Source organism: Homalodisca vitripennis, chromosome 3 (assembly GCF_021130785.1).
Source record: "Homalodisca vitripennis isolate AUS2020 chromosome 3, UT_GWSS_2.1, whole genome shotgun sequence".
In the NCBI taxonomy this organism is placed as follows: Eukaryota; Metazoa; Arthropoda; class Insecta; order Hemiptera; family Cicadellidae; genus Homalodisca; species Homalodisca vitripennis.
Genome location: NC_060209.1, coordinates 142,615,335 through 142,687,423, shown reverse-complemented (window position 1 = coordinate 142,687,423; position 72,089 = coordinate 142,615,335). Strand labels below are relative to the sequence as shown.

Sequence of the window (72,089 nt, the reverse complement as noted above, 5' to 3'; positions counted from 1 at the left end):
AATATGATATGTTGTCCGCGCCAAATTGTGCCCTACATATAGGCCTAATGTTTGAAACGCTCAAGAGAAAAAGTAATACACTTACTATTATTAGCATAAATGCTTTACTAACTTTATTATTATTTATAAAAGAAGAAATTCAAGCACAATTAACACTTTTTTACCTCAATAATTGTTTTATTCAGTAATAAAACTATAAAAGAATGTGAAGTAACTCATCATAACCTGCAATGTTCTTATTAGACATAGTTTGTAACTTAGTAAAATATAATACACACGGAAAACACAAATGAAAAATGAAGTAATGCAATGATTTGGAATACTAATGAAGTAGTATTTCACAATAATTATAACACAATTTAATGGATAAAATAAGATAAAACAGAGAAAACAAAGCACAGCGTCAGTTCGCTCGCAACGTAAACATCCGAACTGACCTTTTTATTTCACTTTAATGACATAAAACAGCTGGTCGTCAGCAATTAAATATACAAATATTGTTACTCTATGGCTTTTGGATGAACTGTCATAGTTTGCAGCCAGTAACTTGCATAAACTGAACCAATATATATATAAAAATACGCTGCGTCTACAACGTAGACGCTAGCACTTTTAGACATAAACGCAGCGCCTACGATTTAGATGCTATAGCACTAAAAGGGTTAACCAGACTTCACCAGGTAACAATAATAAACTCATTCAAGACCATTTAGAAAGGAAGGTTTGTACCAAATTTGAGTGCAATCAGTTTGAAAGTGCAGCCTGTAAACTTTCCTTACACGCATATAAATTAAAACCCTATAAAATTCTCATTGACTAAATAATAAAACACTCATAAAATTAAATTATTTTTTAATATTATAGAAAATTATAATATTTAAGAAACACTTAATTTATTTTGTATTTGTGTCCATTAGATCATCAGTAGAGGCAGTACTCAAAGCTCGAATATTTGCTGGAAAATCATTACTTTTTATACATAGATATGAAGAACGTAAGTATCACATCCCACTTTAATAAATTGTTAGAAATATAGTTATTAATAAATTATAATTCTTATTTAATACTTTGGTAGAACTTGTCTGTAAAGATGTTAACGGTAAATAATAATGAAACTTTAAACATTTTCATAATACTAAGTGTCGTATGGTGCTTATTTTTCTGAAGTGAAAAGTACCTAAAATTCTGCTGACACAAACTTTATCGTTTGAAAAAGTTTAATATTGTACATATATGGTGTTATAATAAAATTAAGCAATCTGGGAGTTGGTACAGTAATGTTCTTTTATTGTCATTCATTCTGCTATTTTTGATGATATGTACATAACTGAGTAGATTGTGAGTGTTGTTTACAAAGTTTAGGATTCAGTCGTCAGGTTTTGATAATTGGTCTTACAAATCAGGAATATCTTTCATCAAAATTATACATTATTATTTATGTAAAAATACTTCCAATAAATATTGAAAATAGTCATCATATAACCTCTCACAATCATAGTTACAGATATGTTTTTTAACCATAATAATATTAGCTAAATAAAATTTGCAGAAGCAAGCTTAAAATATTGCCTAAATATTCTTCTGCAAGCGAATATAAGTGAAACAATTTAAATGTATTATAAGCAAAACATTTCTGGGTGAAAATTTTTTATGTGAAAGGTAAAAGGTAAAATTACTTTGGAAAAAATAAACAGATAACCCCAGTAATATAATTTATTCAGAAATCAGTTTAAGTCATATGATCCTTCCTTACATTGTGTTAGTTATAAGATCACTAGCATTCAGCTGTATTTATCTTTGTTTGTTTGGTTATTTAAGTGTGGCAGTTTGTTTTATTTTGTTGTTTATTTATTCACATAGTAGTTTTAATCTTCACACCTCTTTAGTGAATTATGATGGTTTTAGGAGGCAAGCCTGCTAACCAGAATGAAAAATCCAGGAAACATTCTGGTAAGTATTTTAATTACTGATTTTTATAACAAGTGGTGTGCATGTGTATTTTTCAATAAAGATATTTAGCCTAAATCGCCAGTATGTTTACTTTACAAACAAATTAGATTATTTTGCTATTAAAAGCATTTATATAATAATTAATTAATCCGTTATAGACATAATAACAGGTGTAAATAAAACTAATCGTTATGAAAATATTAGTGAAAATAATTTGTGTGTTGAAACATATAACTATAGATATACCTATTTATTTAGTTTAATATCTATAAACTAAATACACCAACAGATTTATATCCTTGTATTTTTGTTTTTAACCTATTGAGTACCAAGAGCTGATTGATTCTGCTCTCAATTAGTTCTGGGAAGTGGTGAGGGACGAGGTTGTTCTGCTGATATTTCTGTAAAATCCGAGGGCTCAATAAATTGGCTATTAGGTTATTATCTGTTACCAAATGTTGCATTTGGTATTGTATTTAGCCACATTTTATACATAAACCTAATAAATCAAATAAAAATATATTATCTATCTTGATCTGATTTGTTACAGCTGGTAAAAGCTATTTGTCAAATATCGGAGTTGCCTTATATACAGGTGCAGGTTTTCAACATTTTTCATTTATATATACAAAATTCAAAACTCAGCTATATAGGTACTTACATTTTTAAATTTGGTATTTGGTACCTATTTACACTGCCAACAATAAAACAAATGATCAGTAATGAATAAAAGGTACTTTGGTATTATACAAATCACACCCTAACAGTAAACGCTTTGTGAGATTTTGGTTGATCTTCTTACTAGAATAGTGTAGTATCTTTAGTTGATAAATATCAGGAATTGTCTTATAGCAAACTCACTCCTCCCCCAATGCTCGGTGAAGGTTGAGTTGTCAGTTACTGTACAGTCCTGCAACAGTGTCTTATAATAGTGTGCTTCCATGTCTTTGCTTTTCCTGTGCTGTAGAAATGTTTGTTTCCCGAGCTCGGGAATGTACCGATCAGAAATGCCCCTGACCATCAGTGTGGGCCATCCTGCACTTCGGGAGGAAAAAGTAAAACATCTTTCGAAGTAGTGCCAGAATTCAGCTCAGATTACGTATTACAAGCTCAGAAATTGAAGTTGATATACAGTAATTGTAGATAATTACCATTTATTTATGTATAGAATATTTTCTTTTTCTTCAATAGGGATGTGGTTGGTATAATACAAAAGTTCTGAATAAAATTATTGGTTTTTTTACTTTTTTTGTTTTTGTACTGTAAGGAATGTGCATAGGCTGTAAAGTGTGTTATAATGGGTATCTATGTATACATAAGTAAACAACAAATTGTGTGTACCTTAACAAGTAAAGTAAGGTGGAACATTTTCCTTACATGTAGGTAATCCAGTACTAATATACTAATGACCATGGTACCTGTGATTAACATGTTGTTTACTAAAAGTCATGCAATATATTTTGTATTTCCTAAAGAATTTTAAAAAATTTACTTACCGTATGTTGTTATAACAGATATCGATTCGCGGAAACAGTATTTTTCAGGAATGTGAACTTAGGTATTGTATTTTCCCCTCAATCGTCTCAAATAAGGCAACTTCAAACTTTTTTTAATTGACAAACAAAATTTTTCTTGTGCCAATCATTTCTGAACTCCAGTGGGGTCGGTTTGTTTCTTAACCATAGACCTCAGTTTCAGAGACTTCAGTGTGTCATACACAATGTTATCCAAGTCAGTGTCACTTCAGAGTGGGTCATTGACGTCACTGTAATTTTCGAATAATGCTAAATTTGGTCTATTGCCGAATCCACTTGTTTTAGCGTAAATTCATTGTTATTAGTTCACAGTTAATGTTTACTAAAAAAAAAAAAAAAAAAAAAAAAAAAAAAAACGGTTTGCATAATAAAAATCTGAAAACCTACACTAACTGGGTACTGGTGGTTGGGTAGTACTATGAATAAGTGCAGCTCACTGAGCCAGTGAAATAATCACAGCCATGATCACTTTTAATAAGTATTAGATTACTCACATGTTAAAAGCAAGTGTTCCAATCACTTGTTATAAGTAATGCGTAATTTATTTTTCATTTGTAAGTAAACAACTAATTATGCATTACTGCATAATAAATATGCATTTATTGTTATACACCATAATAAACATCATACAGCAAATAAGGAGTTGATTGACTCCTGCAGCAGTCAAGGCGTAGAGGTGAAATGATACTAGGGTGTGCTTTATAACTGGGTAAAAACAAGTCAGTTTTGCCTATGATATCATATATAAGGTACTATATAAGGTCTATATCCGATGTCTCACTGTATAAAAGAACTTAAGTGTTAATAAAACCAAATTAAAACACAGTATATAATAAATTATAAAATACAATAAAAACATTTTGATTTTATATATATATATATATATATATATATATATATATATATTTAAACATCGACAAAGCCATCCATCTCTTTGCATGGTCTGATGATGAAAGGATCATTTATATGGAACGTATGTCACTAGACATAAAACCAAATTGTAAACAGTTTAGACCTTATGTAAAATTACAGGGTATAGTACTTCAGTAATGCACATATTCTAAAAAAAATTTATTTACTCATCCGGTTGTTACAAATAGTTAAAATTCTTCACAATAATCTCCTCCAGCATCATTAACCCTTTCCACTCGGATTTTTTTCACTAGTCTGTCCCCTCAGCTCGTATTTATTTTAGCATATTTTCAGTAAAAACCCATTTTTAGCAAACTGGAAGTCAATAAAGTATATACATTATTATATTGTATAATAATTTTATTTTATTTCTAATTTATGTTATAGAGATATAAAATTTGATACTTATACTAATAAGTTTTATATTTTAGCATGGTATGGTATCGTTCAAAACACTCTGCAGGATGAAGACCAGGATTTTTTGAACAGGTTTTACAATAGTAAAGTGTTTCCTTTCTTCCTCCTGGCACCTTTCTATTGCTACAAACAGCACAGTCTTTAGTTTTTTTTTTGTTGGATGAGCTGCAAGAAAGTGAGGTTGTTTGTTTAGCCTTTCTTCTTTTTCTACTGATGAAGGACGACCCCGCTTCAAACTCATAGGGTTACGGACATGGCCTACAAGTTCAGTGATAAGGATTTCTCTGAAATTCCTGTGTTGAATTGTTTTTTCTCCATGTTTTTGTTTATTCGTGTTGAACAAGAGAAAGCTATTTACTATTGCCACTTCCAACATCCAGAAAAATAGCTTTCTCCACTACTTCAGAGATTTATGGGGAAATTTGTAGGAAGCAATATAGTGGTCCACGCCACCCATATATTTGTTATACTGACAGATAACTGTTGGCTTTTGTATGTTTATTTGATTATCCTTGCCTTAATTAAGTAATTCAGCAATAACTTCTGAATCAGAAAGAAAAGATGTACTTGGTAACGACATATCGAGTCACTAATGCGAACGCGTCTGAAAATTGGTTAGGAAACGTGACTACAATGACAAAGTAAAATAAATCAGCAGCCGACCAATTGTAGTTCAGCTGTAATTTATTAGTTCCTGAGAATACCGTGCGATCGCAGCACCAATCGGAAACATCGTAGGCCGGCTAAAAATAAAGTAAAGCTGACGTCACTGCAATGTCGGATGGCGTCCGACATACGAGCGGAACGGCAAAATAGCAATGTCGGACGACGTCCGACATACGAGTGGAAAGGGTTAAACCTGCATAGATGATTCTGTCATGCCTCAAAAGTATCCTTAAGCTCCTCGACTGGAATGCCTTTCAGGAACTTTGTAACGTGAGCTTGGATGTTCTCCACCGACTCCCAGTGCTTCCCCTTCAGTTCTTTCTTCAGTCAGGGGAAAAAAATTCACATGGAGCTAATTCAGGGCACCACAGGGGTCTTTTTATGGGTTAGGTAGTGGGTAATGACGAAGGGCGTGTGACTCGGGACATTGTCATGGTGGAGCTTGAAGATGTTTTTGATTTTAGAACTGATACACACAACCCAGCATTTCAGCCTCTTGAGCACCTCCAGGTAAAATGCTGAGTTTGCAGTTTGTCCTTGCGGTACAAACTCAAAATGGGCGATTCCTCGGACGCCAAAGTAGACCATCTGCATTCTTTTGATGTGATATTTGTTCATACACGCTCAAAGACACGTTCTACCACTCCTACTGCTTGGAGGAAATTGAAACTGGGCACGCGTGGAAGGGCAGAATCCTAATCACATTATTTGACTGGTCCGACTGTGCTGCAATAAATGGTCTTGTCACAATAAAATCATGTGCATTACTTTTGATTTTACTAATGCACCCAGTATTTATTTTATTTTTAATATCTTCATAATTTATATGTAATATTTTAGCAATGTCTAAGAAACATAGAACTAGTGTTGTTTGGAAAGTAAGTTGCTTTAATAAATAAAAATTATCTTTAACTTTTACAGCTCTCTTATTACTTTTGAAAGAACAGATCTTAAACCATTTTTAACATTTTCACTATAAAAAAATGTAAGCACTTACTATTGTATATGGTTGCAAGCTTTATAGTATCTATTCTGCCACATGTTTAAATAACTAATTTTTGAGAATAGTTTTCATTGCTTCATCGATATCCAAATTTCTCTTGTCACAAATTCGTACATTAGAGTTATTGATATCTTCTAAAAATGCAGTGAAAGATCTGTGATTGTGAAACTTTAATTATATCTAACCTTCTGATTTGATTTGATTAATATCATATACTGTAGTTAGGGAAGTATTAATATATAAAGAGGTCATTGGAAAACCAGTTTACTTATCAATTGTTCTTCACAAAACAATATCTATACAGAAAAAAAATGAATGAGGAATTTCAAATGGTTGCACTTTTTTTGTTAAAAGAAATGTAATAACACTGTGTACTTCACAATTGGCAGAATAGTTGACTACAGTGGTATTTCTGAACACTAATGTAGATCGCTAAGAATGGTGTAGTATCTGAATGTTGCTACGCAGGGCCTCCCATGTCACACCACTATCCCCACTCATTCGGCAATCAGATGTCTTGGCAACTTGCTTTCTGAACAACCCTTGTACCGGGGTATAGAACAACACCATTTATAAAGGTGAAGTAGTGATTTTGTCCATAAAAACTAGCATTGTATTCTTATGAGTACAAATACACAAAAACACTGTGCTAAACAGTGTGACCTAAAATGTAATTATAATATTGTAGATAAAGATGATAATACATAGAGTATATGAACAGTATAGATATGCTTGGCTGTTGATAGACTTGTCATCCAACACATCTCAGCCAGAGCTGGCACCTGGCCAGGTGGGAGTGGTGGAGTTGCCAGTGGAACTGCCAGACCCAGACCAGTGTCCAGACCCGCAAACAGTCTTTGAGTGGCAGGTTGAACAGTTTGTCTCGCAGGTATGTGTCTGACAATACAAGATTTTATAAATAATTTATTTGGTTTTTTAAGAATATTTAACTCAATATATCAATATATTAACTCAGTGTAATCATCTTCATTAATATATTGTATAATGTGTTTATAATTTCTTAATATTACCCCTCCGAAATCGTGTTCTATTTAATTTAACTTATTTTCTTATCATCACAGTACAAAGTTTAGAATATTTTGATTTATTATCACATTCAACATTAATGTAAACATGGAAGTTGTTTCATGCATTAGTTTCAAAAATTATTCTCCCTCCTTATAGTGAAAAGAGCAGTGTTTCATACTTCGTTGGTAGCAAGTGCCAGTAACAATAGATTTGGTGTTTGAATGTTGTTTTCCATCATTATTCTTCTGCAATAAACTTGACCTGTGTTACAAGCTACGTTTTTGGATACTGTTACAAACTGTGAATCCGCATTAAATACGTGTTTTAGTGGTTAACCAAAGTTAAACATTTATTTAATTAGCTTCAAGTGCCACAGATTCAGCTATAATCATCTTTTTACCAATTAAATGAGAAGAAAATCTTTGCCCAAAAACTGCTTACCTTACAGTAAACTCGGGTATATGTTGTGATGTACTACCCTCACCGCTTTGACTGCGATGTTAAAGGCTCACCACCTGTTTTTCTGGCTAGTCAGAAAATTCTGGGCTACTGTTATGTGCCTCTCTGATCAAATATATTTTCTAGTATATCATCAAATATGTTGCAATAGTCCCATTTTCGAATGACTGTTAATTTGTTACATGGCTAGAAATTTAATACTGTCACTAATATCAATAAAAGGCCAGTTTTTGTAATTGGGGGTCTGTACTTTTTTATTTTTTGAAGAAAATAGTGACTTTTAGATAGTGACTTATAGATTTACTTAAACATGATTACAGATGTTAAATATGTACAGAATAAATGTTTCGTACTGCAAGAAAACTTTGCGAATGTTGTGGTTAGCTCTATTTCACCTTCTGCTTAGTGCAGCGACTGACATCTGACACTGTCAGCTATATGTGCTAGTGAGATCACGGGTTCTCATGGCTCAGAACAAACTATTTGTCAGATTAGGATTTCAATATTAAATATTAAGTATATAAAAATAGATCAATAAAATGATACAATATAACACCCATTGTTGCAGTATATGTCTTATTTAAATGTCAGCTAATGTAATGAAATTTGTTATTTTTAAGATTTATTATTCTAGAATATAAATTGTCATGTATAGAATATTCTTCTGCAAAAGGCTGCCTGGCTGCAAGGTTACTATACAGAAGGTTGCCTCAGTCGCGTGCGCACACACTTGGCGCATCACGTCACACTCAGACCTCCCCCACCTACACTAGCCCCTGTCAAGTGCCGCTAACATGTGTTCGCTCAGACGCTCTAACGATTAACCAGTTTAATGTATTTATTATCATTATTAGTGACCACGTTTTGTAAAAGTTTGGATGATTTAAGTGTGTGAGATGCCTGGGGAACGGTGTGCAGTAGCCGTTTGTAACAACAGCCGCATTAAAACACGTAAGTTGTCAGAAGAAAGTAATAAGGTATTTTATCACAGATTTCCTAAAGATCAGTCATTGTCAAAACAGAGGGCACATTTTTGTAAACGGGCGGATAAATATTTTAATCCTCTTACTTCTGTTATTTGTTCATTTCACAAGTGAGTGTTATGAACGTGATTTAAAAGCAGAACTTTTAAATTTATCCCCTAAGAAATTATTAAAGCCAAATGCTGTGCCTACACTGTTTTCATGCTCTGAAACTGCTACATGTGTAAGCATTCAACAAAATAAAATTATTTGTAGTGAACGAGACAAACGCATTAAAAGCAGGGATTCTAAACACATTGTAGAATGTATTTTAAATAATGAATCTACTGAAAATGAAGCCAGTTTAGAAGCTCCGGATATGAATGAAACCCTGTTAAAAGAAAACAGTGAACTTAAAGAAAAAATCGCTTTGTTGCAAAGTAAAATTGATTTAGATTGTCGTGAAATAAAAAAACTTAAAAAAGACAACCATAATCTAAAAAGAAAAAATAATAAGCTTACAGCAGGAACCAATAAGGTGCTCAAATCAATTTTAACAAAAAAATCAAATTGATTTATTGCTTAGCATGAAAAAACAAGTAGCTTGGACAAGTGATGAAATCTCGTTGGCTTTTACTCTAAGGTACCTTAGTAAGAGATGTTATTTGTTTATAAAAAGAAAGATGAAAATTCCCCTCCCAGGACTTTCAACGCTTCAACGTTGGGCTTCATGTTTTTGTAATTGATCAGGGGCTGTTTGTTTCAGTGTTCAAATATCTCGAAGTAGCTAGCTCTTCATTTAAAGAGCACGAGCGTGTGGTTATTTTGCAATTTTACGAATAAAAGTCAAAAAAGTTATGGAGTACGACTCCAAGAACAACCAAATTGTGGGTCCGCACAGTCAAATGCAAATTATTTCAGCTCGAGGACTTTTTGCAAACTGGAAGCAACCCCTTTACGTTAAGTTCGACACACAAGTTACTAAAGAGATTTTATCGACAATAATTATGAAATTAAAAGAAACAGGCTATACCGTAAAAGCTTGTGTAAGTGACATGGGAGGTGAAAATGTAGGATTGTGGAAACAGCTAGAAATAACTAACAAAAAGACATATTTTGTTCCTAACCCCTCCTCCAAAAGGTATACTTATTTGCAGACGCTCCTCATGCTTTGAAACTAATTCGCAACTGGTTTTTAGATACTGGTTTTGAACTTTCTAATGATCAATTGTCCAAAAAGAGCCAGTTTATACCATTCTAAATATGGAAGAAAATGAGGATTTAAAAGTATGTCATAAACTAACGACATTTAACTGTTCAAAAAGCTAAGCGTCAAAATGTGCAGAAAGCTTGTGAACTAATGTCTCACACAACGGCAACAGCCTTGAGACATTACTTAAGAAATGACGAAGTTGCACAGGTCACAAGCAGTTTAATTTAGCTTGTGAATAAATGGTTTGACTTGATGAACTCCTACAGTCCCCGACAATTTGGAGAGTCCTCTCAAAGAGCGTATGGACAAGACTTGGTCAAACAAAATGAAATATTAGACGAAATGTTGAAAACGATGACAACAATGAGATGCTGTGGGAAAAAGTCCTTACAGTTATTTCAAAAGGGGTGCATTATATCTATCATGTCACTAAAAGAGTTGTTAAAAGATCTCAAAACATTGTACGACATTAAATACATTCTCACTCATAGGCTTAACCAAGACTGTTTAGAGAATCTATTCTCTCAGATTAGAACGAGAGGAGGACTAAACGATCATCCTAACCCCATTAGATGCCATATACCGTCTGCGGATGATCATTCTTGGTAAAACTCAAGGCTTATTACAGCAAAATACTAACACTAACAACAACGAAGACACGTCAGAAACAATCGTTAGTAAAGTATTGCGCGTAGCAGGAGTAAACGTGATCGAAACTACATGCCCTTGCTTCGATACAGGTCAATCTTCACTGGAGATGACACAAGATAAACTTCCATGTACACCAGGACCAAGCAACCACTCCGTTGATTGTAAGAATGATGCCTTGGAGTATCTTTCAGGATGGGTGGCCAAGAAGCTAAAAACAAGTTACCCATATCTTACAACAGTTCAAGATAAAGAGAACGTAAAATTTCCTGAAATCGGCATGAATGATTCATGGATTAAACATTTATCATATGGAGGATTGACTCATCCATTACCAGAATGGCTCAACCAAGCAAAGTGGATGAACGAAAAATTTGAATCATTTCATAAAAAATACCTTTCCAAAGAACCAGGTGCGTATTAGTAATATTTCATAGAAACAAGTAGGCTTTTGTAGTGTTCATTTCTTTCAATGCGCTGAGCGAAACTGTATTTATGAATACATAGGTTTGCTTGTTTGTAACTTATTTTTTAAATTGAAAAATATTGAATAATACATTTTTTTGATGGTATGTTATTTGCAGGCGTAGTAATTTTGTTACATAAAATAAAGAGCTACAGCAAGTTATAGTGTTATTTAGCCTACATTTAAATTGAGATATTTCAAATGCTTTAGTTGTATGGCTTCAAATGGACGGCTATATTTGTTTTATTTAGGATATATACTACTTAAAAGTAAAGAAAAATAAGAATATATTAAAACTTTGTTTATGTAGGTATCATTGTTGTTTCCAGTTTTATTGTTCATTATATAGATATATTCTAAATCATCTTTGATTTGGAGTATTGACATCAAATAAATGTATTACAGTAAGTTAAAGTATGGAAACTTCTTCACAGCTCCAGCTTTAATATTATTTCAATGTATATTTATATTCTAAATATTTTCTAGTGTAAATTCCAATATTAATAAATGGTACTCCTCCTTATTTAATAGGCTCTTAAGGAATCCTGTCTACATTACTATTATTTAAGTAAGGATACAAATTCTCAATATTTCCTGGATGCATATAAAAGGTTGAAAAACATTTACCGCAAGGAGATTAGATTAGCTAAACTCAGTTATAATAATTCATTGGTGGCTAACTCTTCCAACAAACCTAAACAACTTTGGAACATTGTCAAAGATAACCTCACTGTCAATAGTAAGGCTAAAGCCAATACCAATAATAGTATTAATTTAACTGCTACAGGTTTCAACAATTATTTTATCAACAGTATTAATGATCTAGTCAGTAATATACCAAATAGTAATTTTTAATGTTAGTTTTTATCTGTCAAATGTTTATAATAATGTGGACTTCTGTTTTTTTCGTTTACTCATGTAAGTGTTGAAGATGTTTTTCTCAGCTATAAATTCTTTAAGTAGCAGTAATAGTCAGGATGTCTTTTATCTAAATTCTAAAATCTTAAAGATAAGCAGTTATTATATTTCTGAAGTTTTATGTAATGTTATTAATTCATGTTTTAGATGTAGGTTATTTTCCTGATAAACTGAAGATAAGTAAGGTGATTCCTGTTTATAAGAAGGGCAGTAAGGATGAGTATCATAGTTTTTCGACCTGTGTCCCTTGTACCTGTTTTTTTTTCGAAGGTTTTTGAGAGGTTAATAAGCCTACAAATTATTAATTACTTGGAGCGAAATTGTTTGCTTTCAGCCAAGCAGTTTGGTTTTAGAAGGAATCGCACCACTTGTGATGCGGTTCGTGCCTTTCTTCAGGCTTGTCTGGATGGCAATGGAGAAGGGCTTTGTGTGGAATCAAGGTTCTTTGACCTCTCAAAGGCCTTTGACACAGTGCAGCATAAATCACTGTTGGTTAAGCTTAAACATATGGGTTTTGATCAGATGTCTTTGTCTTTCATTGAGTCCTATCTTAGTAATAGAACTCAGTGTGTGTGTTTTTAATGGGTCGTTATCTAGTTTTAGGGATGTTGTTAATGGTGTTCCGCAAGGATCTATTTTAGGAACCACTTTTGTTTATCATATATATTAATGATCTGCCAGCTATTTTAGATGATGATAATACACAGTGTCACTTGTATGCTGATGATATTTGCCTAAATGTTACTTGTGAAGACAAAATCACTGATATTTTTAATTTTAAGATTGGTTTACTCTCGGATTGGTGCAATGTTAATAGTCTGTCTCTAAATTTAGAAAAGACACAAGATTTAGCAATGTCTTTAAATAGATGTAAAGAGATTCAGTCTGTTAAGTTTCTTTGGTGTTCTTTTGCAATCTGATTTAAAATGGTTCTCCTCACATTAATTATATTTTACCCAGGATCACTAGAGGTATCTTTATGTTAAGAAAATTAAATTACACAGTTTTCTAATGATGTTCTTCTTCTAATTTATTATAGTTATATACATTCTTTTTTAATGTATGGTGCCATCTTTTGGGCCAACTGCTCTTACTCTCATTGTCTGTTTGTCTTGCAAAAGCAGGCAGTTCGATTGATTTGTAAAGCTCCAACTAGATCCCATTGTAAGAATTTATTTATTAAGTTACAAATTATGACAATTCCATGTATCTCTACATTTATCAGTGCCTTATTTATGTAAAACAGAACATACATCTTTTCAAATCTAATAGTGATTACCACAGTTATGAAACTAGAAATAGGCAGGAACTAAGAAATGATTTAGTATCCTACAGTTACAACACAAAATAGCTTTAAAATATACTGCCCATTAAGTTATATAATCATCTGCCATTATACTTTAAAAATCTACCATCGAAAAGTTTTAAATGCTGTATTAAAAGATTGTTAACAGACAATAGTTTTTATAGTGTTGATGAATTTTATGCTATAATTAGTTAATGATTATTTTATTGTATTTTTTGACTCTGCCTGTACAATTATGTAATGATTGTTTTCTTGGCAATAAAGAAATGAAATGAAATGAAATGAAATGAAATTTCTCACCATTTTCAAGCTAGCAAATACAGATGCGTCTATTAGTATGCAATATAATTTAAATTCAACCGAAAACCCCGTTGAAATGTATTTTATAAAGTTCTGTTATAACTACAAAAGGTTTTTTTTCAGGCGTCGTAAAACGAATGACAATGTCAGTTTTCCAGAAATACCCTTGTATTCCGGAAGAGGTCACCAGAGTATTCATAAAACAAAGGACCATAATTAGAATAAAGTTTCTAAACGAAAAAATGACTCTTAAAAGAAAGAACCTAGTGAGTGAAGACAGGAAAACTTCAAAGAAATATAAAAAACTCACGACTAATAAGTGTTAACATAAGTCTATGATACTGATTGTAGAAATTTTCTAATAAAACACGAGATTTTGATAATTATTGATTTATTTATCCGTTTGCTACGTACTTTTTATTAAATGAAGTAGAAACCAATCATCTTAAAGGAATAAAACATTCTCAAAGTAAAACAAATTAATATGTGCATTAAAGTTGGTTTTGTTAATATTGAGATCAATGTATCTTCATAAATACACCAATTAGGTCATGCAGTAGTACGTAATAGTAAAAAAAGGATTTAAAGGATAATGTATCCCAAGAACAAATACAAAATATATCGGTAAATAACTGGCTCTAGCGACCCAAACAATAGGCTTGAGCAGAGAGAGAGCGCGGGCACAGGTCGGTGTGTGACGTCAGTGCCGCGGTGGCTACTGTCTACACACGCCTTACCGGACTGAGACAACCTTCTGTAAAGTAACCTTGGCCTGGCTGTAAGTTAATCAACTGTATTAGACCCCTGATATTCCATTCTGGCCTTCAGGATCACTGATGTGATAATATAATTTATGTTTACAGTGTATGTTTTTCTTTCACTGAAATTGTTTTTCAGGTTGAATTACCTGCAGATATGTACCAACTTCTTGACCAAGTTACATCAGATGTAGAAATCCTGTTCTGTAAACAGCTGCCTGGTAGCAAGGTGTTTGTCTTCGGCTCCTGTGGTTCCACTCTAGCATTCAGGAACAGTGATGTGGACCTCTTCTTACAGTGTGGTATATATACAGTCAATTCAATTTTACTATATGGTTTTTTGTGGCATTTTTGTAAACATCCTTTTAGTATACTTACGCCTAAGACTAAATGCTGCCTTATCAAAATGTGAAGTATTGGAGCTAGTAAAATTGTACAAATACATGGAACATAGATATCTGTACTTGTAAACTGATTTTAAACTTGTTGTGTTTTGTTTAAAAGAATGAAAAGTAGTAATTTTGTTTGTTACACATATCAACATATTACATATTTTTAAAGCCTCAAGGAAAGAATTCATTAATAACTAATAATGTATATAATTTAATAATAATAATATAATGTTAGTTATATATTGAGAGTATCTTGTCTACTAATATTTTAACTAAACAGAGCTAAGATAGAAATATACAGTATTATCTTGAATCTAAGGTATTTGATGAGTTCTGCATTTAAAACTGCATTCTGTCTGATTGGATTGGATTTTATATCAAATTGCAGTGCTGAGATAGTCCAAGGGAATATAAGATTTTTTCTTGTCGGCTATAGCTTGATAGTACCCTCTAGTGGCAGGATTCAAATTAGAAAGCTTCCTTTTAACGACAGGATTATAGTTACAGGTACTTTGGTATACTCAGAGCTGTAATAAACATTGCTGTTCTACTGGTTTTGTTGAATTTGTCAATACTTGTATGATATTAGGGAAGGAAGAAAAACACTTAGCTTATTTTGTATGCCAATGGCATAGTGTAGTGGGTACACAGTTATCGCAAGATAACCGGATCAAGCAACGTCGAGCATGGCAGCTGCTTCGATGGGTGACCACCGAGCGATCCTGTCTTTGCAAGCAGCCTGCCTGCCCGACCATTGGTGGTGGTTCGGAAGTCACCTGTAAGCCATTGGTTCCCAGGTTAAGTGTTAGAGAGGGCTTCTTAGCCCTAACTTCACCTGGTAAAATAAGACATCTTTACTTTACTTATTTGAAACACGACAACTTACTAAAAAATACTGTAAAATCCACATACTCATAGAAAGTCTAAATATAGTTAGTTGTTTGTGAATAAAACTTAGTTTACATGAACTAATATGGGGTATTTGTATTCAGAACATATAGCTATTACTGTATTAGATTTATTTTTAATATCAGACGTCATGAGCATGTTTCACAATCTTTTCAGCAGTTATCACTCATTGAAATTCCAGGTACTACGACTATTCCAGGAAATTATCAAAACTAAAACTCCTATTTATCTGTCCGATTACTTAAATTTTATCTCTGATATTAGTGAATAACCTACTAGAAAGGGAGCCACTTTATCAATTTCCATTCATAGATCAACAATTTTGAATAGGTCGTTTACTGTTCAGGCTTGTCTCCTTTGGAACGCTCTTCCTGATGATATTAGAAGTATTGAGGGTTGTGTGTGCTTCGCGGTGAGGGTCTGGGACATGCTACTGGGGGAACTGTGTTGGTGATGGGCGGTGGTGCCTGCGGTGTGTGTGAGGTCAGACAGTGTGTTGGTGTTATTGTTCTTCTTATTTTCTCTTTTACATTGTTAGCTTTTTTCTTTATTTTTCATTATGAATTATATTATTCAGTTCATGAGTTTACTTATGATAACTAAGCAATTTTGTTTACATTTTATTATAAAGTTAAGTATGTTAAAAGTTTATATGTGTCTTTATTCAAGTACTGTTAATTTACTGTATATAATATGAGGTTGAGAGGTAGAGAGGGCTTGACAGCTCTAACTCCGCCTCTTTAATAAAGACATTTTTTCATTTCATTTCATTCATTCAGAGCATGACTACTTAAGATATGTAAGCATCTATATATATAAAAATGAATATTTGTGTGTTTGTCCTTTATGGAATCGCAAAATATTAGACAGACCATTATAAAAAATTTGTATGTATACGTATTTTTCCACGGAGAAGGTTTATAAGCTATGCCCATTGATGTAACTCACCACCAAGTGGCGCTGCAAAAGATAAAAGGTTTCAAATCGCCTTCACACTATAAACTGCAATTACGAGACAGTTACGTATATTACATAGCCAAACACTATTTGAAGGCGCTAAGTTATTATGTATATTTGTCTTTAAGATTCATTTTTGATTGAATTTAAAGTTTTAGTGTTAGACCACTTTATAATAAAGTACATGTACGTGCATAATGGCTGTAAACATAAACATATTTTCTTGATCGTGGCAAGAAGGCAAACTCTACATCGGCGTTGTAAATATAATTCAATTAAACTGGAAGTCCACATACACGGGCAAAGCTTACGAAAAGCGTGCAAAGCCACGGGAAACAGCTAGTAGTTTATATATTATGGAGTTTCTGGACACTTACAACAATAAGTAGGTATTATTTTCATGTTTTATTTTTTAATTCTTCAGGTAGTGATGTGTAACTTGAGTTAATGAGTAAGAGGAGATTTTCATTTGAAAACTCTATATGATCGTCACAAACACTCTTTGACTTCAGTGATTTAGAAACGGTTTTGGGTGTCTTTGTAAATTATTAGAGTATTTACTGTAGCCATACCAAATAAAAGGTGCTCTGCAACTTTTTTATGCCATCTTAACAATTTGCGAACAGCCTGTAAAATGCCTGTTAGTTGTTAACCTCATTGCCCATTTTTGTCTGTTGTACTTATGAACAGCAAGGGTCTCTGTCATTTCTCTTCCTCTGTGGTCTCATTTCCCCATTGCAATCTTATCCATTCTATGTTTTTTGTTGAAAGCATAAGAAAATAGTGTTTGTCTAACTATTGTGTTATGAGAATGCCATCCTCATTTTTGGCAATGACCATTCCAACTTGCTGTAAGTCAGTATTAAATATTTTTTTTGTCTCAATTATTTTGTTTTTAACTTTAGTTTAATATTAACTTTTTTATATCAATCATCATAAATTATTATTAATTATATCAAAAGTACTGGGATTTATGTGTTTTTTTAAGTGCGTAATACCAGTTAAAAGTAACAAGCAAGAATTTTATCAATACTGTGAAAATATTTCAACTAACTATTTCAATGTTTTAGTGGGTGGTCAACAAACAGAGTTTGTAAGAAAGGACGCCCAAAATTTTTGTGGGGGGGGGGGGGGGTGGGGGGGGGGGGGGGTGGGGGGGGGGGGGGGTGGGGGGGGGGGGGGGTGGGGGGGGGGGGGGGTGGGGGGGGGGGGGGGTGATTAAAATATTATTAAAATAATATTAAGTAATATTAAAAAGTTCAAGTTATGTATATTAAAATGCTCAAAACAATATCCTATCGTTCAGAACGTCTTCGATACGTCTGACCACGGATCCGTGCGCCCGGCTAGCATGTTTATAATTTTTTTTAGCATATAAATATAACCCAAATATATATGTATTATATATCACTGAACTCAGAAAAATCTATACTTTAAGATAAAAATATAAAAAAAATATTGATTTTTTTTTACAATATAGGCGTACATCTCCCTTAACAGCATAAAATACCGTCTAGGAAAACAAAGCATTAATTTAAATTAATATAATTTAATCTGGATCATTCTAAGACGAAACTTTTTCCGAGCGGCCGAGTTGAGTGATGCGACTGTATGACGTAGGCTACTATTGAATGGACTTTGATTCATCCACAACCGCGGCAAGTACGGTGAGAGCGTGGAGACGTCTGCCTGGTGCTACTTCTCTGTCACTCACTAGTCAGGAAACTCAGCAGTCGGCTTGTTTGTGACTTGTGGAGTATTTTATTTTAAGCTATTATGTGCTGTTACTGTTCTTCTTATGCAAGTTGTAAATCCTTCATGAAATAGGTAATTGTCATTATTATTCATATTATTATTTGAAAAAAAGATAAAATAGGTAAGTGCATCTATATTCGCCATGACACCTAATTAAAACAAGCTGAATATTTAAAAATTTGCGGATTGTTTTGGAAATGTAATAGTCCATATTATTTTTGGTCGTTCATAATTTTTTTTAACTTCTGTCATGTTTATTTACATTGCCATTATCATTTAAAAAATAGACTTGTAGAGTTATTTACAGTACTATAAATTACTGGAAATGAAACCTTAAGATTGGTATGTTATTGGTTAAGTGGTAAGTTCTTCAGATTTTATTGACTTAATACAATTAAGTGATTGACACTGTGGTGCAACATGTTGGTTGAACAATTGTTACAGACAGGCACTGCCAACTTTACCTGTCAGAAAAGGTTTATTATGAGGAAAGTGATCAACGCAAGCTAGCACTGTGGTCAAGCTTTTTTAAGACCAGACCATAGCTAAAAAGGCCACCCTGCATATACTGTTACTATACCTATCAATTAAGATTGTAATAAACATAAGTCCAATTCAAGTTCTGTTTTTTTAGACAACGGACATGTCAAATTAATACCAGTATAGAAAGATGTTTTAAAAATCAACTAAATAGTAATAGTTTGTCTAGTTTAAGTTTGAATATGGAGGTTTTTAATCTTAAAGCACAGTCTGATAGTGTTTCTTGTGTGGCAGGATATAATGACCACTACTCAAATTTTAAAATAATAAAAAACCAAATAAGAAAACTATTCTAAGCAGTTAAAAAAATATCTTGATTATGGACCAAAAAATACAGCACCTCATCTCATTTAGATGATTTCAAAATTTAGAAGAAATTACACCTGATATTTTGGCACTGTATGAACATAAAATTAGGGATGCTGATGTAACGTACCTGAATATTGAGAATTACACAATAAGAATTGCTCAAAAATATATTAAAAATATCCAAGGGGTTACCCACTAAGGGAGATAGTGAAGAACTACGTTTTAGTTTTGTGAATGTCTTAAGAAGCCAAGGATTAGTTCGCAAACACACTTACATATCCACAGAGTTCTAAACCATTATAATCTAAACATAATGAAGTTGAGGATGCTTCAACTGTTCCTACTTTTTCTACTCTGGGTAATTCCTCACAATTTGAACATACAAGTTATCGAGAGTTTTGGCTCTTTCGAGGCTTAATAGGGTTATTAAGATGAAGGAATAACCCTTTGTGGTTTAGAACCCATAAGGAATTTTTAGATAGTTTTGAGAACTTCCAGACTTATTTTGAGATGCAAAAAAAGGGGTATTTTCATTAAAGTAAAATGCAGAATATCGGGTCAAGTAATATCTTATTTCTATTCTGTTTGAGGGAACTGTGAATTTTGAGTTAGTCCAAGATCCTTGTCCAATATTCCATCTTCATGATGTTTACTGATCTTTATAATTGTAAGGTTAAAAAAAGAAAAATAATTTAACCTATGTTTGGCAATAGCTCATTCTTCAGCTTATCATTATCTCTCATGTAACTTAAACTTTTCTTTTTTATTTATGAATGTACATTTTTCATAGTTTGTTTTATAAATTTCACTTTTATTTTGAACTGTTTTTTTCTTTTTGGTTTCCGAGCAATGTATAATCTTATTCGTCGTAGGAAACGTTATAGTTATGTCAACTATTTGAAATCCTTTTTTTAAGAGGACCATAACTAACTGATGAATTTAGTAATCTTTTTTGGTACTGTTTTAGTTTTGGATTTTATAGATAAAGTCTTTCGTAATAAACTATAAATTAATGTTATTGAGTAACCTAACCACTGTAAATAGCTATATTCATACTTTATTATTTATTTAGTTCATTCCTGTACTCTTCGTTCTTCCAAGGCGTAACGTAGTAATATATTAATAATTGTGTGAAAAGCAGCTCCTTTTGGCGTTAAGTGGTTTGAATCATGTGTTATAAACTTGTCATAACAAGTGAGTTTTCCTCAGCTTTCATATTAAAGTCTTCATTATTATTCTTCACTGATACATTTTAAAATTGTAAAAATGTATGTGTTTCAATTTAAAAAGTAAATTTAGTAAATAAAGTTGTTGGGTAAATTAAGTAGCCTACAATTTGTGGATTTGAAAGGTTTTGGGTTATGCAATATACCAATTATAGACCATTCTGTTCAGAAGATGAAAGTTTCACAGTGTTACTTCTTAATATACTTATTGAAATGTTATATGCATCCATAAAATTCATGTTGTTTTGTAAAAACAATTAAAAATGTTTTTCAATCTCAATGTAAATTCTAAATTTTATAGAAAAATAAGCGTATATAGTGATTTCTTGAAATATCAGGACACTCAGGGTACTAAAATATCATTTGATACAGCCAGTGAAAACGAACACTGTCCTGTATGGCAATAAAAATACCAAATAGTGAGAAAAGTATTGGAAGCAAGTTAAAAGTTTGAAATGAGTGTGTTTGTGTACGGAAGAGGAATCCGATCTATAAATAAGTCTTCTTTACAACTTAACCCCTTTCTTGTCAATTTAAACATTGCTGTGATTAAAATATATATTTTTGTGATACTGTGGATTACTACACAGATTGTGAACAACCGACCGTTGAAGATGTACTCCGTGGTGTTGACTTTGGCAATCACCATGATGAGCTGTGGTGTCGATGTTCGTGGTGAGACATCAGAGGCTCCCCGCTGCGACCCTAATATTGTCGGCGACTTGGACAAGTACTACCCCAACGGCATCCCCAAGAACATGCTAGGCTCGGTGAGAAGGTTTACTAACATTTTTTATAACTCTTAAAACAAATATGATTCCAGAACTTATGGATGGAGTTTTGTTTCTAATGAGGCAGCTTAAAATCGACTCACCCATCGAAACCCATTTTTTCAGATATTGAAAAATGGACCGTACTCCTATATAACCTTGTCTTCTCCTAACGCTTTGGTCATCAACTACGAGACAGCCACTTGTGTCGGATTCCGCCTCGCGAATGACAAGAAGAATGTTGTCCTCACCAAGAAAATGAAGACGTGAGTATGTCTGTCTGTCCACATGGTATCCATGTTTGTCGCTTTGCTTCTTCTCGTCTACAGAGAAAACATTAGAATTATGTACACCAGGAAGGTTCACGCTGCGCTGGTATATTTCAATTTAACCTACATTGAGAACAGAAAAATCCTACGTGTCACTTATATTTGGGCAATAGAATTCCGAGATTTTGGGTCACAAAGGTTGATCGACAGACAGTAGTTCTAGTTTACTGCAGAGGATGACTGTTTAAGTAGGTGACGTTCCTATAGTTTTAAAGGCTGTTGCTGGTCTAAAGATAACTCTAGACTGCTGTTGCTTGCTCTAGACAGCGATTACTGCTCCCTGAACGCCTTGGTTGTAAAAGAATGGAGCCAGAGCCTCTATTTCTTCCAAGGAGGTATGACTGAGATGGGATTATTATCCCATTTTGTAAGATATAACGATGTCAAATGTTAGAAATCTTACTATCCTTTTAAACCTTCCATCGTCAATAACAAACGTTAAACAATGACTGAACTATAGAAACCCAGTTCAGTCCCTCCTTACGGAACCTCAACAGAGGTGGCCCCCTACCACCAACCTTACCCATCCTGAATATTCTGTCACTCCGGAAGCAGGCACAAAGGTCCTTTTAGGACAATGTGCAATGAGGGTTTGTTTACAGGAATACGTATTTGTCCTTATCACTCATTTGAGTTTGGCATTTCAGTCATTATACATTTAAAAAATGGCAGAATTTCTATTTCGACTATTACGTCTTAAAATATAGCTTATCAGTTGTTATATATTTATTATCATTACATACTGCTTGAATCAATTTTATTCGAAAACCATTGTACAAATTAATTTCTAGTAATATCGACTGTTATTTCAGAAATATTACTCTATAATACTGAAATGAATAGGTTATGAGAAACTGTGAAATATGTTTTTAAATAGTTAATACAACTTTTTAAACTATAAACATTTACTATTAATTATTAGTGCGTCTCTACAGACGTTATGACGTTACTACTAACATAAGAAAGTTAAAATATTACTTAAATTAATACATTTTGCGTATTTAATAAAAGGAAATTACTCAGAAAATTAATATGATAGTTGATAACAATATACGGTTAACTAATCTACTTAACATTTCTAGATTTGTGTGGGTAGATCTAGGTATGGAATGTTGTGAAATGCATTAACGTACATTTATCTGATGTTTGCAATACATCAAATTTTGAACGTTGAATTTAGCTCCAGTTCACATTTTTTTATTGAAGCGTCTGGTATCTGACGTTGTCTCAGACTTGATTCCTGGAATTTGAATACTTTCGTATTACTATTTTAATAACGTACTTAATAAACTTACTATCTTAATAATCAGTTCGTCTGAAGACCAACACCATACCTACCTTCCTACCATAGCTCCGTTATTTATACATCAAAATTTCCTGTCGGCCTTTATTCGAGTAACATTCCAATATGAAATTTAGAATCAGGCAAGTGTACATAGCAGGGTCTCCGAAGAGAAATGCTGATAAGGTTGAATAAATAATTTTAAGTGTGCGTTAAAGGTTAACCTTCCAAAATATATTCAAACCACTTAGTTAAATTAATTTGTTATTCTAGAATTTTAAAATAATGTCAAAATGTATTTTATTAATCGTAATTTAAACATTAAGCAAAGATTCCAGTATGTTGTGATCCTATATTTGTAATGACTGTCTAGGGGAGAGCTGCAAATCACGTATGGAGTTCAGGAGAGCGAGGGTGTTATCAGCTATGAGTCACCAAGTAAGCACGATATTTCATTAATATGATACTTAAAAAAATACATGGATATTTTTTTAGTTAGAAGATTGTCTGAATTTAACACGATTCTGCTTGTTGCAGCCGATATCGAGCCCAAACACAAGGTGTACTTCTTGGCCTTTGGGGACGGAGTTGCGCTCACTTATCGATGCTGCGACTCTTGTAAGTCTCATGCCCGATGTACAGTCGCTTTATATTGTCATCAACCTTAAATGTTGGATCAATGAAGCGTATTTTTCACATCCATTCAGAGCTTTAGTGTATAAATTAGTACAAACATGATTTTACAAATCAATCAACGTTTTATTGTGTCCTGCAGGCAGTGGCTCAGCTCTGAATGTGGGAATCGCTGTGGCTGATAGGCTCATGGGTACCGCTGAAACTCGAGCTGCTATTAAACAAGCAGAGAAGTTGATGGCTGATCTCAATTTGAATGGCAACACTGTAGATCTCCGGTACTGCTCCACTGTCCCCTAGACATCTTCAGTCAGTCCACTGATACTACAATAAATTATGTACCAAAGATTTTCTTCAATAAAGCATGTTAACACACTATACCAAATTCTTTCTTCACTCACCTTACCCTACAAATATAAATGATTATTAGGCTTTTAAAGTTTATTATTTCATTTGAAAGTTTCTTTTTAACAGTATCAGGTACGAGTCTGAAAATATGAAAACAAAAGTTAATACGGAAAATAATAGGAAAAATAAAATACATCATGGAATCATTTTGATTCGGATAAAACTCAAACTTTTCAACAATAAAGATGGTGCTCGAGAGTATGAACTTAATCAAAATGAAGTACTTATTACTCAATAATGATCAGCGGCAGTCCAATGTCGACATCTGAAAAAAATTTGAAAACGGTAGGATGAGTTACTGCAATACTGGACTAGCTAAAGTATATAATATTAACAACTCTCAGCCCCACGTGAAGATTCGTGACTGTAACGTTTGCACTTACTGTACAACTAAATAGACGCCCTGGATTAAAACTGTTATATAGCAATTGATAAAATGAGATTCTGTTCAACCATCATTTTAAACTATCAATTTATCAGGATCTCGTTAGTTATTATCATGTATAACCATAAGACCTTGACTAAACTTCTTGGGAATGCAGACCTATTTCACTTCCACCAGAGTTGCTCTGCTGATATATGTGCTGAGAGTGACAAGTGATATATTGTGGGAAGTGCGCAAACTACACGTAATACCTTTTCCCTTTAGATAGCGATGCAAAACGTAGGATACTGTGAGCCATTTTGCCATTACCATTACTGGTTTTTTTGGAGGAGTGACAAACATGTTTTGAGAATACACGAAAGTTCGAGATTTATTGAGGGGGCATATGTAAGGACGTTTTCGTTTAAGTTACAAGTTTCGTTTTGCTTTATTGTAAACGTTTTTAAGGGCAACGTCTAAAAAGATATTTGGAATTGAGAGGCAACAGGTCAATCTTCTTATTTTTCTAAAGATATTGTTCTCTCTATTTGTTGAGTTTGTAGTGGAACCTGGTGAAACGGGCGTTGACAGAACGTGGACTTGCCTCCAATTTTGTTAGTCCAGTGCTATGTCTCTTTCCACAGATTATAAGAAGACCAATGCAGCAACAAAATTAACATCGGCTTCATTTTTCCCATTTTATACATGGGAACAAAAGCTGTGGTTCTTAATTATGCTCAAAATGGTTATAGTATTTTCAATATGAAACCACGTCAGAATACACAGCACGAGAGCTTGCTATTTAAAAAACGTTAGTTCGGTGGTCCCATTTGGGAAATACGTGTTCCAGAGTTTAGAAGCTTTTATAGACCAAGATTTCTAAAATTGATGGTTCTCAGGGACTGCTCCAAAGTTAAAAATTTCAACTTGTGAGAGTTTTCATGATCCGAGGAATCTTAGAGGCCAATATTTCAGATCTTCATTAAAAATTAGTGTTAATATTCCTATAAATGAGAATATTTCTTGAGTTCCTGGAAGTGAAACTAAACTAGTTCCATAAATTGACAAATTGATAGTTGCCGTGATATTAGTCAAGACAAGCGTGAGGCAAGAGACTTTGAAAGACATGAGTTTCAAAAGATTTCAGTTAGATTAACCTGACAGTTATACTTAGAAAGCTATAATATTGGAAGCTTGATATAGGTGGGAGCTCTTGTAAGTTTTTTACAAACGTGAGTGATGTTTAGGAATCGGGTAATACTAGGCCAATTAGTGTCACATGGGTTGAGCTTGTACACGATTCCAGTACACGGGAGGACTGGCAATATCCAGAATCTGGGTGATTCCAAAAAGTTGGTTGTCACTGAAGCTGGGCAACTAAAAACCGAAGAAGAGCCAATAACATGTTACTTAATTGTTTCATGCACTGAGGTAAAGTTTCCCCTTTTATAGACTACACAATTTAACATATATTTCCGATCTCATGACAAAACTAATGTAAGGTATTTTTTAGTATTAGAAGAATGCCACTGCCACTTTAATGTTGGCAGAATGTTAATTTTGTTTTAAGTAGAAAATTTACATCCAGTTTTACATTCTGCTCTCTTTATTGTAACTTATAAGAACAATCTTAACCCTCATCCAATTTTACGACCTTATTTTAAGTCGTAGAATTATAGAAAATATATAATGGTAAACATATAATTAGTACGTATCTAAACTGTTTTGTTGTTTTTTTTGATATTTTTAAGGGTTATGCAGAAAGTTATCCCGTACTTTTCTACCTTGTCGTTAAAATATTCAAATAGCACACACTTACAAAAATGTTTGGATGTATATTAGTTATAACTTGAAAACTACCCACACGCCCACATAACTTGAATGCTTTCCGATAACGCTACGATAAAAAATAAGGCTGAAAAGTACGTGAAGTTTAACATTGTTCTTATAGGGAAAAAATGAATGCACTTACGATGGTATGAATGTTAATAAACCTGTCACTTAAACACTGACGCATTTTAGTGACAGCAATGATATGGTTGCTATATCATTATATAAATATGTGATGCTTTAGACTCAAGGCAGCTCTTTATTGGTATCGACCACGATGTTCGCCACTCAGTGTTCTTAATGGTGATTATGATTTTTGAATTCGAAGTTGTTCCATACTAAAATAGCAATATTGTGTCTAGATTTATTTGTAGCAGAAGTCTAGAAAATAATGGAATCTTTGTTAAGTATATTCAATAAAGTACCCGCAATGTTATAGAAAAGGAAAGTTATAATGTATCGTAATCCTTCACCTGTTAGTTCTTGAATTAGGAAGGATGGTACTTAGAAGGAAATTAATCTCATTCTCTTGTTGGTGTCTTGGTTTGTCGAAATTGTAATGGTTGTTCTGTAAATTTTATGAACATCGATTCGTTATTCGAAGACTTCTCCAAGGCGCCCATGGTAACTTGGTGCAATAGACTTTCGCTTTATTCTGAAGTCCAGTCGGTCACTTAAAATGTCATTTTATGGGTTTTATTACTAAAGGGGAGCTAAGTAAAACATTTAATGTGCAGCGGACCAGAATATTTTTCTAATCTTAAACCTTATAACTTGCCTCTTGAGGAGACTAAAGAAGTTCCTCCGCCTGTTATAGAAATTGGCAATAGTAATAAGGAACAATTCGTAGAGCTCCTGTGATGATGGTGGAAGCTTTTTAAGATTATTTTAAACACTGTAACACAATTTTTAGAAAAAAATCTGTATAAATAACTTCATTGCCACCTGAAAGCACAATAAGTTAATGTCAGTAAGAAAATTTACTTACTAAAATAGTAACAAACGAACAACAGCTTGTCTCTCTTGTCTACTCACATTCCTCAAAACTTGGAATCGACTGTTTGTGTAAAATTCACTTTTCTAGTTCTTTAGATACAAGAGGTCCACACAAGAGTGTTAGAGAGGGCTACGTAGCCCTAACTTCGTCTGATAAAATAACACGTCCTTTACTTTGCTCTTACAAGAGGGCTATTAATAGTCAGCTTTTAACTAATTGAGCCATCTTCTTATTTGCACAACTTCTGTTGTAACGATCGTATCAATCGATAAAATAGTTCTCTGTACATAATAAAAATAATATTTATGTAGTGGGAGAGGAGCTCACAGGCCTTATATTAAACATTATTCTAAATTAAGAGGCCTATGTCTTGATCCAATTTCAAAGTTAATGATTATGTGGTTAAATAAAAGTTAATTTGTGAACGGGCTACCACTCACATGAGAAAAGGTCTGACAGACTATAGTAAGACAATGTAAACAAAAGGAAAGAGTTTGGATTAATTCACTGGATGACGAAATTCAAAAAGTAAGAAGCTCCAAGCAATATCAGAATATATAGGTTGCATAAGATCGATAGCCATAATAATCATGTCAGTTATAATAGGCAACCAGGGGCTACAGCTAGATTCAAAGTCAAAGTGACTCAGTATCAAACGTGTGCCGTTTTTCCATACGCCCGACTATTCTGATTTACACTTCGGTCGACACAAGTTAAGGAAATAGCTCAACATGAAATGATCTGTGTTTATTCGCACAAGAGAATAATTAACTGAGATTACATTTTAATATAGCATAAAATCTGGTAATAATCAAGTCATAATGCAAAATACCTTGTACAATATATCGGTTTATTCTGTAATCGGCGTACATTAAAAATTTCGAAAAAGACATTATCTAATTTATATAGACACCAAATGTTTTTCAATAGGAAATGAAAATTTATTTTTGTATTAAAATTTGTACTCAACAACAATGAAATATCCACGGATTTTTTCCTAAAATTTTCATAAGTAATAAAATTAATACTTTTTTATCGATTTATTCATGGGGTGTAGAGATAATATTTGAACTTCCTCTCTATAATATATATATATATATATATATATATATATATATATATATATATATATATATATGAGTTTATAAACTCAAAATCCACATCCGTATCTAAACATATGTAGAATATCTCGTCTAGTTAACCAAATTTGGATTCGTTAATTTAGAAATGTTTATGGAAATCTCAAAAGATAAAAATTGGTATACATCATCATTTGAGATGTTCTAAGCCAGTGTCAGCATGTCCGTAAGGAGGGATGCATATTTAAGGGCTGTTACACCCCGTCGTGTCGAGACGATGGCGCGGCGGGATGGCCGTACGCCCAGCTGTGACGTCAATATTATGGCCTTCATTACACTAGACAACTCGACACCCTTCTATTTACTGTCATAACAATATATTTATGAGCCACGTATATATATGTGTGTGTGTGTATTTTTATACATTTATGTATATAATAATATATATAATATATTATTGTTTTATATATATATATATATATATATATATATATATATATATATATATACATATTATGTATATAATATGTAATATGGAGCCATGTATGAGTAATTTGATAACTAATTGAATAATATGATTTTGTTAAACTATATTATACTTTCTATATAATGTTGCTATTAATTTATCAACATTTAAAACTAGAATAATAAAATATTATTTACACGAATATTTGATTTTAAAATATGTAAATCTATTAAATACAACGAATACATTTGATGAGTATTTCAGAAAGTTAGGAATGAATGTGTATAGGAAGAGGGGAGGTGTACATAGAGAGAAAAGGGTTGAATTAAGGAATGATGTCACTCACTGAAATCGTCTTCACCTGCTACACGCACAGCGCGGCACGGCTGACATGCCTCAATCTACCAAACAACTGTCACAGGGTCAACACACTGTATACAGGCACATTTGCAGTTTAGTGTTTAGAGTTCAGCACATTTTACAGTCAGAGTTCTCCGGCATCAAAATTGACTTTGTTTTGAAGTTGTTTTTGACGATGGAAAGATTGTGAAGGAAACAGGATTTTTCCGGACATTTACCATCGTTCAGTGATACAAAAAATCAGTAACACTACGTTTCGAGATCTGCAATATGATCTCTTCTTCAGGTAAATAACTAACCTAACACATAATCACAAACTAGGTTAAAATTAGCAAATCATACCAGAGCGTTGTGCCACAGGTAAGTTAGTAATCACAACCACCATGTTGTGTATCAACTTCACTAACTCTAAAACATGCACTTAATATACAATTATACGTGAACAAAAATTTTACAGGACCGAGAAAGACGAAAATTGAAGGGAGTAAAGTCACACAAACCAGTAACGTCACATGACGTTGAATAACACCAGAATGGACCAAGAGGTACATTTTAGAAATGCATATAAAAGCGAGTACAATTAAAGAAAGTTTTTGCAACATGTGCCGCCCAGCCTCAACGAGATGGAGATCCAGTACTCTCTGATTCACATTATGGAACGCCGATAAAATAAATTGGCAATAGCCATGAGGGACGACAATTCGTAAAACTACTGTCATGACGATGCAAGCTTGGCAAGATTATTTCAAATACCGTAACAAAATTTCCACAATCCTATCCCATATTCTGTATACAATGTCTATCATAGGGAGAAATCCATAGGGCAATCACGTTATGTCCCTTGCTATTATTGAAATCTGTTGTGGTTTATCAACTACCGGTCATCAGAAAAGGCTGAGTCCTGGATAAGTTTTATTGTTAAAAACAGAGCAAATTACAGCTCTTGATAGGACAATGATCTAAAGAGGCGGTCTTTGTCAAGTGCACTCACAAAGCACACGTCGTAACGCGCTGGGGTTTGGTTCAAGAAGAAAACTTTGTTGACATATCACATTCAGGGAATGGAGTAGAGTGCAGGACAAGAGTCTGCTTCAGTTCGTCAGAGGACGAGAGGTCACTGGCAGTGAATTTTAATTGAGACCACTCTGATGATGGTCTAGTCCACCGTAAGTGGGGGATTACCACGAAAGGACAGTTAGCAGGGTTATTCACACTAGCGAGATGTAACGCCAATACTGCGCTGGGATGAGTTCTCGTGTTTGCGCAAACCGGTTTCCCTATAATCCATGAATCGACAGGGGGAGTTTGTAAGCAAGAAAGGGTTATAATATATTCGCATCACAGGGACATAATGGTAAAATGTTTACATAATTGTTAAACGCAGTAACTAACCAGTTAGTCTAATAGATGAAAAGCACAGTTTCTTGGAATCGTAGAATGCTTAAGAGGGCCATCACGATTTTTAATAAAATATTATTTGGCCTAAGCTCACTTTAGCTTCACTGTTTATGTACCACTATTCAAATAAATAACAACCACTAAACACGTCAGAGAACCAGTGTAGTTCATAGTTTGTAGACTAAGTCACCTGTAGAGGATGGGTGATAGAGATGTCAGTCACCTTTTAAATTCTGACACAAAAGAATTCTTTTTCTGTGCAAGTTACATATCGAGGTAGAGGGAGGTATATATATATATATATATATATATATATATATATATATATATATATATATATATATAAGTACAGAGAATGCGAGAGGGTTCATACATCTTGGGAATAATGCTAAGAACTTTACACTTAGTATGAGTCTTAAGGGAAAGATAAGTTTAAGTTATAATTGACAATTTAACTGGACTAATGTAAGCCAAATACAGAGAAAGTGAAGAGGTTATCTGATTGCTGTATAAGACGGGAGTCTCACAGTTATCTGTGCTTCGTACAGTTAGTCTTGTGCTTCTTTGACACTGTTAGCCCATGACGGTGCCATCCAAATAAATGTCATGGCGAGGACTTCGACTGCACGAGAGAAGCGTGCACCTCCATCTTTAAAGTTTTGATGGCAGGTTACTTCATACCATAATATGTTACAGTAGTGAGATGATAGACAGAGAGAGGTAGAGAGCGATCAGAATGACAGAGTATGAGTTGGAACCTACGCTTAAATACAGTATCTACCGTAGACTGTGCTAGTGTAATGTGCGATAATTATCCTCGTACTTGTAATTTGTGCTCGAGACTTAAAACCTGTGCAATGACAACGCCTGTACTGGACTCCAAACAACGTTTTGGGTATGTTTGAACCCTTTTCTTTCCCTTATTTAATTGTTTCTGTTCATTATTTTTGTATGTATTAATACCTCACCCACCTGACGAAGAGGATAGATTCCAGTCCTCGAAACGTTGTTATAACATATAATGATGGCAAAAGTCCAAATTCCTGTTACCTCAGGGCATCATGGACTACCCACCCACCTTTTTACTAATTAATCAGAATATTGTTATTACTTGTACTTGACAAACCATTGTATGATTCTCACTATTCAACTTGTTCATGTTTCACCTTTTTGTCGATTTGTACAAATATCCTTTTTGTCGATATTATCTTCTACTCTTAGGTTACCTCTTCCTCTTTTGATTCTTCGTAAAAGAACTTAAGTAACAGAAGTTTTCTTCGTCATAATCAAATGCAAGTGTAATATCATTTTAAGTGTAAAACGACATCAAACTGTACCAGTTTGGAGTATCTTATGCAAAACATTCACATCTTTTTTCATTAAGTTTGGTGTTATGTTTAAATAGTATTTACTATGCATAAGATGTTTTTAATTCGTCACTGGCGCAATCTGAAATAAAATTTAGATATTAACTTTTTATTTGCTATGTGAATTACAATAATGATCAAGCACTGTATACTTAATATTTTATAAAATATAAACGCCCACAATTGTAATCTTGATCAACTCGATGATTACGTCAGATTCCAGGCGCTGCACTAAGAGGAAGGCCAACTAACTGGAGCTAAACTCAGCGTTCAAATTGAATTAAACCTTTCCACCTACTACGCTATGTATTGAAAACTAGGTTAATAGCACGGTGTGTGCTTGGAGATCGTGTCTAAAACGTCATAGTGCATTCAATTTTGCACCTGATGAGACAATGAGAATACAGTTTCTCTTCACCTAAATTATACTATATTTTGTAGTCTACTCTGATGTTGAAACGATGCCAAACCGAAAAGAGTTCGTTTTCAGCTTCTTCGTCGTTAATATTTTTGGGATATATTCGGAGTAATATGCCCAGATTTCAGGACTCTAGTCTTTGACAGCGTCAGATTTCAAACGTTGCATTAATAGGAGGGTAAACTGGAGCTAAAGCAACGTTTAATCAACCTTTCTTAATATAGCTACGTTATATGGCGAGTCTACCTTGTTACCTTGATAAAGAAAATACAAATACGTAGGTCTCTGAAACATACTTAGGCCAAAAAGCACTTTTTAGCCCCTTGTCATGTACTTCCGGTCTAATATATTGCCAGTACCATAGTAGATTTTGAAATGATCTGGCGAAGAAGAAAAAAATATATACTTACGTGGGACTGAAAAGCCTACGTCGGTCAAGAAGTGTCTACTTCCGGCTCTTGTAATATAATTTCGATCTAAATGATTTCCTGTCCCATAGTTAAGTTTGCATGTTATTCCAACAAAGAATATATATCTAGGACTGAGAAGCCTATGAGGGAATTCTACCTACTTCGGATATAACGGGACATCTCTTTTAAGTTTATGATCATTAGAAATTAATCGTTTATAAGGTTTTGCGTTATAGAAGTCTTGTTGTTTTTGGACATTAGTCTGGGAAAGAATGGATCGTTGAGACATGTTAGTGTTCATTTCTCTGTTTTTTTCCTCGAAAGCCACTGTTAAATTGGCATATAACAATGTCAGGAAAGTACACTAGTTTGGAGTACCTTATGTGAAAACATTCACAGCTTTGTCCGTTAAGATTGTTTTTTTAACAGTTTTTAAATATAATTTACAGTGCATAATGTGTATTTAATTCGTCACTAGCGCAATCAGTAATAAAATGTAGGTTTTAACATTTTATTTACTATCTGCATTACATTAATGATCAAGCACTGTATACTTAATATTATTTTTATAACATTTAAAAGTAAACAGATGTTTAGTCCATTTGTTAAACTTAAGCTGAAATTAATAATAGCTGTGTAGTGTCAGTTAAATTTGCATTGTGAAACATAAATAATAACTTTATTCTAAATTATAAAATACTCCAGCTAACTTTCCTAATCTTTCTGTTCATAAAAACCTTCCTCGTATTTCAATGAATGTTTAAAAAAATAATTAGCCGAATTAGTTCAGCCATTCTTAAGATGAGCCGTAAGCAAGACATTTTTCGACTTATTCTTATCTATAAGAAGATATCACTAAGATGACACATCTTATATAATTATAAAAACGGCGTAAAAGTTGGAGGTATATAATGTTTTATCATAGGGTAACACTCAAGGTTGTTTCATTATTGTGGCTCTTAAACTAATGTTTTCTATAAGAACTATAAGAAGATATCACTAAGATGACACATCTTATATAATTATAAAAACGGCGTAAAAGTTGGAGGTATATAATGTTTATCATAGGGTAACACTCAAGGTTGTTTCATTATTGTGGCTCTTAAACTAATGTTTTCTATAAGAACTATAAGAAGATATCACTAAGATGACACATCTTATATAATTATAAAAACGGCGTAAAAGTTGGAGGTATATAATGTTTATCATAGGGTAACACTCAAGGTTGTTTCATTATTGTGGCTCTTAAACTAATGTTTTCTATAAGAACTATAAGAAGATATCACTAAGATGACACATCTTATATAATTATAAAAACGGCGTAAAAGTTGGAGGTATATAATGTTTATCATAGGGTAACACTCAAGGTTGTTTCATTATTGTGGCTCTTAAACTAATGTTTTCTATAAGAACTATAAGAAGATATCACTAAGATGACACATCTTATATAATTATAAAAACGGCGTAAAAGTTGGAGGTATATAATGTTTATCATAGGGTAACACTCAAGGTTGTTTCATTATTGTGGCTCTTAAACTAATGTTTTCTATAAGAACTATAAGAAGATATCACTAAGATGACACATCTTATATAATTATAAAAACGGCGTAAAAGTTGGAGGTATATAATGTTTATCATAGGGTAACACTCAAGGTTGTTTCATTATTGTGGCTCTTAAACTAATGTTTTCGATTAATTTGTATTGACTTTTGGTTTTCTCAATAAAATAACATTCGTGTTGCTGGAAAATTTCATTTCTGGTTGTTTGTATGTTTGTCCGCACGATATTAAAAAAAAACGACTTGAAATTGTGCATAAAGCTTCATTTATAGAAATGAAATCTATATGAGAAACAACGAGTTCGATTATGGTGCATAGAATTTGCTGAGCGTTTGATAATATTTTTACATTGGTCTTATGGGTAACCATGATGGCAATGAGACAAAAGTGGAGTACGTAAGTTTGTACACAAACTCAATACAGACATAAGGAATTGAAACATGTGACATATAAGAGAAATGGCCTAACTAACCCAACATATACATTATTTTATTGTGACTTGATGTGGTCTGTTATTATTTAAACAATAATATAAAACCCAATTAAGTGAGAACAAATCTGAATGTAACATGTTGCAAGACATGTCGAAAAATATTTCACATGTAGACTTCAAATTTTACACGAAACTTAATTCCTTCAAGAATGAGTTCTATGATCCTTCATGCCTGTGTCAACTTCTTTTTTGTATGATTTTCTCTCTTCTATCTATCCGAAGGAGAAATAAAGAATGAAATAAGCTACAGATTTGCAATTTTGCGTTAAATATCAGCGAACCCTGCTACGACAAGTGGTGTGAGGTACTTATTTATTATACCTTGTTGATAGAACAGAAAGATAAGTAGATTTTTATTTAAACATGACTCTGACATTCTGTCCATCTGAAGTGACATCAAATTAAAAATTACTCTCGAGAGGAAAAGTTATGATTACAAAGTTTCTTCTTACTTACAAAGTAACCGAAAGAAAATACCTATTACATTTACCTTAAAGATAACTTAACAAAATTCTATTTCTTTAAAGTATAAATAGTAAAATAAAGAGTTCAATAAAGTTTAGCTCAAAAACAATTAATCTTCGCTTTACTTCGGGCAAAAATATCGATAAAGTATACAATTTTCATTTACAATATATTAAAGTTATTAAGCATATAAAAGTATTTGTACTTGAACTTGATTATTGGTTGATGGAAACTCATAATATGGTAGCAACTATTTCTAGATGGAAAAACCTAAACTATTCTTTTCCATTCTGAAGCTTATCGGTTCATCTAACCTGAGCCTAAAGATTAGGTATTCAAATTTTGTCCTGAAATTATAATATTTAGATCCAGTTCTGCTATTTTTGAATGAGTTAACAAACACATTTACCATTTCAAAGTGGATAATAGGATGACGGAGAGAACTATAAACGTAGGCCACGAAGGCTGTAAGCTTATATTATAATGTACAAAATATAAGTTAAATAATGGCGAATTAAAAGACTCCAACTGATGTCAAATACCTCCAAATAATACTTACAAAATAATTCACATCAAGTACCATTTCAACATGCACATCATTATGGACATTTGTCCTTAACCATATGTGTTTTAATACACAATCAACATAGATTTGATGATAACAACAATGCCAACCTTCATTACGGCTGTATTATTTTTGGTGCAAGGTGCAACCGTTTCACTAGATTGATCTCTTTGAATGGCAGATGGTCTGCAGTATATAAGGGTACCTGTTCAGAATCACGCTACTCAATCCTCTCCTGCATCTTCAGGTAAACCGACATGTATTTTTTAATGTATAAATAACATTCACTCATTTTATTTGATACGATTGTAATTGTGGTGTTAATATAACTTAATGTTTAAATAATTCAATAAAAATATTTGTGGTCTTTGCCAGATAAATTGATAATACTTTTATACAAACTTATTAACTATACGATTTAGTTTAAATCAATTCAATTTGCGTCTGGTGAATATTTTTGTGTTCGTAACTACTGGAAGCAATACCACTGTTCAGCCAATGTCGAATCCTGCAAGTTTTCTTATTTAGCAAAGGATTGACTGACTGTGAAAAGATTAGTGATGCCGCATTTTTATTTCATCTTTTGTGGAAAAATTTAAGGACTAAATAACTAAAAATTATTTAATTATATGAGTAATTAACTAATGACCGTAAGAGGTGAGGAAAACTGGTATTGTAGCGAGAACAGTAACTAAACGTTGGAGTTTGTAACGTAGAAATATAGTTCCTACAACTAAAATTTGTTTAAGAAAATTAGGGAACTTTGTTTTTGTTCAGGGTGACAAAATAAATTTTTATCCAAGATCTTGTTTATATTTTAAATGTATCATGAATAAAATGCTTTTTCCAACTTTCCCCTTTAGAAGAAGGTAGTTTTTTCCTCACTCCCCCATACTATTAGGAAACAGTATTCAAGAAAAAAAAAAACAAACTATTAACTCTTTTCAAAACGCGTCCTTAAAACTTTTACATAGATTTATTAAGACAAGTCTTAGAAGTATAATAAAACAAATAAAAACTATTTAAGACCTATTCCAGATCCAAAAATCGGCTACCAATCTTACAACATGCTGTCGCTACTATTCCCCGCCATGCTGATGACCTTGGGGTTGACCCTCGCCCAGGAAGCTCCCAAATGTAATCCGGCCATTGTTGGTGATCTTGACAAGTACTACCCTGAGGGCATCCCTCAGAACATCGTAGGTCAGGTGAGTACGTATTTGAAACACATCTTCAAAGTATACATTGGGATGAAAGGTTTATTATATTTTTGTCATATGCAACAAATCCATATTGACGATTCTCGAGAGATTGAAATGCAGCAGACGCCCTCTCAACCGTACTTGGGTCAATCGCACATCGGCTTAACCGTCACTCATTCATTTGATTTGATAGAATTAAAATAAAAGAGACAGACATGGTTGAGGACATGAACAGGTTATAAAAAGGTGTGTGTATGTGGAGCGATGCCACTCACCGACATAGTTTTTCTACGGTCACACACGCTGCATGGCACAGCTAGCGTCGCATTCTCCGTAGGGGCTCCCATGAGGTTGACTCGGTGCCCATAGGAAGACGTACAGTTAAAACCATAGCTAACACAGTAGATACACTTCAGAACAACAGTCATTGGCATGGGAGCGTGGACAAGTGGTTTCAAGGGAACCCACATATGTCCATGGCCAAACAAAAGTCCACAAAATATAACGGTTTTAAGGGTGCGACATTTTTGCTCTCGCTGTGTCTTTAAACTGTGTAGTTACATATTACAGTGGTACGCTAGAAACCCAACATATACCGAATTTTACGAGATAGGGAAATGATTGCTGACCAGGCAGCGTACAGAGGACGTTACACGGACCGATCGGTCTATGTCACGTGACCTCAGGTGATGTTAAATTACAGTAAACTTTCTGGGCCAATGTACAGCAATCACCTGATTCACGTCTTGGTCCATAGTGCAACTCATCCAGCTAATCGATTATTTATACAGGGAATACAGATAAAAACCAAATTATGAACATGAACAAACTAAACAATGAAATTATTATCTTATACGGTGTTGTAAATACATTCCTGTTCCAGGAAGTGATTCACGTCTATATTTTGTAACACTCATTGCAATAACAATGAGAAAACCACTAAACGTCGTGTTGATGTTTATACTGTCTTAGTTCTGATGTATCTTTTGTGCTATACAGTTGTAAACAACATTACTTACAGTTTGTTGTGAAACTTATTCGTGATATATCTTATAAACTAATAACTGTACGAGCTTTTGTACCGACTTTTCCTGTATCCAACTAAGCTTCGGTCCCATAGGTGGTTTGTTAGGAGAGCAACTACTGCATATCAAGCTCGGTTTCTTAACAATCTTATCGTTGTATTAGAAAGAAATATTTATCATCTCTTTAAGAGGTGAGCTGATTCTGGATTAACGAAGCTCGTATCAGATTTGTAAGTAATTATGAATTTTAAATGGTACACAAATATTGAATTCACATCGGCACTAATTTATTGCTTCAAAAGAATGGTTATTAAAAAAATAAAAACCAATTAATGAGATAAAAGGAAAGGAAAAATGAAGTAAATTATTTGAACTGTAAGGTGAAGGTTTACTCAGATTTGTTTATCACTGGTAAAATATAATTTCATAAATAATTACATAAAACTTGTATACATATCTTTTTAATTTGAAAGATTTCTTTTCAAGGATGACAAATGATTTATAAATTTATTTCTTATCCAATATTCCGTACAAATGTAATTGTAGGATATTTTTAAAAGTAAAAATGCGTTTTATAGTTTTATTAATTGACTAAGCGTTTATTATAAAAGCGAGTTAAATGTAAACAAAATATAGTAAAAAAATTAAAATTAATATTGCCATAGTTGCAAAATTGTTTATAGTTCAAGATTCAATCTGTACGTGATGTGAATAGGTAAGACCAGTCTTACTTCTCAGTACGAACGTTACGGAGATGCATTTAACTCTAATTGAAACTGGTTGATTTATAAATATATACCATTTCTCCTCTCAACGTTGTAGGTATTTGTTCGTCAGCATTACGAAATGAGTATCTTCATTATATTTGTCATAAAACGTTCATCTCCTGCAGACTAACATATTGTATATTACGTGACGTGTATGAATAACCTAACAGTAACTGTACATGTACATACAGCCCTCTCGTATATTGTAGCTCCACGCCACTGGACCATACTCTTTTGTAAGCCTATCCTTGCCTAACGCCCTGACGCTGACAGGAGACTGCGCCACCTGTGTCGGCTTCAGAGTCAGTGACGACAAGAAGTCGGTAAAACTCACAAGGAAAATGTCTCAGTGAGTATGCATAGATTTCTCTGAGATTTGAACATAGCGAGTTAGCATATTTTAAGAAATCGATATATTATTTAACTGTGTAACCTATGATTTACTATACAATGTTATTTTATTGTATTCAGTTTCATTTCAAATTTGTTTTTACTTTATTTCATCGTTGCCGTCATGGATACCTATAGGAACAATTGAAAAAACATCTCTAACGCTCAGAAGAGCCCCATTGAGTGAAGTTAAATACCATCGAATTCGGTGATGTCTATAAATGAAGCTTCAAGTAAAATTTCAAATCTTTGGGTTAGATTTTGTTCGAGATATCGTGCATACAGACATACATAAATGAACATTTTCCAGTCCCTCGATTAATATATTAATATACTTCGCTAATGCTCAGCCAAATAAAGGTGTGACTAATCAAACGTACTGATCTTAAAAGTACAAAATTCTATCTACTGCTATTTCATGTTTCAGAGAAGAAACAGGAACTCTGTTATCAGTTTCTTATTTAATATAGTCCTGTAATATCTCTCGAAGCGTCAAATTATGTTTAGGTACTCAGTGCCTGATATCACTCTCTGATAACATATACATTACAGACACTTGACCGTGACTTAAAGCACTTGATGGTTGTAAAAAAGGTGGAGTATTGTTTTTATTGATCACTCAGCCATGAGCACTTATTGAGGGCTATATTTTAAGACTCTATACCTCTAGGTTGATTAAACAAAAACATTGTCAATTTCAATTACTCTCTAACATATTACTAGAAAATATTAGAAAATAACTATTTCTAGTTAGTTGTCGTATACAGTTTCCAGAAGTGAACAAACACACAAATAGAGTAAACACGATAACTATCACGATTCCTAACCGATTCCAAGTGGCCATGTAAAAGGAGATATTAGTAACATGTGTAATAATATCTTTAAACAGATCTATTTTGATTATTTTCAGTTAATATACAACACACACACACATGCGCGCGCGCGCACGTGAAGACGAGTTTAAAACTTAAAGCAATTTAAAACCAATAATGGTAATGTTCTTACTTACATTCTTCACATATCTTTTTAATGTTTTACAATACCGTTACTTCGTTTCAGAAAGATATAACATTTGGGTTTTTTGTGAACAGGTCTGTGGCCTTGCAGCATATTGGCTGAGTGTCAGCTAAGCCTTTAAATCTAGGGGCTGGAAAAAAGTCATTTCGGTCTCTGTGCCTACACGACCTCGAGTACGAACTGACCTGTACACATCAGTAATTTTAAAGTTTTGAATGAAGCTTCATTTATACACAGGAATTAGAATACCTGTGAATGCCACTCCATGGGGTTTGGCTGAAATTGAGCTACTATACATTTATTTTGGTCTACATGAGTCTTAACCATGATGGCAACGAGGAAATCGCAAATTTGTGAATAAACTGAGAATAATCTTTTTACATCTCTAATGAAATTAGCTATAGAAATTTTCCACGCAACCTCTCCGAGGTATGTTACGCGAGACGTGATGATCCTAACTTTTTAGTATAAAAACTCACAAGTTTGCAATATCTCATAAAGTTTCAAGGTTGGAAACGTATGAAGTTTGATAAGTATACAATATCATAATAGCAATACGAGAGATAGTTATAAATACAGTTATTTACAACCGATTGTAACTAATCTTCTATGAAGGACTTACACATATCTTATATATGTTCGGTAACTACTCTGTATTAAAAGTTTTAAAGTGATGGTATTATATTTTGTAAAACATTTATATCAACATTTTGTACGTATATTGATAAAAAAAATCCTTAATCTAAATTTTCTTTACAACTCATAGGATGTCTTGCATGGTTTCATTATAGAAGAAAGAATTCCAAACTTGAGGAGGAAAACTTATGTTATGTTAGTAATTTAATAGTCGTCATAATTACATCACTATATGATGTTACCTTCAAAAATATTTATAATATAATAGTTCAAGATGAATTTCGCACATAACATTTACTTTTCTTCCATCAATACTCAAAGGCATATTTACATTTTGGAAGTTCAAACAAATATAATAAATTAAAAATGATAAAGCTTCTAGATGTTTGTTCTAGATTGTTTTTAAGGTTTTAAGAATTTTTAAAACCATGGAAGCAATACTACTCTTAGCAATTTTCACTCGTAGTTTTAGCTGATTACAAAGGAGAAATGTCCGAAGTTGTAGAAACAGGTAAGATGTTTACAAATCTTTAAACTTTAAAGATTGTAACAGTTCTAAATTTATAAACGTATTACATTAACATGCCAATCAACAAAAAATAATCATGCCACTAATATTAAAGGTAAATTAACTTTCTCAATGAATAACCCGTCTAACATTTGATACTTCGAGAAGACTTGAAATCAATCTTTTTTCTGACTGCGCCGGAAGGTATATGGTTTATAAATTTGAGAATGTATGAATTAAATGTGTTAAATAGTTGTTTAACTTATTAAGTGTGATGAGTGGTGTAATTATAATACGTTGCCTACACAAAATTTGGGTAAAATAATAACATTTACTGTTTTAAGGGGTGCGGTATCCACCGTGTTCGGAATCGCTGGAGAAGAGGACGGTGTCATCTCCTATTTGGGCGCCAGTAAGTTGACACAATAGTTTGTTTGTACCACGTAACAGTAGCTATGACTTAGTTGGGGGGGGGGGGAGGGGCGAATCTGATTAAAGAGAATACAATGCCGGAGGGTGTGGATTACATCTGAATAAAACTAAACTTTAACAAAAAAGTACTTAGTTATTTTACAAATTTGTTTATTCTACAATTTTCTTGCTGCCATCCAATGCTTACAAGGCCAATGTAAGGATTTTCAACAACTGTCAACCAAATCCAATGAACTGACATGTACCTCATCAAACTTTATTTAGCTGACTTATAAATGAAGTCAAGCATAATTTTAATATGTCAGTTCGGTTTCGAGATATGTGTTGACACAGATACAGAATTACAATTTTCCAGGCCTCATAATGATTCGCTTAAGTTCAGCCAACAAATAAAAATATAAATACTTCAAATCTATAACATTATTTCTCAGATTATATGTTCTAAAATGTATTTCTTAAAAGTTACTTTTATCTGTACATTTTGGTTTTAACTTTGAATCTATAACTTTAGTAATCAAGAATATAATCGACATATTTCAAGTTAATTACAATATACTTTAGTGGCTGAAAATGACATCAAAATAGACTATTTAATATCCAACAATGAAATGGCTTATTATTAATACTTGGGGGAATGTATTGTATTAATAATTAGAAGATGCAGACGTGTTTAAAAACTATTATGAATAATTAAGTGCGATAACCAATCATGCGGTTCGGTTCAAAATCACAAACGATGTCATACAATAAGATTCTGCTTTCAACTGAGGGAATTCAGCGTATTTGTTTACCTCATAGAGCTTCAAACCCGTGCATAACAAAGAGAATAATCATTTTAATCATCAATTGGTAAATTTATGATAATCGAGTTTTGATGGTCTGGTTGGTAGACAAGTAGCAGATGAATATAACTAATTTACTATGTACATATTGAATTATACATTTTTAAATTAATCCTTTACGTAACATGAATCTATTTAGATACATAATCCTGACTCGGACTGCTATCAGTGATGTGACACTCACTATATACAGCCATAAAAATGGTTAATAGTTACACTTATTGGTCTCAAATTTTTATGGTCCACTCTAAGCATTTTTGAAACCATTCAATATTTTAGAACTCTTAAAAACATATTTTGTAATTATCGTGTTTTAGGCGGGGGAGTGTCATAAATTGAAACAAAATATAAATTCACTTTTGGAAAAAGATCACTTTTATTTTGACGTCCATACAAAAATGTTACAATTGCTTAAGTTTTTTATATTTGGCAAACTTAAAATATTTTTAATTTCAAGTTCTTCTTAAAAGTTCTGATAGCTTTTCAAAACTTAAAATTATTTTTCGGAGGGGGTATTTTAACTTTGATGCCATTACGACAGTAAGTTAAAATAAAATATGTTCGTGTTTTAATGGTTTTTAATTATTTTAAAATAATATTTTTCCCATGAAACTCTTTTTTTATACACATACCGAGTTTTAATTTGAAACGAGGATTGCTACGAAAAGAATAGCAGAATGCTTTTTCTGTAGTTTATCTCACGATAAATACGATAGAAGAACTTCAACACTCCATTGCCCTTAGAATGATAAATTGAGCAATTTTTCAATTTTTATGGTAGTTAGGACCAAAGGCTATATGCGTTACGAGTATTTGTGCTATACATCAGTGGTAAGTGCCCATACAATAATTTGTTTTAGTGTATCGGTAACAGTTTTATTATACTGTGCAGTTGAAATTACTTCATAAACCGAACTGTTAGCAGACATGTTTATAATTTTAATGTTACGAAAATTATAACGTAATTTATTCATATTAATTATAGGGCTACATTAACGAAATTAAAGTAATTGGAAGGAAATTTATTATGAGGTATTTTTAATAGCTATGTTATAAATAACTAGTTATGTAATAAAGGTCCTTTCAAACATCAATGTTATGCTATTAAGTTGGTTTAATACCTGTGTATTACATATTTTAAATAAGCCAGGGAGTTGTTAGAAGGGGTAATACTACTGTGAGGTATGGAGATAAAGGGAATTAATTTACTATTATTAACAAAGAGATTAGATTGCGTTACGAGTTTTTCATTAATTAAAATGGAACACAGTTGAACATATAAATCTATATTACTTTTTAAAAATCCCTAGGACTAAAATTACTAACAGCACCATGTTTAATAATGATTAAATTTGCTGAATATTGGAATGTTTATTTTCAGCTGATGTAGTACCAAAATACAAGATTTACCACTTATTCTTCAAGGACGGTGTTGCAGTCACATACAGATGCTGTGACGAATGTGAGTACAATTTGGTAATTGCGGGTAATTTACACAATGTATATATAATTTTTGTAATAGTTAGTCAACTTACTGATTCTATTAGTAGAAAAATATCCTTTATATTTTTGTTACTTTTGTCAATAAGAACAATATGTGTACCCTTATATTTACTCGAGTATTCATGGAGTAGTACAATAGTATTACACACAGTATTCAACTGTACAATAGTGCTGCTGTGTTAATAATGGCCCAAAACCTTTGTATTTCCTGTAAGGTTGTTCAATTAAACATACGGCTCTTGTGCTGTAATTGGTCTAAAATTGAGTATTGTCGTTTCTTTTTTCTTGTTGTTTATTATTGTCCCAATTAGTTAAATTAGATTATTTAAGAAAATGGAGCATTGAAATCATATTAATTTGTTATCACTAGTAAATTATTACACATTTTTCTATCTATATTTTATTTCTGCGATGCCTTCCACAAATAAAATGTAGATTGGTAAAAATGTGAATAATGTACTAGTGATAATCGATTAATTTATACTGAAATAAAATTGCCAGATTATCATAAATTTATAGTTATCTTAGCTCTTCTTTAATACGCTCATTTAAAATAACTCGTTAAATGAAACTTAACTTCACGATTAAAATATTCTTAAATATAACCAACCGATACAACTGAGGATTGAGGTACGCGATACAATGTGACGGAAAACGTACTGATAATGTAAAATATTGCAAGATTGTAAAATGTTTGTTTATTATGCAATGTTTTCTCTGCCATCATGGTTACCCACCCACAAGACCAATGTGAAAATAATAGAGTTTTATTTTTACCTTTAATTTGGACCTTACCTCAAAATAAATGGAGTTCTTCCTTGAATTAAGAAAAACACGTCTACCAAAGTTCAGGGCTTCTTTTAAGATTTATCACACGGATGAAGAGGCAGACAGAAGAAGGACAGACAACACCTGTTAGGTTCTTAATAAAACATTATTCTACATTTTACATTCAGAGTGCAATGCCCCATAGGTAGATCGAAGATATCAGAAAGGCCGATGTGGTGGCTAAAGTGATACAAAACCACCGCACATTCCGCGTGGACAAACTGTAGCCCAATAGCTCGTCGAGACGTTACAATTCCTACAACTGCAGGCAGTAAGTTCGCCATGTGTCATAATCTATACAGTTTTAAGTTAGAGTAAAATGTTTCAGGTAATGGCAGTGATCTGAACGTAGGTATCGCAGTGGCTGACAGGCTAGCCAATACGGCGGAGACTCAACTAGCTCTGGTTGAGGCCAAACAGTTCGTCCATAAGTACAATCTGGATGTTAACTTGACTAAGCTAAAACTATGCTCGGCATAAACAACAGTGCCTTAAATACTGTAGGATTATTGTAAAATTTTAAAATTATTTCACGCAAGAATAAATATATAAAAAACAAATGTGCGTTCTTTTTCGTTTCAATATCCTCTTATATTTAGCGAATATGTACTAATGGTTAAAAATCAAATGGACTTACATACTAAATATTGGCAAAACATATTTACAAAATCACACATTCAAACAGAAATGAGTGGGAAAATTGGATTAAAAATAACTATTTTAGTTTTAACACCAACTGACATAACATTCGAACAATGGCTTTACTTAATAAAATGGATTCCACACTAAGATAAAAATTATTATAATACGAAAAAATACATTTTTGAAGAGACAAGATCCATCACATGTTTTTAGTCGGCAAATTTCACATTTCCGCTTGTCGTTCAAATTTTAATATGGTAATATTGGTTTGACATTTATACTGTAATTAAAAGTTCTTTTTTTTTGCAATAATACATTACAAAGTACACTTATAACATGGTATAAAACCAACGTTTTACACACACACACACACACACACACACACACACACACACACACACACACACACACACACACACACACACAACGCACGAAAGTTTGGATATTACAATAACCCTAATGACAGAACGTCCTAAAGGTTTTTGCATATAATTTCATTACAAATTGATGCACAAATGCACCATCCAGGCTTGTGTGTTTATTGTAATGTTTGCTTGTAAATACCATAACTTACGTAATTTCTTTATGTTTCAAAATATAAAGGCCAAAAACACAAAAAGTACCAAATTTTGCTACTTATAATATATTATTCTTTGTTTGAAGGTTATTTTTGACGATGGAAGGATTGTGAAGGAAACAGGATTTTTCCGGACATTTGCCATCGTTCAGTGAAACAAGTTTTCTTGTTTTCTTGTTTCACTGAACGATGGCAAATGTCCGGAAAAATCCTGTTTCCTTCATAATATATTAATTTTGATACAATTGTACTGGTCCGACGGAATTCAGTACAAATTACTATATTTTCTATATTAAAGACTTATGGTTATATTTTGATTCAAAATTTTAATCCACTAGTATTAATCTTTTACGATTTCCAGACTATCATAAATGTAAAGTTCACTTAGCTCTTCTATAATCCGCTGATTTCAAATAATGCCTCAATTGTGAATCTAGCCACATGGTTTTTTTAAAGTTTTTATTCTGCGATTTCAGAATGGTAGAGCCAACCCCAAACACTACTACAGTTTATTTGTTCTGTGCTAGCAGAATTGAATATGCTTCCACGTTAAAAATCTTGATATTTTGTTATAAAATCAATTAAATTAATTGTGTAAGTTTCAAAAGCCATACTAACATGTCGGTGGTGCGGCAGAATTAAATGTCCTATAAATGACATGAAAATTCCCGAAAAGAACAATTACCGATAATTTGATCATAATTTATTATGTGAGTTAATAAATTAAACAAAATCCAGGGTAACCGAGACGGACTGTAATCCTCTGTTGGTGGTCTTGTCGGTCACCATGGTAACAGCAGGTTAACACACGTGCATCATCGCGTTGCTAGCTCCAACTCATAATGTACTAAGCAATAACACTTTTATAATATGCTGCGGATAATTACAACCGCATACAGCAATTTTAATAAAGAACAATGTTATTCAAATAGCTCTTAAAGTGTCTACCTAAACTAGATCGTTCTCTGTGCCACGTTTTGTCAGGTCATCCAGATCCTTTAATTTATTTTGATATTCTGTACTATATTCAGTTGCATGTTATCAAGAAATTTCCAAGTATTTGAATAAGAATTGTCACAAAAAACGTGTCTATTTTGAGATAAGGTGTTATATTTTTGTCAGAGTACACAGAGAAAACCTTTTGTGTAAGAAACATTCTCAGCAGAGAAATCTCATATATTTACCTGTTCCTCTTTTGTATCAGTGCGGTATTACTTTAATCGGATCTCGTTGTTTGTCCTGTGAGACCACAAAGTGGTGTGAAGATATAAGTAGGAGAAGTTCGACGCATACGGTCAGTCGTGGGGTGATGATGGGTGTGACCGTCAACGCTACTGTCATGTACAGCGTGATAGCAGTGATGGTGATTCGGTGCTATATACTGTTTATCTACGGCCAGGAGTATCGCGAGATGGGGGTGGTATGTCTCCTACAGAACCCTCTGACGGTGTGTACTACGACATCATGCTCGGTTCCCAGGGTGGCAAGTCCCCGGCTAGACCCGCGAGTCCTGCCCGACGTGTCGTGAGGAAGCGGATGGAAGACCACGAGCTCGCCGCGGTGCCCTGGCAGACTCTCTGGCTACTGCAGTCTTCCAAGCAAGAGTGTGACTACCAGCAAGCAGTACTCCGCTCCGAAACGTTCTCGCGAGAACTGCAGGTAAACTAAGAACAATAAGGCTGCTTTGTAAACAAAGAGTGTTGTGCGCGCAGCAAGAAAATCCATAACAAAGTGAGGCTTTACTATATTAAACCTTACACTCATTATACATAATGAGCTAAGCTTCCTGGCACTTGCACATGAACCTCAGTAAACGAAGAGTTAAATTGATACGAATTTAATGTTTAATGTTAAGAAAATACATGTAAATAGAAATAGCCTTTATTAAAAAATGATATTGGCACAAACTTACTTTGTAAATTTGATTCTAAAAACAAATAACATTATATAGTTAATGTGAATAAAAAAAATTCTTAAACTCAATTTAACCTATCTCAATAGTTGAAAATAAAAACCCGTTTTAATCAATAGAACTATTTCCATCAAATATAGATAATAAAAATTAATTGGATGGTTTGTAGGATTATCAAAAATTTTTTAACAATTTAAATATTTATGTTTTCGTAAAAAGTGAGAACATTAATTAAAATAATAATTAAAAGAATATAATAAAACAATTTTATAAAACCGCATTCAACTAAACATGTCAAACTTTCTTTCTATTTCGATTTATTGATCAGTGCTATTTCTGAAGGAATGTTGATAAATATTTGTAAAATCAATTGAATACGTTGTGTTTAGAAATGTATTTCCCTATAATAAATCGGAAATTAAAAAGTTTAAACATTAGATTATGAGATTCTGTAATATCATCAAATAATTAAACTTCACGTACATGTATTTTTATAATAAATAGTGCGTAAAATGAAACTTCAATACTTTTTAGTACAGTTTTAGAATTTGTTTTAGATTTACCATAAAATCATAATAAATTAAATACTGTTTTTAAGCTAATATTAGAAATGAGCACACATTTCTTCGTTCGGAAGATAAAATACCCCATCCAGACTTCAAGCATCCTTCCAACATCATTTTCAACTGAGTGTTTTTATAAGCTATAATAAACGTAAATACGAAAGAATTTCTCAAAAGTCATATCGTAGTTTTTGCTTCAATAAGAAGAATTTTCTCTTAAATTTACTTAAAATTCATTTTAACAATTATTATCAGGAGAAATTCCCCAGTCTTATGTAATTTCTACATATTTTTTACAATGTGCTATCTATAATGTTTCAAAAGCTCATTACATATGGATTTCATTATATTTAACATAAAATATAACAAATTGATTGTTAGACTACAGGCCTACAAAAGGATCTGCCAACCGTCTGAAGAATACCTATTATGCTAAAATGTATGTTTCAGTCTTTTTATATTGTTGTTTGATGATGATATAATTATTATTTACTTATCTGAAGGTTGGTTTAAAATGTGTAGAGCTAAAACAATGTGACCAAAGAAAAGAATGATCTTTTATTATGTTGACCTTTTTGATGCCCTCTAATTCGACGCAAACCAAAATTAGCGTGGCTGACAAATAAGTTATTATCAGAAGAAATGTCCAATTTCATGGTATAGATTATGAGCGTATAACGTTCGAATTAGCGCTGACTCCTATTACGAACAATAATATCCGCTATTACGATAATATCTGTCCTGACAATAGGAAATAACCTTTTATCCTTCACGAGTTTATATGCCTATAAAACCATAATACATTCACTCCGCCTCTGACATTACACTTTTACGTTTTATTTTACTCACTGAAAATAATTATTAATAAATACTATAGTAAATTTACTATTAATGACGTATAAATTACAACATTACCTATTTTAAGTATGAGTTGGCATCCATAAAATAGCTGTAAACAGATTTGATTAACCAACACATCTTATATATTGACGTTGAAAGCTACTTGCATTTACCAATGTGTTGTTCGTTTACAACCTTGATTAAATAAGAGGATTTGAACAAGACATAACGGCTCATCGGCTACAAGATTCATATAGATTCCCGTTGTAGTTCTGGTACACATTGTCTGAACTGGTACATTACAACTTTATGAGCACAGAACCACTTGGTTTCTGAATGCCTCTAGAATGTAAATTAAACTAACTCTGAAACACTCCAATATTCAGGTCTTTGACAGATACAAACCTCCAGGAGCATTCGACTACTGGGTGCTCCGGATATGGAAGTTCTCGGCTCCTGGCATGTATAACCTGTGGCAGATTCTGGTCTTTGGAATGTCCCGGTCTCCATCTTGCGGAAATCTGGCAGATCCCTGGGATCTTCCGATGCTGAAATTGTTTGGCCTGAATCTCCGTTCTCTGACTCAAGATTTAAATAGTATACAACATTGCTAGAATAATTCTGAATACGATTACTACCTTATTTCTTAACATATTCAGACTAGGCTTGCTATATAGAAAGTACTTGAAATATCTCGGATGGATTCGTAAGCCATTTACTAGTAGAACGCACATACTGTTTGGTAAAATCTTCCTTTACAATCATCACACTTGGCCCAACCAATTAATGGCTTTTCTTACATACTGGTTTTAATAATGTATAGCTACACCGTGTCTTTGCGTTCAACCACGGCGAAAATACTATACTATTCTATGCAATTGTGTCTTATGAGCTAAGAGACTCTCAAAACATTGTTATTCCTAAATATTTTTACTTGACACATTCCATCGCAGTACGGAGACTGGATGCACAGTAAGTTCGTTCTGTGTTTCAGGCTGCTGAATGGTTGCGGAACGGGCCTCAGGAATCCATCGGTCACTGTCCTGTGCGATTTCGGCCACACGTGGACCCTCATCGGTGGCTGCCCAGGAACCTGGTGATATCCGAGTGTCTGTGTGAGGGCAGTCCTTGTGCCCGGCACGGACTGCACGTCTGTGTCACCGTATTCGCGGCACGCACGGTCTACAGTCTCCACACGGGGAAGAAGCGAGTTCTCATCGCTGTTGGCTGCGTATGTGCCATCCAGAAAACTCGGCTAGCCAAAATCATCTCCACTACGACTCTGGATTGAACCTGGTGGTGTTTTGAGGCCGCAAGCTTGTTCCCAAGTACGACACGATAAACTACAAGTTATATCCCCCATGATAATGTATGAGCATTGATCAAATCAGACTCTGCCTCACTGATTTCCGACCCCTTTCCACGTAATTCCGTAGCGTTTCGAGGCAATGGCATCGGATCTGAGCCTATAAAAGCATTATGTAGAAGCCCATAAAAGTTGAAACTTGACGATCGGAAATATTTTAAGGAGGGTTTTAGACTAAGGATGTTAAATTCAGGATATATAGTTTCTTAATGTGAATATGGGGCAAATTCATCTTGCAGACAATATTTGAGCCCATCTTACCTAATATCTGTGCACATATTAACTATTGATTGCTGGCACCAACATTGAATCATATCATGAGGTATTAATTCACTCATCGGAAACAATGTATGTTGGTGCATAAGTATGAATTGATGCAGCGGCTTGCCAAGCCATTCTTTGATATGTGTCTTTATAAGTAGGTCCACTTATAACAACAACTGGAGGTAACCGGAATAATAGATCGAGTCCCTCGCCAAGTCCCTTCATCCCCTGAGTAATCGAAGTTACTGAGGGACGAGAACATTGTTTCATGATCATTATAATACATTTAACAATAATAAACAATAAAATTGCGTCATATTATCAATACATATCCGATCCGTATCTATTTTGTTTTTATCTATTTCCACAACAAATCAAAAATCACCATTCATAATACCCAATCGCCTTTAAGATGTATTAAAGGCATGTGTTTGATATTTTAAGGTTTAATTTAAACAAAATTAAAAACTAAGCCTAATTTAAAAAATAGTGAAAAAGTTTATTTTAGAAAGAAATCTTATTTTAGTCATAAAATACTTAGTTTACAACTTTTAATGGGAACTCTTTTCAAAAATAAATCTTTTCTCCCTATGGTTTTAATATTGTTTCTCCATTTATTCTTGAGTTATGGGTGGTAAAGTGTAGCCTATTCAACAAAAAATAAGAATAAAATAGCATAATACACTCAATGTATTCTCAATGTATATTGCCTCTTAGTATAATGGGATAAGATTTGATATAGCAACGGACGTAAAAATAGACTCCCACTATCTGGTTGAGTCGGTCGCGATGGTCGCCGGGAGACTCCCCGAGGAGACCTTCGAGTCCCATCGCGGCGCGTCGCCTTATAACTCAAAAAATTTCAAATTGCCTGCTGCTCAGGTTTTATATTTCGTTCTGATGTTTGGTGAACTTGTATATAAATGTCCTTTAATCCATCCTTAACCCCAACATTAATTACCTAGTCAATCAACTCTCGCGTTTACAACCTGCAGCCGGTGGTGAGGAAGGGGTGGGAGGGTGTGCTGCTAGCTACGATCGTCTTTCCGTTGTGCCATAGACCGGCTGTTATTCTGCTCCAGTACCATAAGTTAAGCTGGGAGTAGAAAAGTACGACCAAGTACACGTCACCGAGCAAAGGTCGTTCGTGTCTCGTGACAAGACAGACATAAATCTGGTGCAGTCGCGTGTAGTGATCAGGAGGTCGTGTTAATCAAGACAATGAACATTCCTGGCCAAACTGCGACGGCTACTGTGGGAAAGTAAAACTTACCTTAATTAATTAGACTATAGTATTTTGATCTTTTGCGTGGTTTTAGATATTTTAATTGTGTATTTAAGTAAACTGGGGTGTTTTTTGTTTTAAGTTTATCGAAATAGTTCCTTACGTAGATTTCTTTAATCAGAATGTTTTTTAGCATATTATTTCAAATGTTATTTATTAGTATTATCATTATGAGCGTAAAATAGAATTTATTATATTACTTTACTAATCATTACCTATATTAATCTGTTGATCAAAGCTGGCAAGATAACTCTAACTAAATCCACCCTCTGGACACAATACATTATGAATTAACACGCAATATTCAGGTAATAGCATCATAGTATAAAATAGCAATTTTCACCCTTTAGCCTCGGCCACCGTTTCAAGTGGTAGCATATCGTGGTTCCCTCGTTGTATATATGATTCATCAGTTATAAACATCAGGTACATACATGATAATGCATGAATAATACTTTTGCCGTACCAAAATGATCGATGTGACAAAAACTGATTTAAATTAATTAAGTATATAAAAACAGCTTATTGATTATATATCTTAGTTTTTAGAATCTTTTACACATTTTAATTGTTATAATTGAAATGAATACTTCTTTTGGCGGGTTATGGATGTATGTTTTGCACGGGGGAACAACTTTAGGTTCGCATCACGGAACGTCACGTCACGCTTGTTCGGTCTGTAGCCGCTAGAGGCGGAGGCTATGGATGTGTTTTCACATGCTTTAAAAAGTAGAATGACAGCTTTACCGAAACGTAAACAAAACCATTATATAAACATCCGATATGAACTAAAAAAGTTGACGTTAATGAAAAATATATTAGGAGATAAAAAGAAATATAAACCACAATAACATACAACATATGATAAGATTTTATTTCAGAATTTCAACTTCTTATTACACACACACACACACACACACACACACACACAACACACACACACACACACACACACACACACACACACACACACACACACACACACACACACACACACACACACACACACACACACACACACACACACACACACACACACACACACACACACACACACACACACACACACACACACACACACACACACACACACACACACACACACACACACACACACACACACACACACACACACACACACACACACACACACACACACACACACACACACACACACACAACACACACACACACACACACACACACACACACACACACACACACACACACACACACACACACACACACACACACACACACACACACACACACACACACACACACACACACACACACACACACACACACACACACACACACACACACACACACACACACACACACACACACACACACACACACACACACACACACACACACACACACAACACACACACACACACACACACATATATATACAGGGTGATTCGGTTAGTGTTACCGGCACTTTCTGAGCTGATTGTACTATAAAAAATAAAGAAAAAAGTTCATATAAACATGGGTCCGGAAATGCTTCCTTACTGGGTTATGGCCAATTGAAGATTTCACCAAAAATTGTGTGCAGGAGGTCAAATGATGATTTGCCGCGTGTTTATGAAGAGATATTTATAGGTGAATGCAACTTTTTCTAACGGATTTTTAGATGAGAAATTGAATAAAGTTCATCTCATAGCTGTATCTCATTTAGTTTTTTTTGTTATACTACAAAAACAGAAATAAAATAATTTTGAAAACACTTTTTTAAGGTTTAACGGACAATTATTTTGTTAAATAGGCATTGAAGACCCACATTTTTTACAAAGAAACTTGCAGAAAATTTAATTCTGAATAAAATTATGTGCCACACGGCTATTAACAGCGAAGTATTAGTTTCTGGAATTTAATTTTACAACAAACATTCTACCAAGCAAGAAATTCCAAAGCAAAGGAAAACCGCATTTTAATGACATAGAGTAGCCTACACATAATATTTATTAGGATGCAATTTAAATTAAGTTTTAAATAAATTATTGTTTTTCATCTAAAGCTTATAATACTACGTACCACTTTCATAACAGGTGTTCAAAAATCAGTCCTTGTACTTCAATACACTTAGCAGCTCGCTTTCTGATTGATCGAGTTATCCTCCGCAACGCTGCACGATTGTTTTTTTATTTTGTGCGGCGGCATCTTCAATTCGATTTATTAACTCTTCACGTGTATTTACTTTTTCCTGGTACACCAGGTTCTTCATCCAACCCCATATACAGAAATCTAATGGAGTTAGATCTGGTGATCTTGGTGGCCAAGTGTGTGGTCCACCGCGACCAATCCATCGCCCGGGAAACTGCTCGTTTAAGTGCATTGTTACATTATGGGAAAAGTGGGCAGGGGCACCATAATGTTGATAAATAATATTGCACCTTGCTGCTAATGGAACGTCTTCTAATAATAGTGGTAGTTGTTCTGTAAGGAATTCTAGGTACATGCGGGAATTTAGATGTCCTCGGAGAATGAATGGTCCTATTAATCGATCATGAATGAGTCCACACCATACATTTACACTAAATCTGTGTTGAAAGTTGCGCACGATTGTACTATGTGGATTTCCCTCTGCCCAAGTGTGTTCATTGTGAAGGTTGTTGACGCCATCTCGGGTAAATTGAGCTTCATCAGTGAATAAAATGGTTCTATGATGTTGACGGTTTCTAATTAACCAGTTGCAAAATTCCAATCGAAGAGGAGGATCTGTTGGTTGAATACTTTGAACTTGTTGTTTATGGTAAGGGAACATGCTATTTTTGCGCAAAGTTCTCCATACTTCAGACTGAGACACTGCGAATCGCCTAGAAAGACTCCGTGTACTGACACCAGGACTGCGTTCAGTAGCCAAGATTATAGCCTCTTCCATATCTACATTATTCTGGGCAGGGCGATCCCGATAATTATTAATACTAGGAAGTTTACCTGTTACTCTTAGTGTACGAAATGATCCACTGATCGTTTTTGGGTTTGGAACTCTGCGATTAGGAAATCGTCTTCGGTATTCTGCAGTAGCAGCGGTTGCATTTCCGTCACAAACGCCTAAGACAAATACCATGTCGGCATATTCTTCCGTTGTAAATAACAAAGGCATTGCAATTGTGATAGTAAGTTACTTTAAAATACACTTCACTAAAAACGAGTAGTAAATTAATTGTATTAAATTGCACTCATTAAACTAGTACAGAATTGGTAACAAATAATTTGGATTCCTCAATAAATTGCAGTGTATTTTTGAACAGCTGATTTGTGATACCAACTTATAAAAACATAATTTACCTTCTGTAAAGCTAACGTGACAAAGATATGTAGGTACATGATGTAACCATTTGGATAGTCCTAAAAAGTAATAGTATTATTGTTTTTTAGTTGAGCATTAATCTATTAAAATCGTATTTACAATTGTATGCTAATCAATTATTTGTGTACCTTATATCATTACATTACGGTGTTTATTTACTAAATACGTATTTCTTGCTTGGTAGAATGTTTGTTGTAAAATTAAATTCCAGAAACTAATACTTCGCTGTTAATAGCCGTGTGGCACATAATTTTATTCAGAATTAAATTTTCTGCAAGTTTCTTTGTAAAAATGTGGGTCTTCAATGCCTATTTAACAAAATAATTGTCCGTTAAACCTTAAAAAAAGTGTTTTCAAAATTATTTTATTTCTGTTTTTTGTAGTATAACAAAAAAACTAAATGAGATACAGCTATGAGATGAATTTTATTCAATTTCTCATCTAAAAATCCGTTAGAAAAAGTTGCATTCGCCTATAAATATCTCTTCATAAACACGCGGCAAATCATCATTTGACCTCCTGCACACAATTTTTGGTGAAATCTTCAATTGGCCATAACCCAGTAAGGAAGCATTTCCGGACCCATGTTTATATGAACTTTTTTCTTTATTTTTTATAGTACAATCAGCTCAGAAAGTGCCGGTAACACTAACCGAATCACCCTGTATATATATACAGCCAAAATTTTGTTTTTAGAATGCAATGAAAATTAAGTCATTATTTCGGAACCTATTTCGGAACCAAGATATATAATTTCAATAAACATTGAATCACAAAAAGTACTTGCTCCGCCGGGAGTCGAACCCGGATCTCTCACTTGCCGGGTGAATGTGCTACCATTACACCACAGATTCATAACTTTTTCCGATTCAATTATTTGTATTTGGCCGTACATGTCACATATGCGTTTAAATAAGCAAACTAACATATGATCGAAAGACCAACTACCTGTCAAACGATTTTTATTTACATTAAATTGTATAAATGGCAATATATATATATATATATATATATATATATATATATATATATATATATTACTTACTATATATATATAGTAAGTATACTATATATATATAGTAACTATATATATATATATATAGTTACTATATATATATAGTATACTTACTATATATAGTAAGTAATATATATATAGCATATATGATGTTAGTATATATAAAACGCGGTTAACTGGTAGTTAACCGCGGCTTCTTAACGCAATTTTCTATTGAAAAACAGAACATTATATTCACGTATTCTTTTTATACGACATTCTAAACACTCCTGAGATAATTGAAAGTGACTGAAAGCTATTCCAGTCTCCTGATTCATTTTAGATTTAAGTTGAAAGAACAGTGTTTTTTGGGACCCTGAAGTCGAAGAGTTAAAATGGTTTTTTATAAGAATCGGATTTCTTTCCAACATTCCACGATAGTTATTGAATTGCTCCAACGATTTCTGTAACAATTTAACTATTTTAGGCAAGTGTGAAGGAATCCTTAATGAAAGAAAATAGCAGTTAATGATATAATGCATGGTAGGATTCTGTGCAGTTTAGGAATGGAAGTAAGTTTTCTTTGTTATGTATTATGTTAGTGACCATGGTTAACAGCTTTAATTGATAAGCAAAATTGGTAATAACACTCTTAATTTTTATTATGCGTGTAGGTCATTACTCCTGATTTGAAAGAATTATATTTTCTACGCCATGGTTGAGTTTGCCATGCTGCCATGATCAAGAAAATATGTTACAAAGTGTATAGATATACCTATTGTAATATACATCCGCCCTAAGATACTTGTGGTGACACAGTTGAGTTTGTTTCCAAGGAAATATGTACATAGCCTATAATGGTCTGAGAAGCGTAATTCTTACAAAAAAAAACATCTAAGTACGGTTTGATAAAAGTCTTTATATCTGTAGCAAAATATAGGTAGTAACATTATCTTTAATTCCTGCGTTAAGCTAGGCATGCTAATTAAACTGCATGCTTAATATTTACTAGAAACTTCAGTTAAAAGTGTATTTTACGAAAAATTCCAATTTTATACCTGGATAACCTCTGTGCTCCAATGTGATTACAGAAAATATTGAAATAAGAAGATATGTTACTTTTATATGTTTATGCTTACTCTATGCTTTCAAGGCTATAAATATCAATACATTTAAAATGCTACTTAAATTAATTAAACACATGGTTGTGTTGTAATATTATAATGTAGGTGATTATAACTTCTTTGAAATCTGCATTCACTGCTGATCAAAAACTTTACAATAATTTAATGTTATCCAGATTTTAAATGTAAATAAATATTCCTGTCTCTTCGATGAACTTCAGCTGAAAGTGTTAACAGCTTTTAAGTATCAGTTCACTTTTTATTACGTGTCGTAGTGCAGTCTGCCGGATCCAATGTAAAACATCCCAGAATCAACAACAGTTTATAAATAAAACATTAATAAAATAATAATTTAAATTGGACCGAATTGTGAATCAAAACCATTCTCAAATCCCCTACAAAAACTTTCGTCAAAATCGTTGTCGTTTAGGAGGAGTTCAGTGACATACACATGCAAGTAATATATATATATATATATATATATATATATATATATATATATATATATATATATATATATATATATATATATATATATATATAAAGACAATATGATTAAAAAAATCCAATTACATACTGATTGAGAATTTCCTACTTAAAAGCTTACGAATGTGTTTAATATTAACATTTATAATTTATTTTATTATCTAGTAATAACTTTTTTTTAACTATTAGGGAACATTTTAACCATTGTGGGGAAAACCAGATATAAAGTTCAATCAGTGTTACCCCCAAATTTCTTGTCATGACTCTAAGTAGATACTCATGTAATAATAATAAAAAAGGCACTACTTCTTAAAACGGGCTGTGAATATATAACTTGAAAAAGTACGTTTACAAATTATTAAATGTTTATTTTTTACATTTTAAAATAATATGAGACACTCATTTCCGTTACATAATAAAGTTTCTATATTTTCTGTTAATTTCATACATATTTTTTATATTTTATCCATTTCATATATTACAATAATTACGGACTAAATAAAAGTAATAAATATTTATACATTTTCATTATTATCGTTTATATTATATCGTTAATGAGTATGATACAGTATTAGTTTTTTCTCTAAGTAATCCGGCCAATATCTGACCAGAATGCCACCGAATTAACGAAAAATATAACGGATCACCGAAACAGTGGATTACAGAAAAAAACCAAATTACTGGAAAATTAATGAAATATCGTATTTAAAGACAAAACCACAATTAATGCACTATAAATAATTTATTACTACAGCCTACACCCAAATAAGTAGGAAAACATGCCAAATAACCTAAAGTAGATTTATCTTAAAAAAATTCTCTAAAAGCTGATAGTAACGTCTCCGTCATTAAGCGATAGCGATGAACAAAAAACATCCCTCGAGATAGTACCGATTAGTAAAATATAAAATTCCAAAAGGCTAATCACTAATGTTCACTAAATACTACATAGCCGCCAATCGTTATTATTTTACATAGCATGGCAATAGCCGACAAAGGCTGCAAACTTCTACCGTCAAAGTACACAAAGAATGTAAATTCACATTACGTAGTATTAAATGTTATTAAAACAACACTTTTCCAATATCATTTCTTTTTTTGATGAGGCCTTTCGAACCAAAGGTTTCATTGTTAGGAATCTTAACAAATAAATATTTACATTATATTTATTACAATTAATACTATAATACCATATGGTGTAAGTATGCAAATACAAAAATTGGGTAATATTTGAGCCAGTATGAAAAATTATATATGAGTACAGTATTATTTTTTAATAAATTGAGAAGAAAGAAGACCATAATTTTCAATAGGGCCTTCTTTATTGTTTATGAGTTTTTCTTTATCTCTGTTTATGTGTATAATTTCCCAAACATTTAAGTTCATTGGTTATGTTACTTCTCTTATTAATTTTAGATTTTTATTGATATTCTGTGTACTGATTCAATGCAGTGCTTGGCTACAGCAGATTTTTAAACTCTTCCATATTTGTGTGTGATAAATAGTGAATAGTTTTTTATTGTTTTTCTAGTTTGCCAAATATAAATGTTGTCAGTCATTACATCCAATTTCATAAATTCCTGATTTATTATTATTTGAAATTTTGTCTTTAGGGTTTCCTAATATTTGGGATAGTTTGTTGCTTGTTCTGTGAGTGACAGTTTTATTTGTATGTTTTTAAAAAGTTTTTTGTATTTGGTTCGAGAAAGTGCTGTATGTTATGCAAATAAAATCTTGTTTATGTCTTGAAGTGGCCTTAATGTTGTCTTATCTTTTCTAGTTCTTCTTTTCAAAACTATTTTTAGTATATTGTTTTTTAGTACTCACATTAAGTAGTCAAAGGAAACAACATATCTTTTCTGTCCATTCTGGCACAATAATAAATATAGTATCACAAAGTAGAATAACCTTAATTATGCCTGAAAGTGACTACGCAACTAAATCTAACCAATCATGTAAAGCAAAAAAGTTGCTGAAAAAGTTGCACAATAGTCAACTTAACAAAATAAAAAAAACAAATTTATGAATAATCTTCACCATTGAGGTAGAAACGATAAAAAACTTCACTATGGAGGTAAAAACTGTGATCAAAACGACGGAAAATAGAAAAAGAACCCCCGATTCCTCTCTGTCTCCTAGATTGATGAACTAATATGTATATAATGTAAAATTAAAACAACTTAACAACTTTTGTGCAATATATGGTTTATGACATGAAAATTCTTTCTGTAAATGAAAGTATAAAATTTTAAGACTTGCCTAAAGTAAACATCATCCAGATAAACTGATAGAGTTTAGAGGGAGTAATATACTGTACTCATTTGTCAATAAAAAAGAGTTAGAAGCATTTTAGTGAAAAATAATAAAGATATAGGACTACATTAAAACCCACGTTATGAAATATTCGGAAAATTTGTCATTTTGGCACTGTATTTTTACTTATGCCCAGTGTAACTTGGAGTCAGTCTCTCAAAGGTTAAGGGCGAGAAACTACTGAATGCAATAAGGAGATTTTTTGTACATAATTGACCCAGTTCTTTCCAGCATCAGATAAAAAGGCCTGTTTTGTCATCAAACTTGAACATTTACAAACAAATTACAAGACATTTATAGCGAAACATACTTATACGAGTACAAATACTGAAGTATCCTCTTTCTTTATGTCCTAAAGAACATCTTTCAAACATGGGTCTGAACGGTTGATTACAGAATCCATGATTGGTTGGAATACAGCTTAAGATTACTCTGATTTTCTTTCCATTCTTGATGTACAGTTGCATCTGAAACATAACTAATCTTAATTAGCCGAGAAACTAGTGAGTGTAATAATGTGAAATTTTGTACATAATTTACCCAAATCTTTCCAGCGTCAACATAAAGGGTGTTGTTTGGTCAAAGCCTCTTTCATCAGCTTTTACTCCCAGGCTCCCAGTGCCACTTGAATGTAACATTCAATGATTTCAAAGTGGTCTTGAAGATATCTTCCAATAAAAATTACTTATTTCTGGAATTCTTTTGATATAGTTTTGAAAGGAATACTATGAAACTTATTTTATATGGCAGGGAAATGTTTTTTTTAAATCATCGTATAGAAAAATTATAAAAATCAAACTTGAAAATTACGAAATTTTGTAAATCATACAGATAAATTATACAAATACTTATACTAAACTATCTTCTTTCTTTATGTCCCAAAGAATATCTTTCCAACATGGGTCTGAACGGTTGATTACAGAATCCATGATTGGTTGGAATACAGCTTAAGATTACTCTGATTTTCTTTCCATTCTTGATGTACAGTTGCATCTGAAACATAACTAATCTTAATTAGCCGAGAAACTAGTGAGTGTAATAATGTGAAATTTTGTACATAATTTACCCAAATCTTTCCAGCGTCAACATAAAGGCGCTGTTGTTTGGTCAAAGCCTCTTTCATCAGCCTTTACTCCCAGGCTCCCAGTGCCACTTGAATGTAACATTCAATGATTTCAAAGTGGTCTTGAAGATATCTTCCAATAAAAATTACTTATTTCTGGAATTCTTTTGATATAGTTTTGAAAGGAATACTATGAAACTTATTTTATATGGCAGGGAAATGTTTTTTTTTAAATCATCGTATAGAAAAATTATAAAAATCAAACTTGAAAATTACGAAATTTTGCAAATCATACAGATAAATTATACGAATACTTATACTAAACTATCTTCTTTCTTTATGTCCCAAAGAATATCTTTCCAACATGGGTCTGAACGGTTGATTACAGAATCCATGATTGGTTGGAATACAGCTTAAGATTATTCTGATTTTCTTTCCATTCTTGATGTACAGTTGCATCTGAAACATAACTAACCTTAATTAGCCGAGAAACTAGTGAGTGTAATAAGGTGAAATTTTGTACATAATTTATACAAATATTTCCAGCGTCAACATAAAGGCGCTGTTTGGTCAAAGCCTCTTTCATCAGCCTTTACTCCCTAATTCCAGGCTCCCAGTGTCATTTGAATGTAACATTCAATGATTTCAAAGTGGTTCTGAAGATATCTTCCAATAAAAATTACTTATTTCTGGCATTCTTTTGATATAATTTTGAAAGGAGTAGGGCCTATATGGCAGGGAAATGTTTTTTTTTTTTAAATCATGGCATAGAAAAATTATAAAATCAAACTTGAAAATAACAAAATTTTGTAAATCATACAGATAAATTATTTATGCGAATACGAATACTTATACTAAACTATCTTCTTTCTTTATGTCCCAAAGAACATCTTTCCAACATGGGTCTGAACGGTTGATTACAGAATCCATGATTGGTTGGAATACAGCTTAAGATTATTCTGATTTTCTTTCCATTCTTGATGTACAGTTGCATCTGAAACATAACTAATCTTAATTAGCCGAGAAACTAGTGAGTGTAATAAGGTGAAATTTTGTACATAATTTACCCAAATATTTCCAGCGTCAACATAAAGGCGCTGTTTGGTCAAAGCCTCTTTCATCAGCTTTTACTCCCTATTTCCAGGCTCCCAGTGCCACTTTGAATGTAACATTCAATGATTTCAAAGTGGTTCTGAAGATATCTTCCAATAAAAATTACTTATTTCTGGAATTCTTTTGATATAGTTTTGAAAGGAATACTATGAAACTTATTTTATATGGCAGGGAAATGTTTTTTTTAAATCATCGTATAGAAAAATTATAAAAATCAAACTTGAAAATTACGAAATTTTGTAAATCATACAGATAAATTATACAAATACTTATACTAAACTATCTTCTTTCTTTATGTCCCAAAGAATATCTTTCCAACATGGGTCTGAACGGTTGATTACAGAATCCATGATTGGTTGGAATACAGCTTAAGATTATTCTGATTTTCTTTCCATTCTTGATGTACAGTTGCATCTGAAACATAACTAATCTTAATTAGCCGAGAAACTAGTGAGTGTAATAATGTGAAATTTTGTACATAATTTACCCAAATCTTTCCAGCGTCAACATAAAGGCGCTGTTTGGTCAAAGCCTCTTTCATCAGCTTTTACTCCCATTCCAGGCTCCCAGTGCCACTTGAATGTAACATTCAATGATTTCAAAGTGGTCTTGAAGATATCTTCCAATAAAAATTACTTATTTCTGGAATTCTTTTGATATAGTTTTGAAAGGAATACTATGAAACTTATTTTATATGGCAGGGAAATGTTTTTTTTAAATCATCGTATAGAAAAATTATAAAAATCAAACTTGAAAATTACGAAATTTTGTAAATCATACAGATAAATTATACAAATACTTATACTAAACTATCTTCTTTCTTTATGTCCCAAAGAATATCTTTCCAACATGGGTCTGAACGGTTGATTACAGAATCCATGATTGGTTGGAATACAGCTTAAGATTATTCTGATTTTCTTTCCATTCTTGATGTACAGTTGCATCTGAAACATAACTAATCTTAATTAGCCGAGAAACTAGTGAGTGTAATAAGGTGAAATTTTGTACATAATTTACCCAAATCTTTCCAGCGTCAACATAAAGGCGCTGTTTGGTCAAAGCCTCTTTCATCAGCTTTTACTCCCTATTTCCAGGCTCCCAGTGTCATTTGAATGTAACATTCAATGATTTCAAAGTGGTCTTGAAGATATCTTCCAATAAAAATTACTTATTTCTGGAATTCTTTTGATATAGTTTTGAAAGGAATACTATGAAACTTATTTTATATGGCAGGGAAATGTTTTTTTTAAATCATCGTATAGAAAAATTATAAAAATCAAACTTGAAAATTACGAAATTTTGTAAATCATACAGATAAATTATACAAATACTTATACTAAACTATCTTCTTTCTTTATGTCCCAAAGAATATCTTTCCAACATGGGTCTGAACGGTTGATTACAGAATCCATGATTGGTTGGAATACAGCTTAAGATTACTCTGATTTTCTTTCCATTCTTGATGTACAGTTGCATCTGAAACATAACTAATCTTAATTAGCCGAGAAACTAGTGAGTGTAATAATGTGAAATTTTGTACATAATTTACCCAAATCTTTCCAGCGTCAACATAAAGGGTGTTGTTTGGTCAAAGCCTCTTTCATCAGCTTTTACTCCCAGGCTCCCAGTGCCACTTGAATGTAACATTCAATGATTTCAAAGTGGTCTTGAAGATATCTTCCAATAAAAATTACTTATTTCTGGAATTCTTTTGATATAGTTTTGAAAGGAATACTATGAAACTTATTTTATATGGCAGGGAAATGTTTTTTTTTTTTAAATCATCGTATAGAAAAATTATAAAAATCAAACTTGAAAATTACGAAATTTTGTAAATCATACAGATAAATTATACAAATACTTATACTAAACTATCTTCTTTCTTTATGTCCCAAAGAATATCTTTCCAACATGGGTCTGAACGGTTGATTACAGAATCCATGATTGGTTGGAATACAGCTTAAGATTATTCTGATTTTCTTTCCATTCTTGATGTACAGTTGCATCTGAAACATAACTAACCTTAATTAGCCGAGAAACTAGTGAGTGTAATAAGGTGAAATTTTGTACATAATTTATCCAAATATTTCCAGCGTCAACATAAAGGCGCTGTTTGGTCAAAGCCTCTTTCATCAGCCTTTACTCCCTAATTCCAGGCTCCCAGTGTCATTTGAATGTAACATTCAATGATTTCAAAGTGGTTCTGAAGATATCTTCCAATAAAAATTACTTATTTCTGGCATTCTTTTGATATAATTTTGAAAGGAGTAGGGCCTATATGGCAGGGAAATGTTTTTTTTTTTAAATCATGGCATAGAAAAATTATAAAATCAAACTTGAAAATAACAAAATTTTGTAAATCATACAGATAAATTATTTATGCGAATACGAATACTTATACTAAACTATCCTCTTTCTTTATGTCCCAAAGAACATCTTTCCAACATGGGTCTGAACGGTTGATTACAGAATCCATGATTGGTTGGAATACAGCTTAAGATTATTTTGATTTTCTTTCCATTCTTGATGTACAGTTGCATCTGAAACATAACTAATCTTAATTAGCCGAGAAACTAGTGAGTTTAATAAGGTGAAATTTTGTACATAATTTACCCAAATCTTTCCAGCGTCAACATAAAGGCGCTGTTTGGTCAAAGCCTCTTTCATCAGCTTTTACTCCCAGGCTCCCAGTGCCACTTGAATGTAACATTCAATGATTTCAAAGTGGTCTTGAAGATATCTTCCAATAAAAATTACTTATTTCTGGAATTCTTTTGATATAGTTTTGAAAGGAATACTATGAAACTTATTTTATATGGCAGGGAAATGTTTTTTTTAAATCATCGTATAGAAAAATTATAAAAATCAAACTTGAAAATTACGAAATTTTGTAAATCATACAGATAAATTATACAAATACTTATACTAAACTATCTTCTTTCTTTATGTCCCAAAGAATATCTTTCCAACATGTGTCTGAACGGTTGATTACAGAATCCATGATTGGTTGGAATACAGCTTAAGATTACTCTCATTTTCTTTCCATTCTTGATGTACAGTTGCATCTGAAACATAACTAATCTTAATTAGCCGAGAAACTAGTGAGTGTAATAATGTGAAATTTTGTACATAATTTACCCAAATCTTTCCAGCGTCAACATAAAGGGTGTTGTTTGGTCAAAGCCTCTTTCATCAGCCTTTACTCCCAGGCTCCCAGTGCCACTTGAATGTAACATTCAATGATTTCAAAGTGGTTTTGAAGATATCTTCCAATAAAAATTACTTATTTCTGGAATTCTTTTGATATAGTTTTGAAAGGAATACTATGAAACTTATTTTATATGGCAGGGAAATGTTTTTTTTTTAATCATCGTATAGAAAAATTATAAAAATCAAACTTGAAAATTACGAAATTTTGTAAATCATACAGATAAATTATACAAATACTTATACTAAACTATCTTCTTTCTTTATGTCCCAAAGAATATCTTTCCAACATGGGTCTGAACGGTTGATTACAGAATCCATGATTGGTTGGAATACAGCTTAAGATTATTCTGATTTTCTTTCCATTCTTGATGTACAGTTGCATCTGAAACATAACTAATCTTAATTAGCCGAGAAACTAGTGAGTGTAATAATGTGAAATTTTGTACATAATTTACCCAAATCTTTCCAGCGTCAACATAAAGGCGCTGTTTGGTCAAAGCCTCTTTCATCAGCCTTTACTCCCTCCAGGCTCCCAGTGCCACTTGAATGTAACATTCAATGATTTCAAAGTGGTTTTGAAGATATCTTCCAATAAAAATTACTTATTTCTGGAATTCTTTTGATATAGTTTTGAAAGGAATACTATGAAACTTATTTTATATGGCAGGGAAATGTTTTTTTTAAATCATCGTATAGAAAAATTATAAAAATCAAACTTGAAAATTACGAAATTTTGTAAATCATACAGATAAATTATACAAATACTTATACTAAACTATCTTCTTTCTTTATGTCCCAAAGAATATCTTTCCAACATGGGTCTGAACGGTTGATTACAGAATCCATGATTGGTTGGAATACAGCTTAAGATTATTCTGATTTTCTTTCCATTCTTGATGTACAGTTGCATCTGAAACATAACTAACCTTAATTAGCCGAGAAACTAGTGAGTGTAATAAGGTGAAATTTTGTACATAATTTACCCAAATATTTCCAGCGTCAACATAAAGGCGCTGTTTGGTCAAAGCCTCTTTCATCAGCCTTTACTCCCTAATTCCAGGCTCCCAGTGTCATTTGAATGTAACATTCAATGATTTCAAAGTGGTTCTGAAGATATCTTCCAATAAAAATTACTTATTTCTGGCATTCTTTTGATATAATTTTGAAAGGAGTACTATGAAACTATATGGCAGGGAAATGTTTTTTTTAAATCATGGCATAGAAAAATTATAAAATCAAACTTGAAAATAACAAAATTTTGTAAATCATACAGATAAATTATAGCGAATACGAATACTTATACTAAACTATCCTCTTTCTTTATGTCCCAAAGAACATCTTTCCAACATGGGTCTGAACGGTTGATTACAGAATCCATGATTGGTTGGAATACAGCTTAAGATTATTCTGATTTTCTTTCCATTCTTGATGTACAGTTGCATCTGAAACATAACTAATCTTAATTAGCCGAGAAACTAGTGAGTGTAATAATGTGAAATTTTGTACATAATTTACCCAAATCTTTCCAGCGTCAACATAAAGGCGCTGTTTGGTCAAAGCCTCTTTCATCAGCTTTTACTCCCAGGCTCCCAGTGCCACTTGAATGTAACATTCAATGATTTCAAAGTGGTCTTGAAGATATCTTCCAATAAAAATTACTTATTTCTGGAATTCTTTTGATATAGTTTTGAAAGGAATACTATGAAACTTATTTTATATGGCAGGGAAATGTTTTTTTTAAATCATCGTATAGAAAAATTATAAAAATCAAACTTGAAAATTACGAAATTTTGCAAATCATACAGATAAATTATACAAATACTTATACTAAACTATCTTCTTTCTTTATGTCCCAAAGAATATCTTTCCAACATGGGTCTGAACGGTTGATTACAGAATCCATGATTGGTTGGAATACAGCTTAAGATTATTCTGATTTTCTTTCCATTCTTGATGTACAGTTGCATCTGAAACATAACTAACCTTAATTAGCCGAGAAACTAGTGAGTGTAATAAGGTGAAATTTTGTACATAATTTACCCAAATATTTCCAGCGTCAACATAAAGGCGCTGTTTGGTCAAAGCCTCTTTCATCAGCCTTTACTCCCTAATTTCCAGGCTCCCAGTGTCATTTGAATGTAACATTCAATGATTTCAAAGTGGTTCTGAAGATATCTTCCAATAAAAATTACTTATTTCTGGCATTCTTTTGATATAATTTTGAAAGGAGTAGGGCCTATATGGCAGGGAAATGTTTTTTTTAAATCATGGCATAGAAAAATTATAAAATCAAACTTGAAAATAACAAAATTTTGTAAATCATACAGATAAATTATTTATGCGAATACGAATACTTATACTAAACTATCCTCTTTCTTTATGTCCCAAAGAACATCTTTCCAACATGGGTCTGAACGGTTGATTACAGAATCCATGATTGGTTGGAATACAGCTTAAGATTATTTTGATTTTCTTTCCATTCTTGATGTACAGTTGCATCTGAAACATAACTAATCTTAATTAGCCGAGAAACTAGTGAGTTTAATAAGGTGAAATTTTGTACATAATTTACCCAAATCTTTCCAGCGTCAACATAAAGGCGCTGTTTGGTCAAAGCCTCTTTCATCAGCTTTTACTCCCAGGCTCCCAGTGCCACTTGAATGTAACATTCAATGATTTCAAAGTGGTCTTGAAGATATCTTCCAATAAAAATTACTTATTTCTGGAATTCTTTTGATATAGTTTTGAAAGGAATACTATGAAACTTATTTTATATGGCAGGGAAATGTTTTTTTTAAATCATCGTATAGAAAAATTATAAAAATCAAACTTGAAAATTACGAAATTTTGTAAATCATACAGATAAATTATACAAATACTTATACTAAACTATCTTCTTTCTTTATGTCCCAAAGAATATCTTTCCAACATGGGTCTGAACGGTTGATTACAGAATCCATGATTGGTTGGAATACAGCTTAAGATTACTCTGATTTTCTTTCCATTCTTGATGTACAGTTGCATCTGAAACATAACTAATCTTAATTAGCCGAGAAACTAGTGAGTGTAATAATGTGAAATTTTGTACATAATTTACCCAAATCTTTCCAGCGTCAACATAAAGGCGCTGTTTGGTCAAAGCCTCTTTCATCAGCTTTTACTCCCAGGCTCCCAGTGCCACTTGAATGTAACATTCAATGATTTCAAAGTGGTCTTGAAGATATCTTCCAATAAAAATTACTTATTTCTGGAATTCTTTTGATATAGTTTTGAAAGGAATACTATGAAACTTATTTTATATGGCAGGGAAATGTTTTTTTTAATCATCGTATAGAAAAATTATAAAAATCAAACTTGAAAATTACGAAATTTTGCAAATCATACAGATAAATTATACAAATACTTATACTAAACTATCTTCTTTCTTTATGTCCCAAAGAATATCTTTCCAACATGGGTCTGAACGGTTGATTACAGAATCCATGATTGGTTGGAATACAGCTTAAGATTACTTTCTTTCATTTCTTGATGTACAGTTGCATCTGAAACATAACTAATCTTAATTAGCCGAGAAACTAGTGAGTGTAATAAGGTGAAATTTTGTACATAATTTACCCAAATCTTTCCAGCGTCAACATAAAGGCGCTGTTTGGTCAAAGCCTCTTTCATCAGCCTTTACTCCCTAATTCCAGGCTCCCAGTGTCACTTGAATGTAACATTCAATGATTTCAAAGTGGTTCTGAAGATATCTTCCAATAAAAATTACTTATTTCTGGCATTCTTTTGATATAATTTTGAAAGGAGTAGGGCCTATATGGCAGGGAAATGTTTTTTTTTAAATCATGGCATAGAAAAATTATAAAAATCAAACTTGAAAATAACAAAATTTTGTAAATCATACAGATAAATTATACGAAATACTTATACTAAACTATCCTTCTTTCTTTATGTCCCAAAGAACATCTTTCCAACATGGGTCTGAACGGTTGATTACAGAATCCATGGATTGGTTGGAATACAGCTTAAGATTATTCTGATTTTCTTTCCATTCTTGATGTACAGTTGCATCTGAAACATAACTAATCTTAATTAGCCGAGAAAACTAGTGAGTGTAATAAGGTGAAATTTTGTACATAATTTATACCCAAATATTTCCAGCGTCAACATAAAGGCGCTGTTTGGTCAAAGCCTCTTTCATCAGCCTTTACTCCCTATTTCCAGGCTCCCAGTGTCATTTGAATGTAACATTCAATGATTTCAAAGTGGTTCTGAAGATATCTTCCAATAAAAATTACTTATTTCTGGCATTCTTTTGATATAATTTTGAAAGGAGTAGGGCCTATATATGGCAGGGAAATGTTTTTTTTTAAATCATGGCATAGAAAAATTATAAAATCAAACTTGAAAATAACAAAATTTTGTAAATCATACAGATAAATTATACGAAATACTTATACTAAACTATCTTCTTTCTTTATGTCCCAAAGAACATCTTTCCAACATGGGTCTGAACGGTTGATTACAGAATCCATGATTGGTTGGAATACAGCTTAAGATTATTCTGATTTTCTTTCCATTCTTGATGTACAGTTGCATCTGAAACATAACTAATCTTAATTAGCCGAGAAACTAGTGAGTGTAATAATGTGAAATTTTGTACATAATTTACCCAAATCTTTCCAGCGTCAACATAAAGGCGCTGTTTGGTCAAAGCCTCTTTCATCAGCTTTTACTCCCTATTTCCAGGCTCCCAGTGCCACTTGAATGTAACATTCAATGATTTCAAAGTGGTCTTGAAGATATCTTCCAATAAAAATTACTTATTTCTGGAATTCTTTTGATATAGTTTTGAAAGGAATACTATGAAACTTATTTTATATGGCAGGGAAATGTTTTTTTTAAATCATCGTATAGAAAAATTATAAAAATCAAACTTGAAAATTACGAAATTTTGCAAATCATACAGATAAATTATACAAATACTTATACTAAACTATCTTCTTTCTTTATGTCCCAAAGAATATCTTTCCAACATGGGTCTGAACGGTTGATTACAGAATCCATGATTGGTTGGAATACAGCTTAAGATTATTCTGATTTTCTTTCCATTCTTGATGTACAGTTGCATCTGAAACATAACTAACCTTAATTAGCCGAGAAACTAGTGAGTGTAATAAGGTGAAATTTTGTACATAATTTATACAAATATTTCCAGCGTCAACATAAAGGCGCTGTTTGGTCAAAGCCTCTTTCATCAGCCTTTACTCCCTAATTCCAGGCTCCCAGTGTCATTTGAATGTAACATTCAATGATTTCAAAGTGGTTCTGAAGATATCTTCCAATAAAAATTACTTATTTCTGGCATTCTTTTGATATAATTTTGAAAGGAATACTATGAAACTTATTTTATATGGCAGGGAAATGTTTTTTTTTTAAATCATGGCATAGAAAAATTATAAAATCAAACTTGAAAATAACAAAATTTTGTAAATCATACAGATAAATTATTTATGCGAATACGAATACTTATACTAAACTATCTTCTTTCTTTATGTCCCAAAGAATATCTTTCCAACATGGGTCTGAACGGTTGATTACAGAATCCATGATTGGTTGGAATACAGCTTAAGATTATTCTGATTTTCTTTCCATTCTTGATGTACAGTTGCATCTGAAACATAACTAATCTTAATTAGCCGAGAAACTAGTGAGTGTAATAAGGTGAAATTTTGTACATAATTTACCCAAATCTTTCCAGCGTCAACATAAAGGCGCTGTTTGGTCAAAGCCTCTTTCATCAGCTTTTACTCCCTATTTCCAGGCTCCCAGTGTCATTTGAATGTAACATTCAATGATTTCAAAGTGGTTCTGAAGATATCTTCCAATAAAAATTACTTATTTCTGGCATTCTTTTGATATAGTTTTGAAAGGAATACTATGGCCTTATTTTATATGGCAGGGAAATGTTTTTTTTAAATCATGGCATAGAAAAATTATAAAAATCAAACTTGAAAATTACGAAATTTTGTAAATCATACAGA

The 72,089-nt window shown here is 32.7% G+C and overlaps 2 protein-coding genes across 2 annotated transcripts; both read left to right on the top strand.

Moving 5' to 3' along the window:
* The first annotated feature begins 21,221 nt into the window (after nt 1–21,221).
* On the top strand, nt 21,222–24,022 carry LOC124357609. Its single transcript, XM_046809541.1, has 5 exons — nt 21,222–21,400; nt 21,527–21,666; nt 23,385–23,449; nt 23,549–23,629; nt 23,787–24,022. Exons 1-5 carry the CDS (start codon nt 21,245–21,247, stop codon nt 23,942–23,944), a joined length of 600 nt encoding a protein of 199 aa, XP_046665497.1. The 5' UTR covers nt 21,222–21,244; the 3' UTR covers nt 23,945–24,022.
* Nucleotides 24,023–35,945: 11,923 nt separating this feature from the next.
* LOC124357608 lies at nt 35,946–45,534 on the top strand. Its single transcript, XM_046809540.1, has 6 exons — nt 35,946–36,071; nt 36,863–37,032; nt 39,028–39,167; nt 41,714–41,781; nt 44,025–44,105; nt 45,303–45,534. Exons 1-6 carry the CDS (start codon nt 35,999–36,001, stop codon nt 45,452–45,454), a joined length of 684 nt encoding a protein of 227 aa, XP_046665496.1. The 5' UTR covers nt 35,946–35,998; the 3' UTR covers nt 45,455–45,534.
* The last annotated feature ends 26,555 nt before the right edge of the window (nt 45,535–72,089 follow it).

Coding starts and splice junctions, on each gene's coding strand:
- LOC124357609 (XM_046809541.1), top strand. CDS start 21,245: ATGTACTCCGTGGTGTTGACTTTGGCAATCACCATGATGAGCTGTGGT. Junction 21,667..23,384: donor CTCACCAAGAAAATGAAGAC/GTGAGTATGTCT, acceptor ATGACTGTCTAG/GGGAGAGCTGCAAATCACGT. Junction 23,630..23,786: donor TTATCGATGCTGCGACTCTT/GTAAGTCTCATG, acceptor TGTGTCCTGCAG/GCAGTGGCTCAGCTCTGAAT.
- LOC124357608 (XM_046809540.1), top strand. CDS start 35,999: ATGGCAGATGGTCTGCAGTATATAAGGGTACCTGTTCAGAATCACGCT. Junction 37,033..39,027: donor CTCAGAACATCGTAGGTCAG/GTGAGTACGTAT, acceptor CGTATATTGTAG/CTCCACGCCACTGGACCATA. Junction 41,782..44,024: donor CATCTCCTATTTGGGCGCCA/GTAAGTTGACAC, acceptor GTTTATTTTCAG/CTGATGTAGTACCAAAATAC.